Source organism: Helianthus annuus, chromosome 12 (genome assembly GCF_002127325.2).
Source record: "Helianthus annuus cultivar XRQ/B chromosome 12, HanXRQr2.0-SUNRISE, whole genome shotgun sequence".
In the NCBI taxonomy this organism is placed as follows: domain Eukaryota; kingdom Viridiplantae; phylum Streptophyta; class Magnoliopsida; order Asterales; family Asteraceae; genus Helianthus; species Helianthus annuus.
In genome coordinates, this window is record NC_035444.2 from 84,549,809 (window position 1) to 84,621,897 (window position 72,089).

At 38.4% G+C, this 72,089-nt stretch overlaps 2 protein-coding genes across 2 annotated transcripts; both read right to left on the reverse strand.

Moving 5' to 3' along the window:
* Positions 1 to 25,920: 25,920 nt before the first annotated feature.
* LOC110893182 lies at positions 25,921 to 27,051 on the reverse strand. The gene has a single exon (XM_022140301.1). It carries the CDS (start codon positions 27,049 to 27,051, stop codon positions 25,921 to 25,923), a length of 1,131 nt encoding a protein of 376 aa, XP_021995993.1.
* A 7,578-nt stretch (positions 27,052 to 34,629) lies between these two features.
* LOC110893183 (glutamic acid-rich protein-like) lies at positions 34,630 to 37,078 on the reverse strand. Its single transcript, XM_022140302.1, has 3 exons — positions 37,039 to 37,078; positions 36,069 to 36,445; positions 34,630 to 35,985 (listed from the first exon to the last, which is right to left on the reverse strand). The coding sequence occupies exons 1-3, from the start codon at positions 37,076 to 37,078 to the stop codon at positions 34,630 to 34,632; spliced, it is 1,773 nt and encodes a 590-aa protein (XP_021995994.1).
* Between the last annotated feature and the right edge of the window lie 35,011 nt (positions 37,079 to 72,089).

Consider the following 72,089-nt stretch of genomic DNA (forward strand, 5'->3'; position numbering starts at 1 on the left):
CCCAACTTATAGGGTTCCCATTGTACATCTTGTCGCACGAGTTTTGAGACTGATGATCAAACGAAATAGTGTTTGATATCGGAATTATAGACGTATACGAGAGATTCCTGATCATTGACATATCTAATTATCAATCATTATGATCTTTGGATTTCCTTATAGATATACATATCTATATAATCATATATTTCACATATTATAATATACACACCATTCATCAGGTCAATCTATTTAATAGATTCATATTTCCAAAAACAGGTCAGACATCAAGTCATGGTACTATTTGGGGAATTTCATTATCATAACATATACCCCATCTCACCCGGTCTCGCCGGAGAGGTACCCCCATCTCACCCGGACAAGCTGGAGTGTATACCACATCATACCCAGACTTGCCAGAGAGGTAGTTATCACTGTATTTCCCATAAATAGAATTTTCTCAAATAATGATTTCAGAAGTACATCATTTATTATGGCTTGTATCAAGGAATAAGGAAATTAGTATTCTCATGATGGATCATATTCTAGAACCGAGTAGTATTAATAAACAAGAAATAACAGTGGCCAAGTGTTATTGCTTATTTATCATACAGGCACTGTTCTAGTCATCATCCTCACGGGATACCAATAACCATCACACTTTATCTACGCAAGTAATTGGCTTATCTCAAAGCTTTATACTAAGGCATTTTTTCTTAGGTTCAAGTCTAAATACTGTACTGGTCGTTACCAGTGAATATCAATATCCTATAGATATTATTATGGTTGTGGTTTTCTTTTGGTTGGAGAATGGAGTTTCAAATATATCATTGTCTCCATTGATACTATAGCTAGGTTCAATGTAATAAGTATGCTTATAGCTAACTCTTTTCATGCTTATGAGATTCCGATGCACGGAATATCTTATTGAGACAGATGGTATTTTAAAACAAAATACGTTTCAGGATTTATTCTTATATGACTTCATGTTTTCATAAGAATTACGAATGATATTTTCTTTTGTGTTTATCTTATCTTCTTCAGCACACTTGCTTATTTTTAAGACTGCCTCAGTCTTTTCTAGCCAGCGTAGAGCTGCAATGGGTTCTTCATTGCCCGAGAATTCTATTGGTTTGCAGGACCAAAATTCTTTATAAAAACAACCATATGGCATGGTTCTTCTTCTTTTGGGAATGGGCATCTAAAGTACGGGTCCATTGTTTATGCTGTGTTCTGGTTCAATTGGTTGCTTACTGTTATGCTTACTTTTATTTTCAGCTTCTTTAACAGTTTGGAGAATAAATGGCATTGCATCTATTATTCCTTATGCCACTATGTATTGGATGACACTATGAGTGGTTCATTAGCTAGGCATTTCTTGAGATTAGATACATGAAATACATCATGTATTCCTGCCATTTCCTCTGGCAGTTGTAGCTGATAAGCTACAGGTCCTATTCTTCTAATAATCTCAAAAGGTCCAACATACCTGGGACTTAGCTTTCCTCGTTTGATGAATCTTACCACTCCTTTCCAAGGAGAGACTTTTAATAATACTTTGTTACCTATCTGGAATTCTAATGGCGTATGTCGGTTATCCGCATAGCCTTTCTGTCAATCGCGTGCTGCTTTTAGTCGTTCTTTGACTTGAATGATCTTGTCGCTTGTTTCCTGCACTATCTCAGGTCCAGATAGTTGCTTTTCCCCAATTTCTGCCCAACAGACTGGGGTTCTCCGAAATCAATTACACAAGCTCTAAGCATATCTTCCATTGTCTGAATTGTCCTTTCGCTTTGTCCGTTTGTTTGAGGATGATAATCGGTGCTCAGATTTAACTTGGTTCCCGTTGCTTTTTGGAAACTTGCCCAAAAATGAGAGGTAAAATGACTATCTCTGTCAGAAACATTTGATAAAGGTATTCCATGTAATGAAACTATTTCATTTACATATAATTTAGCTAATTGTTCCATACTGAAAGTTTCCTTCATTGGTAGGAAATGAGCTGACTTTGTTTGCCTATCTACAATCACCCAGATTGTATCATTACCTTTTCTTGTTTTAGGTAATTTGGTAACAAAATCCATTGTTATCAATTCCCATTTCCATACTGGCACCTCTAATTGTTGTAATAAACCTGAGGGTTTCTGGTGCTCAGTTTTAACTTTTGAACAAGTTAAACATTTAGAAACATAAGCTGCTAAATCCTTTTTCATTCCTATCCACCAGAAATTTGTCCTTAAATCCTGGTACATCTTATCACTTCCTGGATGCATCGTATACTTAGATTTATGGGCTTCTTCTAATATACGATGACGTAGGTTTCCTAATTTAGGTATCCACATTCTCTTTTCATGGAATCTCCAAATTCCATCTGTTACTTGTTCTAATTCTTTAATCATTCCTTTTAATTTTTCAGTATCTTCCTTGATTACTGATTCTTCTGCTTTTCTAATATGATCGTTTAAATCTACTTGTAGATTTAAATTAAGATAACGTACCCTTTTTGGACTTTCGACTTAAAGCGTCTGCCACTACACTGGCCTTTCCTGCATGATACTAAATATCACAATCATAATCGTTAAGCAATTCCATCCAGCGTCTTTGTCTCATATTCAACTCTTTTTGCCCAAAAACATATCTTAAGCTCTTATGATCTGTGAATATGGTAAATTTACTACCATAAAGATAATGTTTCCAAATTTTAAGAGCAAAAATTATAGCTCCTAATTCTAAATCATGGGTTGAATAATTTTCTTCATGAGTCTTAAGCTGTCTAGAGGCATATGCTATAACCTTTTAACATTGCATTCATAACCTAACTTAGAAGCGTCACTAAAGACTACAAAGTCTTCAGTTCCTTCCGGTAATGCTAGTATGGGTGCATGGTTTAATCTTTGCTTAAGGATTCTAAAGGCTCCTTCTTGTTTCGGTCCCCATTCAAACTTAATAGGTTAACTTGGTTAAGGGAATGGCTATTCTAGAAAAATCTCGAATAAATTTTCTATAATAACCGGCCAATCCTAAGAAACTTCTAACCTCAATTGGTGACTCAGGGGTTTTCCATTTAGTAATTGCCTCGATCTTTTGTTGGGTCCACATGAATTCGTTCATGATTTACTAAGTGTCCAAGAAATTGTACCTGTTCTACCCAAAACTCGCACTTGGAAAACCTAGCGTAAAGATTTTCCTTTCTTAATAGACTTAGAAGTAAGTGCAAATGTTTTGCATGATCCTTTTTACTCTTAGAGTAAATTAGAATATCATCAATAAAAACAATTACGACTTTATCCAAATATGGCTTACATATTCGGTTCATCATGTCCATAAATGCGGATGGGGCATTGGTTAAACCAAATGGCATGACAGTAAATTCATAATGGTCATACCTTGTTCTAAATGCAGTCTTAGGAATATCCTCTTCCTGTACCTTTAATTGATGATATCCTGATCTTAAATTGATTTTAAAGAAAAATCGAGCTCCTTGAAGTTGATCGAACAGATCATCGATTCTTGGTAATGGATACCAATTCTTAATCGTGACCTTGTTCAATTCACGGTAGTCAATGCACATACGCATTGATCAGTCCTTCTTTTTTGACGAACAGTATCGGTACCCCCCATGGTGATGAGCTTGGCTGTATGAATCCTTTCTCCAGCAATTTGTCTAATTGTTTCTTCAGTTCCTGCATTTCGGCGGGTGCCAAACGGTAAGGTACTTTGGCAATCGGTGCCGTTCCTAGTAGCAGATGGATTCTGAATTCTACTTCTCTGTCTGGCGGTAGTCCTGGTAATTCTTCTAGAAAGACATCTGAAAACTGAGACACTACTAGAATGTCTTTTAGTTCTTTTCCTTTAGTGTTAGTGATTATAGAAATCAAATACACTATAGACCCCCCCCCCCTTTTTTTATATACAGTTTGCAGTTTTCATCACAGAGATGAATTTCGTGGATTTAGATGGTTTCTCTCCCTTAATTGTGATCCTTTCACCCCTTGGTAAATTTACTTGAATTGACTTTTGATCACATAAAATACGGGCTTTATTGGCTATTAACCAATCCATTCCTAATACAACATCAAATCCTACCTGATTCATTAGTTAAAGGTTTGCAATAAATTTTTGATTAAAAATTTCTATTCTTGCTCCCTGCAAGATTTCAGAAATCCTAACGGTTTCTCCATTTGTTGTCTGAACCAGACAATCTATAAATTACACAAATGCAAGTATTCCCGTAGTTTTATTTCCTAACAGACTGAATTGAAAACTTTAAGTGTCAGCAGAACACTTCTTTGGCTTGAACCAGTGGCAAAGCTCTGATACCACCTTCTGTCACAACCCCCGTCCCCCTGGTACAAATCCGGGAACGGGCGGCCGTGAGCCAGTTTCGGTGGTATCTTGTTATTGTCTCATTTGGCAGCGGAATTTTTTCATCAGGACCGTAGTTAGGAAATATTTTATCAGAGTAAAACCACCATATTTTCATAATATTAAAGACATGGAATAAAACCCCAAGTTTGCAGTACACACTTTTTCATAGGACTAAATCCTATATTATTTAATAAAAAGATCTATGTTATTTTAGGTAACTTTATTGCCACTTTTCCAAGCCTTCAGTGCTCTCCAGCTGGCTTCAATTGGCTTCACACTAAGTTACCTGGAACACGTGTTTAAAAATATTTTATCAGCAGGAAATACTGGTGAGTGAATCACAGTTTAATCAAGTTTAATTAAAAAGTCACAGTGAACAGTATTGAGGGCGATCCCGCAATTACATTTGTTTCCAAGTTATATCAATTATCACCCGTTGGTACTGTCGACACCCGACTTGTGGAAATGTTACTCCTTAACCAGGTTGTAACCAATTTTGTATACAAAACCCCAACATACCCACGATAATTGTATTCTTACAAATACTCAATAACTGTTATTCGCATGGAAAAGTATGTAAGGTTTTGTAAAAACATTTAACAAAAAGAGGATTACTCACATTGCTATTATAGGGCTTTTCTTTGTGATTCCCTGGTTATAATCTAATTAAATAAACAATGCACACGTGTTAGTATAATAACCCATTTTAACATTAGTAATACCCTCCCCGAGACGCTATTCCAACAACTACGTCGGGCAGAACCACGACAGCCGTTACGGAATCCTAGATCAATCGGGCAGAGTATCTAATACGTATCCAGGGGTTATGATACTTACAACGAGGCAGAGCTTCGCTAATTAGGGGGGTATAATACCCGCTTAATAAAGCCTTATATCAGAATTTGAGAGAAAGAATCGAAGAATGAACGAATTGAAATGGATAGCCGATGCCTCCTTTATATAGTGCCTGAATCGGGGTCTCTCGCGGCCCGCGTAGTATAAGCACAAAGCTTACGTGGCCCGCGTCAAAGCTGGGTCAACGCGTAGCTGTGCTGAGTCGACAACTAGCTTAGCCGGGTGTTGGGCCACGTGGGCGCATCGGGCTGCGCCACCTTTTTAACCTCTCGCGGCCCGCGTTAATGTTAAGGGAACCTTACGCGGCCCGCTTGAACTTAAGAAATCAAAGGAATCCGGTTACACCTTCATACGGCCCGCGTGAATGGTTGGGGTGGGTCTACGCGGCCCGCCTCAACTTACTATTTCTTGTTTTTAATTTATATATTGTATTTCGGGCTTGGTTTTCACATACGAGGTGTATTTTAGAAAGTGTAGGGTGTCAGGGGTGTTTTAGGAGGGTTGCTATATTTCGGGTATCACTTCTGGGTTATTTACTAAAATATATAGTGCACTCACATTAAGTATAATAACCCAATTCCACTTTATCCCTACGTCACGAGACAGAACCCCAACGAATTTAGGCAGAGCCTTGACATACGTTACGGGGCCCTACGTCACTTGGACAGGGTATCGGTGATCAAGGGTTAAAACACTTAAAGCGGGGCAGGGCTTTATTATTATAGTGTAAATAATAAAAAAGAAATGAGAATATATATAGGGAACGAAAGAGTGAGGGAAGGGAAAAATGTGTATGAAAGTTTGAAGGTCCAAATGTTTCTATTTATAGATTAAAAGCTTACTGCCTAAGCAAATTTGCCAACATTCCTTCTTATCTCTAAAGGACACGTACACATTTCATATGTTTGAATTTTAATACGTATTTTTAATATTATTTTATCAAAGTTTACGTTTAGCTTTAAATGATATGTTTTAATTAACATTATTAATCATTTTATTAAATTATATATTATTTTTTTTTCTAACTTCCATGCACTATCACACGTGCACTTTAACATTCAAATGTTTTCATTTATATTATTTTATTATATTTATTATTATAATTAATTTAACTGCTTTATTTATTTGGTGCTTATAACTTCTAAAATGTGATCTTTTACAAAACAATGAATATGTCATTATAACGAGAATAATTTGAACCAAGTTTCATTAAAACAGAGTAGGTTCAAATATAATGTATTTTTATAAATTAGTTATTAAACGGTTTCTACGCTTGCCCAAAATATCTCATATTTCCATTGGTCAACTTACCCATGTTGTATTCTTTTAATAACATAAGTTTTTTTTATATTTTATATAAATAAAAATTTTGGGAATGTTACAAAAAGTGACTACTTAATTACACTAATCTACTGCTTATAAAACCATTTCGATTAGTGGGGTGGTTTTTGTCGAATGCGAACATTTTTTTTGTGAAAATGCTGAATATAAACTTCCATAAAAAACGTTTTTTTTTTTAAATGTCGACCCCACCCCTTTCTGTCATTTTTTGAAAATGTTTTCTTTCTGGATGTTTATTTGTTTTTTCGTAAAATGTAACAATTAGAAAAAAATAAATATGAGAAGAGAGTAATATTTTAATGTAAAAGAGAGAGAGAGAGAGAGAGAGAAAGAGAGAGAGAAACAAAGAAAGAAAATGGATTTAACTTTTGAAAGAGAGAGAGAGAGAAATGATATGACATAAATAGTAAAAGACTAAATTGCCCTTTTGATTTAATTTGAATATAGGTGATGTGTTAAAATCCTATTGGATGATAGGAGTTCTCACGGTTCTCGTAACTCTGGATGATTTTCATTTGAACCGATTCCCCTCTCTCTCTCTCTCTCTCTCTCTATATATATATATATATATATATATATATATATATATATATATATATATATATATATAGGTAGAGCTTCCTGTAAAAAAAAATTGTGAGAAAGGTAAGAAAAAATTTACACCATAAGATATTTGATCTAATGGTTGAGCTTAATAGGGACCAAATTGTAAATTGTCTTTTATTATTTTGGACTGAATTGAAAATCGCAGGGGTAAAAGAGTCTTTATATTCATTTGAAAATAGAAAATTGTATCTTCATATGCAAACCAGTTACTAAAACCCTACAAATTAGGGAATCATGAAAGGAACCTCTATCTCCGTCGCTTTTCTTCCACCGATCTGATATCTCCGCCGATCTGAATCATCGACGTCTCCGCTGCTCTGAATCATCACGTCTCCGCCACTCTCTTCTGTGGCTTCGAATCATCGACATCTCCACCGCTCTGAATCATCGACATCTCCGAATCAGAGACTGTAGAGAGGCGGCGCCGACCACCTCTCTACGACGGCGGCGGCGAAGCAATAGTGGTGGTGCTGGCAGTGAAACGACGGGGGTTGTAGTGTAATACAGAGCTATAAAATGGTAATATGGTGTCATATACCATTCATAGTGTTTTATAGTCATTTGTAATGTTATATCTTGTTTTGTAGTGTTATGTACTTATTACAGTGTTATGAACTATTGAATGGTGTTTTGTAGTGTCTTTAATAGTGTTATATACTTATTGAATGGTGTTATATACTTATTGGATGGTGTTATATATGTGCTGAATGGTGGTTGCAGTGTTATTCGTAGTGTTTTTATAGAGATCTTTAAAATGGTGTTATATACTTATTGAATGGTGTTATATAATTATTGAATGGTGCTATATATGTGCTGAATGGTGGTTGCAGTGTTATTTGTAGTGTTTTTGTAGAGATCTTTTAAAAAAATCATGTTCCTATAAATAAGATGGCAGTTATGGAAGATTTTGAATTAATTGAATCGATGATAAAATTACTTGTTTACCCTTTTAAATTAATTTAAATTGAGGACACATGTCATCTTCACAATATTTCTCACACTTCTCACACTTTTAACCTTTTTTTACAATAACTTTACCACATATATATATATATATATATAGAGTAGGGTTCGCACGGAAAGTGTCTTTTTCCTAGAATGTCTAGGAAGCGATCTGGTCCATCCGATTGGTGTGTTTAAGGGTTGAGATTAAATCAATGGCAATCTTGTAATATTTGAGTTTAATTAATTGATTGTTTTAAATGAATAGGGGCAATTTTGTTAAATGGCCGTTTTTTTAAATCAATTAGATAACTGCAATCCCTACTTTCATGGGATTTTCCCTCTCTCTCTCCATTATTGATTTGATTTTCTCTCTTTCTCTCTCCAATCCAACCCTAAACAGAATAAAACCTGCGATCTCTACTCCCCCTTGCTGTTGGCGACGCAAAACAGGACCCCAAAAGCATTCAGATTTCGGTTCCAAGGCTTGTTGATACCCCTTTTCTTCACTAGGTATTCATATCTTGTGTTGTGATTAAAGTTCTTGAAGTGCATATACGTTTTCGGTCTTAATCTGCTTGTAACTTGGCTGTGTTTTTTCTGTTTTAATTGATGATTGTGAAGAGGCATGTAAAACACAGCGTCAAGAATCTGCTTGCTGTTAAAACACAGCGTCAAGAATCTGCTTGCTGTTAAAACACAATGGCCTGCTTGCTGTTAAAACACAATGTCAAGAATCTGCTTGCTGTTAAAACATAATATCAAGAATCCTCCAGCAAATCTGCTGACTTAAAACACAATCAGATTTGTTAAACTCCAGTATAAAAACAAACCGTTGTAAAACACATTATGATGTAATGTAATCATCAAAAAACACAATGTGATGTAATGTGACATAGACAACAACATAAAACACATTCAGAGTGTTAAAATGCAAAATAACTGTTAAAACACAACCTGATTATATATTGACTTCAGATTGTTAAAACACACTGACTTCAACCTCTCTGACTGGTAAAACACATCACCAAGAACATGCTGATAGTTTCAGATAAACACATTGACTTGCAGATTTGAATTCGAAAACAATAAAAATTCCGAAAATCATGGAATTTTAGTTAATGAAGATACATTCCAAAAATAAAATTAAAATGTGAAATTACATGATAGCCCTTCTACTTAAAATCCCTCAATGACACATGTCCAAATCTTATTCCTTCCTAGACTTTCTAGGAAAAATAGACTTTCCACCCAACTCCTACTCTATATATATATATATATATATATATATATATATATACAGGAATAGGATCAAGAGAAAACGATTTGAAGTGTGAGAACTGTAAGAACGATTTTCAGCCATAGGATCTTTGTGATTTGTGGCTAAGATGATGTGGTGACATTTTTGTAAATAATGGGAACCTTATAACTACCAGGAGGGGTAAAATTTGGAAGATCCAAACAAGGGTGCACATGCTAATCACATGTCATTTTCCCCCATCATATTTAAACGACAATAACTTTTTATACGTGATTATTTTTCTAAAAAAATTACACCATAAAACTCAGCGTTTTTTTATCGTTCCAACGAGTATACTATTGATATACTTTTCGAAAAAAAATGATTTGGGTTTTTATGGCGTTTTTCTGAACTGGGTGTTTTATGGCGTTTTAGACTAGCTATTTTCATTGCGTTTTTCTGAACTAGGTGTTTTTATGGCGTTTTAACTCGGTATTTTCATGGCGTTTTTCTGAACTAAGTGTTTTATGGTGTTTTCAACTGAGTTTTTTCATGGCGTTTTTCTGAACTGGGTGTTTTATGGCGTTTTTAACTGGGTATTTTAATGGCGTTTTTCTGAATTGGGTATTTTTATGGCGTTTTATTTGAACACCCAGTTCATGTGAGTGGGTTTTTGACAATATTACCCCTTAGTGTAATTTAGCATCAATGCCACATGTCAACACCAAAATCATTCTCACCGTTCTCACACTCTTCACCGTTTTCCCTAAATCCTGACCCTATATATATATATATATATATAGTGAAAGCGTAAAATACAATATCCCTTAACGTACAATACGTACAATATAGTGAAATCGCATGTTATAAAATAGCATGGATGAAATCGCATGTGATAATTTTGATGAAATCGCATGTTGGTTTTTTGTAACAATTTCGCATGTGATAATTTTGATGAAATCGCATGTTGGTTTTTTGTAACAATTTCGCATGTGGTAATTTTGATGAAATCGTATGTTAAAAAACCAACATGCGAAATTGTTACAAAAAAACCAACATGCGATTTCAATGTAGGATAAAGATCTGACGGCTGAGATGAGCGTGTATATATTGTACGATAAGGGATATTGTACGTTAACCTAACCCTATATACATGGCCGGCCCTAGGGGTGGGCGTAGAGGTGTACAAATCGGTTTTTTTCAAAACCCGGTTTCGGTTATTAACCGAACCGGTTTTTTTCACCCAAAACGAAAACCGGTTTTTTTTATAACCGGTTTCGGTTACTAACCGGTTTTTCAAGTCCAAAACAATAACCGGTTTTTCCCAAAAAAAAAAAACCGGTTTTTTTTTCCGGTTTTAACCGGTTTTTTAAAAACCGGTTTCGGTTATTAACCGGTTTTCAGATCAAGATTAGTAACCGGTCACAAACCGGTGGTTCGGTTATAAAACCGGACCGGTTATAACAAAACCGGTTAAAAAAACGGTTAAAAAAAACCGGTTTCGGTTTTTTTCCCGGTTTCGGTTCTAAAACCGGTTTTTTTGTACACCTCTAGGTGGGCGGGGAGGACCACCGGCCAGGGCCCGATATTTCAAGGGGCACGTTTTTTATGAAAAAAACCCGATATGTATATGTAGAATAATTTTTTAATCGGGTACATCCATACAAACACCAACATAGGGCCCCTTACAAAACTATTCTTATAGTTTAGATTAGTTATTAATCCCCTTTGGCATTAGGTTTAGACCTTTAGTGAGCCAAATATCCAATTTCGTTAAGCCATAAGGACACATTTTTTCGAGCTCAAACAGGATATACGAATCCTAAGGACCGGCCCTGCCTATATATATATATATATATATATATATATATATATATAATTCAATAAGGGTCTGTTTGGTATGGGGTAATGGAACAGATGAGAGAATGGAATGGACGAGGTAATGGAATGGACAACGGAATGAAATGGATCATTCCATTCCATTGTGATGTTTGATTACTCATATATGAATAGAATGAATCATTACTTTGTACAATTTGATAAAAAAAAAGATGAAGTAAACACAACTGTATTAAAGCGACAAAAATATAATTGACTCAATAATAATAATAATAATATATTAATGATAAAAAAATTAATAATAGATTTTTCATATATATTAATATTAGTATGAATATTAATAAATATAAATACAAATAAAAGTATAATAATAATAATAATAATAATAATAATAATAATAATAATAATAATAATAATAATAATAATAACATATTTCTTTCCATTCCTTGAAGGAATGGAAAAAAAACACCTACATACCAAGGAATGGAAATTGTTATATTTGGAAGGAGTTACATTCTCTTGGAATGCTCCATTCCATTACCAATGATAACCAAACATGTTTATTTTCATTCCATCAGAATGATCCATTCCATTCCACCTTCCATTCCTTCATACCAAACGCTACCTAAGTAATCACACTGGGAGAACCACTAAAATACAATCTTTTAAATTTTAAATCCTAGAATTGTATTCAAATATTCATCCCCCATTAAACGCCGACACAAACAAACAAGCATGTATATATATTATATTTAAGTATAATAGATGTCACACTATTTATGTGGTTAACCCTATATCATTTGTGAAATTTTCTTGTAGAATTAAAAGTTTGTATTCAAAATAACATAATGACTAAAATTTAGTGACCATATAAGTGAACTTGTACGCGTACCATATAAAAATAAATACAATAAATTACGGTTTTGGTTCGTGAAGATTTGTTATAGGGATAAACATTTGGTACTAAATACCGGTATTGAATTTTCTATACCGAATTATTTTGGTACCGATTTGGTAGCCGCTTTGTAGTGTTTTCGATACCAGCACCCAATTTTAGTGATTTTTGGTACCAGTAACGGTATCAATCTCATCCCTACCCTTATGTGAAAAAAGGGTTTAATAGGTTTTTTCTTTTTTTAACAAAGTTTGCATTTTGGATTCAAATGATTACAAAAGGCAAAATGAATAGCTTGAGAGGATGAAAAACAATATATTAGACTGAAAGGGTTAAGGTTTAAAGACTCCCGAACTCATAGACCAAAAACTTAATTTACTAAAATAAATAAGTGAACAAATTAGTCTTATTTAACCTTAACCCTTATTATTAGAACATTGGTACGTTAAGTTTATTTATGCAATTTTTTTTTAATTCCATGACACGTATTGAAATACCAACGATTGTATGGTTTTCCTCTCAAAAGTTATAGTGGACGGTAAGTAGTCGATATCATAAAAAAAGGCAGATTAATTGCTTTAAACGTCTAAACAAAAGTCATTATGATCGATGTTGTTCCATTAAATTGAGAATAAAAAGATAAACCAGCATCCACTCAATCTTTTTGTTAAAGTTTATTTGGATTTCATGTTTTTAATATACATCATCTTACCTAAGTAGTGTTTTTATTTTAACTTGAGTTCTATGTGGAGCATTTATGCTAAGCTATAATTAATAGGGGTTTTAAATAACTTTAATTTGTTTGAAACAACTAGCCTATTAACATTATAGAGATAAGAAGAGAAATTGGGGGAATGGATATTTTATTGATATCTCAAATGATTCACATGTGCCTCTATTTATAGGCTTTACAAGTTGGGGTTAAGTATATAGAGGGATGGGGGTTATGTATATGGAGGGATAGGGGTTAAGTATATGGATAGTCATATAATAAATAGGTAATAATTCATAACACTCCCCCTTGGCTATCCATGTGACAAAATAATATATTATTCTTATAATACGCTTGGTGATGCTGCCTCGTTAAAAACCTTGCTAGGAAAACCTAGTGGGATAAAACCATAGCTAAGGGAAAAAGAGTGCAGCGCGTATTATTCTCCCCCTGATGATTTAAGCTCCTTGAGTCGACGCATCCCGATCCCATGAACCAGTTTCTTGAATGTAGAGGTCGGAAGTGCTTTTGTAAACAAGTCTGCCAAATTGTCGCTAGAACGAACTTGTTGGACAGTGATATCTCCATTCTTTTGCAAATCATGTGTGAAAAAAAACTTTGGTAAAATGTGCTTCGTTCTGTCACCTTTGATGTATCCTTCCTTAAGTTGAGCAATGCATGCTGCGTTGTCTTCATGTAAAATTGTCGGTCCCTCATCTCTCGTAGAAATACCACAAGACCCACGAATGTGTTGTATTATACTTCTTAACCAAACACATTCTCGACTAGCTTCATGAATCGCCAATATTTCTGCATGGTTAGATCATGTGGCTGTGATGGTTTGCTTTACAGAGCGCCATGAAATAGCAGTGCCTCCACTTGTGAATAAATATCCAGTTTGAGATCGTCCAGTGTGAGGATCAGACAAATACCCTGCATCTGCAAAACCAACCAAACTTGTTGTCGATTGGTTAGTAAAATACAACCCCCTATCTTTTGTACCTTGAAGGTATCGAAGTATTTGTTTTACCCCATTCCAATGCCTCTTCGTAGGGCATGAACTATATCTTGCCAATAAATTTACAGAAAATGATATATCTGGTCGTGTATGACTAGCAAGAAACATTAGTGCACCAATTGCACTTAAATATGGTACTTCTGGACCAAGAATTTCCTTTCCATCATTCGGAGGTCGGAATGGGTCTTTCTCGACATCAAGAGATCTTACAACCATTGGGGTACTCAATGGATGTGATTTTTCCATATAAAACCTTGTAAGTAACTTTTCTATGTAGTTTTGTTGATGTACAAGGATTCCACCCTTGAGGTGTTTGATTTGTAACCCAAGACAAAATTTTGTCTTTCCAAGGTCTTTCATTTCAAATTCTCTTTTCAAGCATTCAACCGCCTTTTGGAGTTCACTTGGCGTTCCAATTATATTCAAGTCATCAACGTATACAGCAATTATAACATATTCAGATTCTGACCTTTTTATGAAGATACACGGGCATATTGAATCATTTTTGTAACCTTCTTTCAACAAATACTCACTAAGGCGATTATACCACATACGCCCAGATTGTTTTAGCCCATATAATGATTTGTTTAATTTAATTGAAAGATGTTCTCGAGAACTAGACGTACATGAGTTTGGTAATTTGAATCCTTCAGGGAGTTTCATGTAAATATCAGTATCAAGTGAGCCATAAAGGTAGGCTGTCACAACATCCATTAGGCGCAGATCAATCCCTTCTTGTATTACCAGACTAACAAGATAACGAAAAGTTGTCGCATCCATCACCGGAGAATATGTCTCCTCATGATCAATCCCAGGTCTTTGCGAAAATCCTTGTGCTACTAATCGTGCCTTGTATTGTACGATTTCATTTTTCTCATTTCGTTTTCGCACAAAGACCCACTTATATCCGACAGGCTTTACACCTTTAGGTATAGGGACTACTTGTCCAAAAACTTCTCGTTTATTGAGGGAATCTAATTCTGCCTTAATTGCGTCTTTCCAATTTGGCCAATCATTTCTTTGTTTACATTCCTCAACAGATTTTGGTTCGTGATCCTCATTATTTTCCATTACTTCTAGCGCTATGTTATATGAAAAACTATCATCGACGTCGATTTCATTTCGGTTCAATACCTTTCTAGACATGATATAATTTATTGAGATCTCTTCGTTTTCAGGTACCTGAGGTTCTTCTGGAACCACCATGTCTAGTGTCTCTTCAGGAGACTCTTTTCTTGGCATTATCATTACCTCGACTGGACCATCTCCATTATTTGCTCCTTTTTTCTTTCGAGGATTTTTATCTTTAGAACCGATTGGTCTACCACGTTTGAGACGTGCATTAGACTCATTTCCAACATGTGCTTGTCCTTCTGGGACACTTATTTTTACTGGAGCATTAGCAGCTGGTATGTGTGACTTAGTCACTCTCTTTAGGTCAGTGAATGCGTCTGGTACTTGATTTGCTAATGTTTGTAAATGAATTATTCTTTGAACTTCTTGTTCACACTCTTTAGTTCGAGGATCAAGATGAGATAGTGATAATTCATTCCAAATTATATTATTATCTTTCAGCTGCTTTTCATCTCCCCCTAATGTTGGGAATGTTGTTTCAACAAAATGACAATCACCAAATCGAGCTGTAAATAAATCACCTGTTGATGGCTCTAAATACTTAATGATCGATGGTGATTCATACCCAACATATATTCCTAACCTCCTTTGAGGTCCCATCTTTGTTCGTTGTGGTGGAGCGATAGGAACATATACGGCACAACCAAAAATCCTTAGATGGGAAATATCTGGTTCCTGACCAAAAACCAACTTTAATGGGGAGGAAGTGTGATAACTCGTTGGCCTGATGCGAATTAGTGTTGCTGCATGTAAAATTGCATGCCCCCAAGCAGATGCTGGTAGTTTTGATTTCATAATCATTGGTCTTGCAACCATTTGAAGTCGCTTGATAAGCGATTCAGCAAGTCCATTTTGCGTATGTACATGAGGTACTGGATGCTCTACACTTATACCAATAGACATGCAGTAATCATTGAAGGTTTGGGATGTAAATTCCCCAGCATTGTCCAACCGAATTTTCTTTATGGGATAATCAGGAAAATGTGCTCTTAACCTTATTAATTGAGCAAGTAGTCGTGCAAATGCCATATTACGACTTGATAGTAAACTCACATGTGACCATCTAGTTGATGCATCAATTAAGACCATAAAGTATCTAAATGGTCCACTGGGGGGGTGTATAGGTCCACATATATCCCCATGTATTCTTTCTAAAAAACTCAAGGATTCTGTCCCTACCTTAACTGGTGATGGGCGAGTGATTAACTTCCCTTGTGAGCATGCAACACATGTAATATCCTTAGATTGAAGAATCTTTTGGTTCTTCAAAGAATGACCACATGAATTTTCTATAATTTTTCGCATCATTATTGATCCGGGATGGCCTAACCGGTCATGCCAAATGATAAAATTTTCTCGATCCATAAACTTTTGGTTTATGATTGCATTTGATTCAACTGCACCAATTTTGGTACAATACAAACCAGAGGCAAATGCGTGTAACTTCTCTAATATGTGTTTTTTCCCGAAATAATATTTGTTATTTGAAGGTACTCATCATGTCCTTCACATGTAGTCTCAAGATGATATCCATTTAGACGTATATCTTTAAAGCTTATCAGATTTCTTTAAGACAGTGGGGAAAATAAGGCATTGTTAATTTTGAGCAAAGTTCCACTTTGTAGAACTACATATGCTTCTCCAAAGCCTTCAATTAACTTTGTTTTACCAGATATAGTACCAACGCTTGCCTTTTTCATTGTTAAACTAGAGAAATAATCCTTTTTCGTTAGGATTGTATGTGTAGTAGCACTGTCTATTAGACATACATCTTCACCATTAATATGAAGTTTAGTTGAATTCTCCATATGCTTCAAAACAAAATAAAGCTTCATAAATAAAAGTATAATATGGTTCAAACATAACAATTTCATAAAGTGCCCCAAAAACAAAACATAACAAAATCCCAAACAAAATGTCTTAATAAAACATCAAGAAAATAACATAATTTTAAATATAATCATTCATGCATAGTGTCACGGCCCCCGACCCGGTTTGACCCGTTTCAGGAGCCGCGTGACAGGAATCCCGTGGTATTTAATTTAGGCGACAGCGGAAGTCTTTTTAAAACAGGATCTTTTAATAATTTAAACTGCTCGTTTCATAACTTAGGGATAAATTCCCGAAATTTACAATAATGTGATTTCTCAGGGAAATCTTTATTTTCAAAACATGTTCATTTATTTATTTACATTGAGCCACTTTTCTAAGCTGGGAGTGCTCCACGGCACTTTTCTTTGCTCATACCAGATCACCTGAAACATGTTTGGAAAAGGTTTTGTCAGCGGGGAAATACTGAGTGAATCATTCAGTTTACTGAAAACGACACATTTGTTATAATCTACAGTATTAAGGGGAATTACAATGTTTCTGATATCAAACCAACTACCCACAGTATCTGTCACTCGACCATCCATTGGCTAGCCCATTTGTCCAATGGTGTCTATGACTGTGGTCAGATCACCCCTTGGCCACCCGTTTGTCCAAGTGTGACGGGAAATAAGTAATGTATACAAAACCCCACATACCGGCTGTAATTTGGTGATTACAAAGACTTAATCCCTGTAATTATAACTTTGGAAAATAATTTAGAGTTTTATAAAACAGTTGATAAAAAGAGAATGACTCACATTGCAGATTTACGAGCAGAGTATAAGCTTTACTGATAATCCTTCTAACCTAATTTAAATAACAATGCACACACAAACGGGATTAGTAACTTATTTAGCAGTTACGTCAATTCACGAGATTAAACCCTCACAACTATTATCAAGTGCGATACTTAACAATTCAATGGATTCACAACGAATGACAGAGCATAGTCCGAATTCGAACAGCACTCAAACATTCAAGTTGAAATCACAATGAATAACAAAGTACAAGCTCAATTTGAGCAGCATTCGGACAATCGTTGGATAGTTATAATCGATTGGACATTGAATCGTAATAGCGATCGAGTTATTACCCTGATTGCGGTAGCACCTTGTGATCGTGTGTGTGTTGTGAACTGAATTCAGAATATCTCGACGTACACAGTCGGTATAAACGTCGTTTCAACTTCAACAGTTAAGTGCCAAGGTCGGCTATTTATAGTAATTTTTGGGTCTCCCTTACGGACCGTATGCCGGACCCCTTACGGTCCGTAAGCTAAGCAGTCTAATTCATAGGCTGCCTAGACTCGGGACTAGCCTTGGTGACTCAAAGAATTAACCAATCAGAGCATAGCAACGTTTTAATTTAGATAATTATCAGCTAGGGTTTGCCCCCCTTGAGTTTTAGGGGCCCTGATCCTGATTCCGATCATTCTGAAAATTTTAGGGCTAGTGCAGAATTACTTGGGTGTCCCAATTAGGGTTTTCTTATTAACTAATTATTGTCCTAATTATTGATTTTAGTGACAGTTGTTACATCCTCCCCACCTTGAGAAAAATCTCGTCCTCGAGATTTACTGAAATAGATGAGGGTACTTTCGCTTTATTTCTGATTCCAGTTCATAGGTATATTCTGGTCCTCTATTGGATTCCCATTTGACTTTTACTAGCACTAGTCGTTTGTTTTTGAGAAACTTGATCTTCCGGTCTTCTATTTGTAAGGGTTTCTCTACGAATTTCAGCTTTTCATTTACCTCTATATCTTGAAGAGGTACTACCAGGGATTCGTCTGATAAACATTTCTTGAGATTGGATACATGAAACACATCATGTACTCCTGCTAATTCTTCTGGTAGTTGTAAACGTTAAGTTACTGGTCCTATTCGTTGGATCACTGGGAATGGTCCGACATATCTGGGACTCAGTTTTCCTTTCTTACCGAATCGTACTACTCCTTTCCAAGGAGATACTTTCAAAAGTACTTTGTCTCCGACTTGAAATTCTAATGGCTTACGGCGATTGTCTGCATAGCTCTTCTGACGATCTTTAGCTGTCTTCAATCTTTCCTTGATTTGAGTTATTTTGTCTGTAGTCTCTTGTACAATCTCTGGACCTGATAACTGACTTTCTCCTATTTCTGCCCAGCAAACGGGAGTTTTGCACTTGCGTCCATACAGTGCTTCGAATGGAGCAGCTTCGATGCTCGAATGATAACAATTGTTATAGGAGAATTCAATTAATGGTAAATGGCTATCCCAATTACCACCAAAGTCAATTACACATGCTCGGAGCATGTCTTCCAGGGTTTGTATCGTCCTTTCACTTTGTCCGTCCGTTTGAGGATGATATGCAGTACTCAAATTAAGTCGAGTTCCCATTGCTTCTTGGAAACTTGTCCAGAAACGGGAAGTGAAACGACTATCTCTATCCGATACAATGGAGAGTGGGACTCCATGTAAGGATACTACTTCATCTACGTACAACTTGGCTAACCTTTCCATGCTAAAGGTTTCCTTCATTGGTAGAAAATGAGCTGATTTGGTTAATCGATCCACAATTACCCAAATAACATCATTGCCTTTTCTGGTTTTGGGTAATTTAGTAACAAAATCCATTGTTATGAGTTCCCATTTCCATACAGGCATTTCTAACTGTTGTAGTAGTCCTGAAGGTTTCTGATGTTCGGCTTTAACTTGTGAACAGGTTAGACACTTAGATACGTATTCAGCTATATCCTTTTTCATTCCTATCCACCAAAAATTATTTCTTAAATCTTGGTACATCTTATTATTTCCTGGATGTATAGTATACCTAGATTTATGAGATTCTTCTAAAATTTTATTTCTTAATTCTCCTTGCTTAGGTACCCAAATTCGTTTCTTGTGGAATCTCCAAATTCCATCTTTTCCTTGTTCTAATTCCTTTAGGTAACCTTTCATTCCTTCGCATCGTCCTTGATTGCCGTTTCCTGAATTTTCTTCAATTGTTCCATTAAATCTAATTGTAGATTTAATCTAAGAGCACGGACTCGCTTTTGCTTTTCATGATACTTACGACTTAAGGCGTCTGCGACTACGTTTGCCTTTCCTTCGTGATATTGAATCTCAGAGTCGTAATCACTTAGGATTTCCATCCACCTTCTTTGCCTCATGTTTAACTCTTTTTGCCCAAATATATACCTTAAACTCTTATGGTCCGTATAGATAGTAAACTTACTTCCATACAGATAATGTCTCCAAATTTTAAGAGCGAAAATTATGGCTCCTAACTCTAGGTCATGAGTTGTGTAATTTTCTTCGTGCTTTTTCAATTGCCTAGAGGCATACGCAATTACCTTTTTGCGTTGCATCAACACACATCCATATCCTAATTTTGAAGCATCACAGTATACTTCAAAATCCTCGGTTCCTTTGGGTAAAGCTAAAATTGGAGCATTTGTCAATTTGTGCTTTAGAATCCTAAAAGCTTCCTCTTGTCTAGATCCCCATTCAAACTTAACGGCTTTACAGGTTAGCTTAGTTAAAGGTACAGCTATCTTAGAGAAATCTTTAATGAATCGTCTATAATATCCAGCTAATCCTAGAAAACTTCTAACTTCCATAGCCGTTCGTGGAGCTTTCCAATTTGTGATTGCTTCTATTTTAGCAGGATCTACGTGAATTCCTTCGTGATTCACCATATGACCTAAAAATTGCACTTCTTGTAGCCAGAATTCGCACTTCGAGAATTTGGCATAAAGCTTTTCCTTTCTTAACAAAGTTAAGAGTGCATGTAAGTGCTCACAATGTTCCTCCTGACTTTTGGAATAAATGAGTATATCGTCAATAAACACGATTACAAATTTATCCAAGTATGGTTTACAGATCCTATTCATCATGTCCATAAATGCAGCTGGAGCATTTGTTAATCCAAAGGGCATGACTGTAAACTCATAATGACCATACCTAGTTCTGAAAGCAGTTTTAGGTATGTCCTCCTCTTGTACTTTCAATTGGTGATATCCAGATCTTAAATCTATCTTAGAGAAATACCTAGCTCCTTGCAATTGATCAAAAAGATCATCAATCCTAGGTAATGGGTATCGGTTCTTAATTGTAACTTTATTTAATTCCCTATAATCGATACACATTCTCATTGATCCATCTTTCTTTTTCACAAACAACACTGGTGCACCCCAAGGGGATGAACTAGGTTGTATGAATCCTTTGCTTTGTAATTCATCTAATTGCTTTTTCAATTCTAGCATTTCAGTAGGTGCTAATCGATAAGGTGTCTTAGCTATTGGTGTAGTACCTGGAATTAAATGAATTCTAAACTCTACTTCCCTATCAGGTGGTAATCCAGGTAATTCTTCTGGAAAAACATCTGGGTATTCTGAAACTATAAGGATGTCCTGGAGTTCCTTACTTTTAGTGTTAATGATTACAGAAATCATATACACCATTTCTTGTTTCCTTGAATAACTAGCTAATTTCATTACTGAAATGAATTTCAGTGGCTTTCGAGGTCTATCTCCTGTAATTAGAATTACTTCTCCTGTGGGGGTACGGATTTCTACGGAATTCTTATCACACAGGATTCGAGCATGGTTGGTGACTAACCAATCCATTCCTAATACTACATCAAATCCGGCTAAATTCATGGGTAATAGGTTTGCAGAAAAATTATGACCTAACAATTCTATCTTTCCTTTTTGCAAAACTTTGTCTATGTTGACAGAATTTCCATCTGCCATTTCGACTGTATAAATCTGCCTAAGGTGAGTTAGAGGTAAGTTAAGAGCTTGACAGAATGCAGTATTAATGAAACTTTGGTTTGCACCAGAATCAAATAATACTTTTGCATAGACGTTATGCACTAAGAACGTACCCGCTATCACGTCTGGAATGAGTTCGGCTTCTTGAGTGGTCAGCTGGAATGCTCGTGCATTTTTCTTAGTAGTTTCTTCAGTCGTTTTAGCTCTACTATCTGCTGGTTTAGCTAACTTAGGACATTCAGATTGGAAGTGTCCCTTTTCTCTGCAGTTATAACAGATTCTTGTTTTCCTTCTACAGTCTTCTTCCCGATGTCCTTTCGCCTTGCAAAAGTTGCAAATTACATTGCATTGTCCATAGTGTTTCTTCTTGCAATTTCTGCAGAAAGGAGGTGACGAGTATTGCCCGGTTCCCCTTTTCTTGAAATTGTTACCCACACGAAAACCTTGGGTAATCTTCTGAGCCAATTCCTTCTTGCGATCTTCTTCTCTGGTGCAGACTAGTTCATCGGTTAAGGTATTAGCTAATTCCACATCATCGTCAATCGTGCGTGGTCTCGCAGCTTTAACGATGTTACGGATTTCTCCAATTAATCCCCAAATATAACGGGAAATGAGTACCGGTTCAGGCGAAGCCAGGGAAGGTACCACTCTCGCATATTCGAAGAATGTCGAAGTATATCCTCGACAGTCTACACCTAACATACGATGACTCAGGAACTTGTTTGCCATTTGTTCCTTCTCGTATTCGGGACAGAATTTTCTTTCGACAAGACTCTTAAATTCTTCCCAATTCATCGCATAGGCCATCCTTCTTCCTTTTGCTTGTAGCACCGTGTTCCACCATTCTAACGCCCCTTCTGTGAACAAGTTTGATGCATATATCACTTGATCTTCCTCAGCACATTTACTTATTGCAATTACTGCTTCGGTTTTCTCTAACCAACGCAGTGTTGCAGTTGCCCCTTCATTACCTGCAAATTCTGCGGGTTTACAGGCAAGAAATTCTTTGTAAGTGCAACCAGGCGTTGCAGCTTTCATTCCCTTAGGGAGTGGGGCCTGTTGCGGATCATGATCGTCATGACTGTCGCCTCCATTTATGCTGTTACTGCCGTTATCTTCCGGAGTACGTTTACTAGGAATTAATTGTGGGCTGGCAGGTTTCTGAACAGCAGCCACAATTTCTGGAATAGCATTGGCTATCCCTTAAGCAATAAAGTGCTCAATATCTTGTCTAGTTATATATTGATCTTCCTGATTTTGCTCAGACTGATTTACTTCATTAACTGGTTCTCTATTAGCGTTTTTCATCTGCTAATTAGTATTAATAAGAATTATTAGTGTCTAATTATTGATAACAAAATCATAGATAAATACACAGATCATTATAACATGCAAGCATAGCCAAAATTGTCGATGCCTCGACTTCTGTTTTGTTTTATATATTATACCTGCTTCAATACACACCCTTTTATCTTACAGTGTTTTATTGCCCATTTTACAGAATCAGTTTTACTATATTAGTTATAATACAAACAAACTTCTCCAAACCCCTCCTATCTTTTGGTTCGCTGGCAGTTTCAGTAATGACGCTCCCTCTCGTCGTACTTCCAAGAAATCTGCTCCCCCATTTCCCGGATCCTATTCCCGGTGCCTATCAGTTCTTCACCAAACTGACGTAGTTCAGCTAAATTTTCATAGCTCATTGGCGGATTAGGGATAGGTTCTGGATCAAATTATGGGAGAAAACTATAGGGACTATTGACTATATTTTGGAATTGCCAGTCATTGGTCCACCATTCCTCCATTTGGCCTAATGGTCGGGTGTGAACTAGTGGGTCTGGAATAGCTGGTCCTAGGTTTATTGGGAATTGGGCTGTAGCAGGATAAGAGAAGAGATTATCGTTGATAGGCTCTAGTACATCACAATTATCCAGTAGGCGGTCTATTTCGTCCTGGAATGTGATTTCCTCAGACTGTTTAGAGCTTTCTCCGATCTCTATTCCTTTTTGCTTTAGGTCTATCCTTATTTCTGCTGGATTGGAACTTTCTCCGGTTTCTATTTCTTTTCTCTTGCTCACACTCACAGGATTTTCTATTTTAGGGAGTCTCCTAGGTTTCCTTCGGCGCACCTTTCGCCACCCTATATATCTTCTCTTCTTTTTAGGTTTTGTTTTTTCCAGCGGTGGAGCTTGGAATTCTAGCGGTTCCTCTATGTCAGCAATGTAACCAGTGAAGTTGTGGGAGACTTCAATTAGCACAGGATAGAGGTTGAGGTTCTGAAATGCTTCCGACATCTCATTCATGTTGTACGTCATATATGCAAAATGCACAAAATGCTGAGTTAAAACTTTGGAACAAAGCTTAACAAATAAACATTTTTATTGCACACCAATTTGTACAACATAACAGCAAACAGAAGACATTCAGATCTATTTATTTGTTTACTGGGAAATACTTATTTCTAGATTTAGAGTTTAAAGATTTGCATTTTCTGCTACAGTAGCGAGCAGATACAGATTTGCCCATTTTTCATCTAAGTTATTTTCCCCTGGTGGATTACTGTTAATTTCCTGAATTTCCGGGTTAAACCTCACTCTCTTGGTTTGGGGTTTCTTTTTCTCTTGACCCTTCTTAATAATCAAATTTCTTTTCTCCGGTGTAAGTGGGTTTTCATAATATGCCTTACGGACAAAGATTCCTTCCTCTAACTTGACGGGAGATTTGGAGGAAGAGGTTCCCTGTTCTTTAGGTGTATTATCTAATTTGCGGTAGATAGCAGAAATCTTTTGTTTACCCATACTGTAATTTTAACAATTAGTCAGTTAATGCACACATATTCACAGAATGACAATTTAAGTTTTCCTATGTACTTAAATTAAAATAGTGAGCTTAATCAGTAAGCTTAAAACAGTGGCTCTGATACCACCTTTTCCTGTCACGGCCCCCGACCCGGTTTGACCCGTTTCAGGAGCCACGGGACAGGAATCCCATGGTATTTAATTTAGGCGACAACGGAAGTCTTTTTAAAACAGGATCTTTTAATAATTTAAACTGCTTGTTTCATAACTTAGGGATAAATTCCCGAAATTTACAATAATATGATTTCTCAGGGAAATCTTTATTTTCAAAACATGTTCATTTATTTATTTACATTGAGCCACTTTTCTAAGCTGGGAGTGCTCCATGGCACTTTTCTTTGCTCATACCAGATCACCTGAAACATGTTTGAAAAAAGGTTTTGTCAGCGGGGAAATACTGAGTGAATCATTCAGTTTACTGAAAACGACACATTTGTTATAATCTACAGTATTAAGGGGAATTACAATGTTTCTGATATCAAACCAACTACCCACAGTATCTGTCACTCGACCATCCATTGGCTAGCCCATTTGTCCAATGGTGTCTGTGACAGTGGTCAGATCACCCCTTGGCCACCCGTTTGTCCAAGTGTGACGGGAAATAAGTAATGTATACAAAACCCCACATACCGGCTGTAATTTGGTGATTACAAAGACTTAATCCCTGTAATTATAACTTTGCAAAATAATTTGGAGTTTTGTAAAACAGTTGATAAAAAGAGAATGACTCACATTGCAGATTTACGAGCAGAGTATAAGCTTTACTGATTAGCCTTCTAACCTAATTTAAATAACAATGCACACACAAACGGGATTAGTAACTTATTCAGCAGTTACGTCAATTCACGAGATTAAACCCTCACAACTATTATCAAGTGCGATACTTAACAATTCAATGGATTCACAACGAATGACAGAGCATAGTCCGAATTCGAACAGCACTCAAACATTCAAGTTGAAATCACAATGAATAACAAAGTACAAGCTCAATTTGAGCAGCACTCGGACAATCGTTGGATAGTTATAATCGATCGGACGTTGAATCGTAATAGCGATCGAGTTATTACCCTGATTGCGGCAGCACCTCGTGATCGTGTGTGTGTTGTGAACTGAATTCAGAATATCTCGACGTACACAGTAGGTATAAACGTCGTTTCAACTTCAACAGTTAATTGCCAAGGTCGGCTATTTATAGTAATTTTTGGGTCTCCCTTACGGACCGTATGCCGGACCCCTTACGGTCCGTAAGCTAAGCAGTCTAATTCATAGGCTGCCTAGACTCGGGACTAGCCTTGGTGACTCAAAGAATTAACCAATCAGAGCATAGCAACGTTTTAATTTAGATAATTATCAGCTAGGGTTTGCCCCCCTTGAGTTTTAGGGGCCCTGATCCTGATTCCGATCATTCTGAAAATTTTAGGGCTAGTGCAGAATTACTTGGGTGTCCCAATTAGGGTTTTCTTATTAACTAATTATTGTCCTAATTATTGATTTTAGTGACAGTTGTTACACATAGGGAAAATTGCAAGCATCCAACTGGTTTGTATCAGCCAAGATATCACCAGAATCCAAATTAGCTTGTTCGATAAGGAAATCATCATAATCTAGATTAGTTGCATTAGTATGGTCCTTTTCACCACTTGGGACATCAACATTTCCATCTTCATATGTGAAATTTGTCTCTATTCCTTTTTGTTTGTCTTTTATAGATTGTTGGTAAAGCTCTACTAAGTGTCTGGCTGTACGACATGTACCAGCCAAGTGGTTGTTACCACCACATCGATAGCATGCATTAGATGAGGTTCCACTTTTCTTTTTACCTCTTTCATCATTGGATTTCTTTTCATTATCATGCAACTTCTGATGGGTTCTTTTGTTTTTGAATTGAACACCATGATAATTCCCCTTACCATATGCACGTCCACGACCACGTCCATGACCACGACCACGACCACGACCACGACTACCATGACCACGCCCACGTTGATAGCCACGACCACGTCCGTGACTTCCACTTTGGTCATTATATGTTGCCACATTCACTTCTGGGAATGGGATTGTACCAACTGGACGAGTTTCATGGTTTTTCATTAGTAGCTCATTATTTTGCTCAGCCACAAGCAAACATGATATTAAGTCACTGTATTTGGTGAAGCCCCTTTCACGATATTGTTGTTGCAAGACAATGTTTGAGGCGTGAAAGGTGGAGAATGTTTTTTCCAACATCTCCTTATCAGTAATATTTTCTCCACATAGAATCAACTGTGACGTGATTCTAAACATTGCTGAGTTATACTCACTTATAGACTTAAAGTCTTGCAACCTTAAATTAATCCATTCATAACGAGCTCTTGGTAATATTACTGTTTTCTGATGGTCATACCTTTCTTTTAAATTGGTCCATAGGACGAGTGGATCTTTGATAGTGAGATATTCATTTTTCAATGACTCATGAATATGGTGGCGTAAGAAAATCATTGCCTTTGCCTTATCTTGGGTACTCGTTTTATTTCCTTCTTTAATTGTTTCCCCAAGGTTATTGGCATTTAGATGGATTTCAGCATCCAAAGTCCATGACAAATAATTTTTCCCAGTGATGTCTAAAGCCATAAACTCAAGCTTTGCAAGATTCGACATGATTATCTATATTAAAGAAATATGCACGGATTAATGTATGTTATTCAAAATTATAATCCAATTAAATAATATTTGGGATAACAATTATTGACTACAAAGAAAAACAAGGTTAACAAAATAGTTATGTGTTAAGACGTTTAGAGATTACACATTAAATTCTAAATTTTGTTTACAAAGATTAATACACAGTATTTCTTCTCATATATCAAGGGTAATGTGTTAGTTAATCATGTACACACCCGAAATGTATATACACCAAATAAACATAAACTAAATATGATATTTAATATTATATTATAACGTGTAATATTGTTAACAAATACTTAAAACATATGAAGGAATATAAATTTTATAGAATATGGGTAGTAAATCGATTTGAATCAATTAAATATTTTAAATGAATCAAAGCTACAATAATTTAATAAGAGTACTGATGTGCATAATGATTTTTTTTCTAATGATTACTAGATGGAAGGTCTTTCGTTAGATTATAAAAAAAAGTGTCTAATGGATTACCCTAACTTGCTTAACAATATGAGGCGCCAAGGTAATTGTTATAGTTATTTTGCCAATTGTCTTCGAAAAAGTGACGTATCATTTCATACAAGTTTGTTCTCTCATATTAGATTGCTATTTATATAAATTGTAACTACTCTTTCGAACTTGTGTCTCCCAATAATAACTAATGCAAAAGATAACTTTTAAAACTTAATTAAACCTTAAGAAGAATAAGAAGAGATACCATTTGATTATTTGTATATAAATTGTAACTACTCTTTCCCCTTTTTTTTCTTTTTTTTTTAACCTTATTTCAATTTTATTATTATATTAAAATTGACCATTCTATCATATCACACAATTCTATCTAACAAAAACTAATAAAAAAAATAACAGAAAATAAAATAACTTTTTTTTAGGGCTAAATGCATGATAAGCAAAGGACAACAAATGGTTATTTTAAAATTAATTGCCGAGTTGAAAATTTTAACATGGTCTAAGCAAAATTTGAAAGTAAATAGTAAAAATAATTAATTATGTAAATAGCTTTAAGGAGAAAGATACTCTTCAATTTTATTAAACCACAAGAAAGAATTCATGTAATTTACCTTTATTACTATTGTTTTTTTTTTTTAAAGAATTACACCAAAAATCCTATTGTTGTTATTATCACTACTACTATTATTATCCTTAATAAACGAATGAATGTTGATTCTAGAAATAAAAAATAAAAATAAACTTTTTTTTTACCTTACGATGGATAGTATGTACAAGTCTCTAACACAACCCAAAATAGTATGAATTATAATATGGATCATGTATAAAGAAATAATGAATAATGATAAAATGGTTAGAAAATATATTATACCTTACGATGGTGTGATCCAAAGCTATGGCACTTGTGATAATACGATCCAACTCTAAAAACAAGTCGTGCTGATAACGTGTTTGAAACAACTAGCCTATTAACATTATAGAGATAAGAAGAGAAATTGGGGGAATGGATATTTTATTGATATCTCAAGTGATTCACATGTGCCTCTATTTATAGGCTTTACAAGTTGGGGTTAAGTATATAGAGGGATGGGGGTTATGTATATGGAGGGATAGGGGTTAAGTATATGGATAGTCATATAATAAATAGGTAATAATTCATAACATAATTTTCTTAAATTCACTTAAAATTATCAGAAAAATTATCTGAATCTTATCTATTTGCTGTTACAGATGGTCAATGGGTCTCGTCAATGTCGAGTCCTCAAGTCTCGGTTGACGGTCAATGGTTCTCGTCAACGTTGTAAAAGCTTCATTTCATTATCCTACAAAAGAAAACACCGTTAGCCTCGCCACGTAGGACCCCCGGGGGGGGGATCCGTGACCAAGCTCCGGCGTGATAATAAGTAAACTTGTCGGAGACAGGAGAAGCTTGTTCCGACGAGTACGTGATCGTCGGAGTATTCCCCTTGGTGTGAATTCGGGATAATGTGTGTTAAATGTGGTCCGAGTATGTCGGAATAAATGAAGTGTTTGTGTATTTAATGAGAAAGGGTCTTCTGTGCATACCTCAACCGTGTATCTCACCTTCCTTATATAAAGAAAGTTGCTTATCTCTCTTGGACATGTTACCGGGATCATCTAGCGGCTTTTTGGAGGCTTTGGGAGACTCAGACACGTGTCTGAGCCCCAACGGATGGATTACGGGCTTCCTTAATGAGACCAGCTGCCTTGTTCTCCTATTTCGGTGACTGCACTTTCTCTCTCCGTCATGCATTAAATGAGAGTAGAAACCTTGGATCCTCACACTTTTCCCGCCTCCTCTTTTGGTTCCCTTTTAAGAGAAAAGATTTGACTTGGGCCCACGAGTCGGACCAAATTACGAAAGCCTAAGACGGGTTCACTGGACCACCAGTGGGCCTTGTCGTCAAGTCATCTCTAGTCCTTGGTCATGAGACCTGAGCCGTATGACCCTGGGCTGAATCCGAGTAGCTCCGGAACTGTGGCGACGTCTATCTGGGCGAGGAGAGTGGGCCCCTTAATGATGGCAGTTATGCGGCGGTTCTCTGGGATTTACAAGATCAGGATGATCCAACGGCTGGGGGCCATTTGCAATGATGCATGTGCCATCATAATTTGATTTTTAAAATCTTGATGTGACGGTTACCGCCCTTACTCTGTGTCTTCATTAAAACCCTGGAATGACCTCTCATTTCACCACAACTTCTTTTTCACTTCTCTCTAAAATTCTTCCAACCATCCTTGCCAATGAGTCGCACTGGCCGTTCATTGATACATTCCGTATTGACAAAAGAAGATGTTGAATCTTTCGTTGCAATATACCAGATTCCTAAACGGTTCTCTCCGACTCTTCCTGGCACTGATGATCCGGCGGTTTGCACGTCGGAGAAGATCGTTCTTTATACTCTGGCCTTTTCTTTCTGTGGTGTCCGTTACCCCCTGTCGCCATTTAAAGTGGAACTCTTAAAGCATTTTGGCATTCAGATCTCTCAGTTGAACCCCTTTGCTTTTATGAGGGTGGTGCACTTTGAACTTTCCTGCGTGGCGGTTTCCGGCGAACCGTCGGTGCCCCTTTTTTGCATATTCTACAAGCTTTTATCAGACGGAGACTGGTTCACCTTTGCCAAACAGAAGGACAGTGTCTCCCCACCCTGTTACTCATTCATGCCCACATCCACTTATCCTATAGAGTGGAAAAATAGGTTTATCTTTGTCTCGGCTGCAATGCTTCCGGAGTCTCCTCCTTTGAGGGATCCGAAAGCATCTATTGACGACAGCGTCCCAGTTCTATCTGTGAATGATACCGTGTCGTGGAAGAGGATGCATGAGAATCCAACTAGGGCTTACAATTTTCTTGAGGGGGTCTTGGCCATGGGAGGCATGAGTCCCCTTTACTCCGTCCGTCCGAGGGCTTATTTTGGGAAGAAAGGTATTCTTCTTCTTATTTTCCCACTTAGGATGACTGTTTATCGTACCTTGGCTTGTGATTTTTGTTTCTTGTCCAGTCATCTCTAGCATTTGTTTGTTTTGTGCAGAGATGACATTGTGGGGCTTACTTTAGGGGGGTTGTAGAGGAATTAAATTTATGGTTGGAGATGTGGTTAACCTAGAAATGAGGCATGTTTTGGAGAGAAAAGCTCTTGGGAAGGGGAGTTTGTTTATGTCGGGGGTTCCGCTGCTACTGAGAGGGGGGAGGAGACTTCTTCCCAGGAGGAGGACTCCTCGAAGGAGGTTGAAGGCTCTAAGGGTTCCCTCCTGTCAAAGAATTCGAGTGGTGATGAGCATGAGGACCTGGAGAGTCGTCTAATCCGCAAGCGGAAGGCTAGTACGGAGGTTAGTCATAAGGCGGTGATCCCTGAGCCTCGAAACATTCGTTTGAGGCTCAGGAGTGCGAGTGGCCAGAAACCCTTTCCTGCATCCAAAGCTACATCTGAGGTTCCTCCTACTGGTGCTAAGAGTTCCTTATCCAAGCATTTGAAGTCCTCCAGCCTAGTTAGTGATCCTTTGCTTGTAAGTTTTTCATTTGTATATACATGCATGTGTGCTCCGTTTATTTACTCTCCCCTTTCTTTCCTTTTTTTTTTATTTGAACCAGGGGAATTCTAAGGCCCCAATTGTGATTCCTGCTGCTCCTGCTTTCTCCCGGGTTAAAGATAAAGCTCCGGAGACTAGTGTTGCCCATACTACTCCTGCCACCGAAGTTTCTCCCCTTCGGGCCACTGGTACTAGCAAGCTCAAGCAGCCTGAAGACCTTTTCCCTCGCTCCCCCTTGGCTCCCATGTTTGCCGAGGGCCTCCCTGTTCCGTATGTCCTTAAGTGGAAGATAACTCCTTCCATCGTTGTGGGGACCCCTGAGACCGCCCGAGACTTTTTGAATCATGCCGTCCCTCCCCTTCATAGATTCATGAATTTTGCCTTGGACCCTAACCTCTTTGACGATCAATACAGTCTGTCCATCTGTGAGGGCTTTTTTAGGGGGCTGGTATGTTGCAGAGGGTGAATGAGTTAAGAAGCATAAACGAGGGACTGCTGAGCGAGCTGAAGACCTCTCAAACCGTTGCTGCTGAGCTTCGGTGCCGAGTAACTGACGCCGAGATGAAGCTGCTGGAGGAGAAGGTAACACCTCTTCTCCTCCCCTCTTTTTTCTTCTTTTTTTATGAATAACACTCTTTCTTTCAGAATGACGGGGAATTGCTGGAGCAAAGGGAGAAAGCTTGGGAGAAGGAGTGGATGGCTTGGACGTGTAACACCTCGAAAATATAAATTTTTATATTAAAAATTTAAAGTCGATTATAAACAAGATAAAGTAACTAAGAATAAATAACCTAGTTAATCACAAGTCTTGTAGTAACAAGGAAACTTGGTTAAAACACATTATATGCAAACTTGGGTAAGTAGAGGGACAAAAGGTGATAAACTAGAAAACTAGTTTTAATTAAATAAAACATTAACACCAAAACACACACACACTAAGTGTGTGTTCTGGTCAAAATTTCCAGAGGAGCCAGGGAGCTCTCATCTTCAAACCGTAACAAGCTAAAATTCAAGCAATTGGAAGGGAAAATCATACCCAAATTGAAATCCAAGCACAAATTAGTGATCACCTCAGTGAAGTGATCATAAGGTATGTCAAATTTCACTATTTTGTTCCATCTCAAATTCTTGATGAACACTGGAAATTCGAAATTTGAGCTTGAATGATGGTTATTTGGGTGAAAATAGGATGAATGTATGATTAGAAACAAACCCTAATTAATAAACTAATGAATTTGTGTTCATGTTGATAAAATTCATAATCACTACTTAGGTGTTTAATGGGTTTTTAAGAATGATGAGGCACACTAGAGTTATGATCTTGAATTGGGTGTTTATATGGCTTTATGAAGTTAATCTTGATATTGAAGTATGAATTAGGCATTGAATTGGTAAAAGATGTTGAAATTAACAAGATAACTAGTCATGGAACTTGATTGTTAATTCTATAAAATTATGCTCATTAGGTTGTAGGTCCCTTTTTAACAGGATCTGATCGACTGGAACTTAGATGAATCGGATATGATCAATGCGCGGAATTCATTGAATCAAACTACAGATGTACGATAACAAATTCAACTCTGAAATACTGTCTGATCTTTCATTAATCGAATATGAAAGTACACAAGCTCCTTTGAAAGGTCAGACTGACATGAGTTCGCCAGAGAGTCAATATAGCAAAAAGTTACAAATGAACAGTTCGGCTAGCTATTTATATGTAGTAGCATCAGGATAGAGTGAGTGCTGGCCGATCGGCTGGGCTAGCCGATCGGCTGACCTGCTGTTCGATCGAACATCCTGTTCGATCGGTTTGCCTGTTCGATCGGTTAGGCTAGCCGATCGGTTAGCATGGTCAACAAAAGTCAGCACTTAACATTAACGCGCCATATCCTGATCTACTAAACTATCTAACATACATACATATATTGTTTACAAACATTAAAAACATGACTATATACTGACGGAAGCTACAGACGTATACACTAATAGACTCCCCCTCGGATATAGTTGTAGTTCCTTCCAGTATAGTCTTCATTTCTTCCTGTTCCTCCTTCGCTCTTTCGCATTTTGCCTCCTCTTTTATTCTCTTTCTTCTAACATCCTTCGTCTCTTGTGTCTACCTTCAGTCATCCACCATTTTCTGTACTCTGGGTCACCATCACGCTTTCGATCCCATTTAGGAATCTTGTTTTCTTCAGATTCAATTGGCGTCTGATCTGTTGGTGGTACATACCCCAAATTTCTCCTTCCCAACTCAGCAGCTCTGTTTGCTATCTCTTTAGACCTTTGACTTCGCTTGTATCTTTTCAAGAACTCATCAATTTCAATGTTTCTCCATTTAGACTTCCAATATCTACCAGAATTGATGTCTTGAGCAAAGCAAACATCCACAATCGTTTGATACTGCATTGCTTGATTTTTGTCTCTCTTTTCATAAACGATCTTGTTAAGAAATAAGCAATCAATGTGTTTCTTTGAGCAGTTAACAAGCCACATTGGATCCAAAATGCTGATTCTTCGAGATTTTCCAGTGGACTTGTCATAAAGAGAGATGACTGCCTCAGCTATTGTTTCATTGTATAACCAACCTTGAAACAGATCATGAAAATCTTGTTCGATGGCTCTGAGAGGCATGTTCTTCAAACACATAGGCGACTTTACATCCAGAGTTATGTCTTTCTTTCCATTTTCCAAAAAATGTGACAATCTGCTTTGGATACCGTGGCTTCCAATCAGGATAGCCAGTCTTTGCTTGCCATTTAATGTAGTTCCACAGATCTTGATCATGTTGACAAACTTCAGGACCATAGTAGAACTGCTTGATGTTCTTTGTCTTTACCAACTCTTCCACATCCCACCATGGTAGAGAACTAATATCAGATAAGAACTCGAAGTATTGAACTCCTTCTTCTCTCCTGATGGCATACACTTTAAGATCTTTAAGATTTCCCCACGATAGAATATCTCCCCATGATAGATTTTTGTTGTGAGTGAAGTACCGGAGAGCTCTGAGAGTTTTTCTTTCTTTAGGCATATTTTTGAACCATTTCTTTCTTTCTTCTGCAAGAATTTCTCTCGGAATAGTTTCAGGAACACCTTCTGTGGAGATCTTTTCAACAATTTTTCTTTTAATTTCATCTTCATTTCTGTCTTTGAACATCTCAGCAAATGAAGGAAACGTTTCATCAACCCCAGCATAGTGAAAATCAATTTCATCTTCGGAAGAATCTGAAGCATCTTCAACAATTACATCATCATAGTGATCTGCTTCATATGTATATCTGGGCTCGAAGTCTTTTGCTGGTGACTGAGGAATCTCGTCCTCAATATCAAACTTAAACTTTCCTTCTTCTAACCCAACTCTTCTAGCATTTCAGCTCTAGTTCTTCTAACCTCAACCTCACCTTCTTGTTGAACATTCAAGTAAATAACAGTTGGGTTTGAGAGGAATACCTGATCAACATGCTGCTTTCCTGATGATGAAGCTTCATTTTGTAAGTCATCCTCTTGTTCATTGATCTCATCATTCATCTATTCATTGATTCTTTCTTGAAAAATTGTATCTCTGATCAATAATCCAGAAGCACCCTCATCGTTATCATCATCTCCCTTATCATCTTTATCATCATGATCATCAGGCTTGTCATCCTTTTCATCATCTTCATTTTCTTCTTCATCATCTCCAAATAGCTCTACATCGGAGTCATCATCAGCGATTTCTCCACGAGCTTTCTTTGCCTTTCTTCGCCTTTCTTTAACTTTCATTTCAGGAGCAACTTCTTGAACATTGTAAGGCACTGAATAGGCATCACCAACAAGTACGAACTGGTCTGTCTTCCACTCTAGTAACAACATTTCTCTAGCCTTTTTCTTTCTTTGAATAACAGCCACTTTTCTAAGAACATTTTCAGCATCCAAAGGTTTAGAAGACTCTCCAATCATCATGAAATCTTGATCAACATGTTCTTGAATATTTTCAGCATCAACCATTTCTATATCTTCTTGGTTTGATGAACCACCAACTTCAGGTTGACTTGAAGATCCACCAGCTTCTTGAGTATCATCAATCACACCTTTGTTCTTTTGAGTGGCTTCTTCAGCTAGACGTCTTTCACATTCCATTCTTCTTTCTTCAGTTCTTTTCACTTCTATTTCATTGAATGCAATATGAACATCCATTTTTAAATGGCTCTCCATGACAGAGTATAGCATATGAAGTTGTTCATCTTTTACCACCTTGTCTGCCTTCATGGCTTCCATCTCCAACTTCATTGCTTTCATTTCGTTTGATGAAGCTTCACTCATCTCACTGAGAAGCTGATTAAGCGTTTGATTCACATCTTCCAAATTTTTTATTTTCACATTCAATGAAGCAATCTCTGCCGTCAACAGTTCAAACACCTTTGAATTATCATGAGCTTCGTTCTTCATTCTTTTCATTGTTTCTTCTTGGTCTATCAGCACTGCTCTAACTTGATAAGAAGCTTTCATCAAATTGTCAACTTGTTTCTTTAGAATATCACGCTCTAATTCTGTTTTGGCTTTTTCTTTTTCCAACTTGTTGACTTTTTGTAACAATTCTTGTACCGCTTCATTGTTGAACATGTCATAATCATCTTCAGGAATATCTTCTGTGTAAATTCCTGTTGCTTCTGGAAGACCTTCAAAAATGTAATCAAACTTTGAATCTTTAGGATGTGACGATCCTGGTTTATCTTGTGGAGGAGGACGTGGAGTAGTAACTTTGAATCCAGTGATTTCTACATAATCATCATCACCTCCTGTTCTTTCTCGAGCTTTCACCACCGGTTCTTCAGTACTATCAACCTTAGGTTCTTTGGGAGTTTCAATACTTTGGTCTTTTTCTGTTTCAAGAACCTTTGATTTCTGAAGATGTTTCTCTTTCTTTCCACCTTTATCTTTTTACGGTTCAGCTCCTGATTTCTTTGCTCTAACATTTTTGGGATTACTCCAGCTTGAACTGCTTTTCGTTTCTTTACTTGTTTCTTTGGCTGATCAGAATCATAAGATGAATCTTCTTCATCTGATGCTTTCTTTTTCTTTAAAGGCTTCTTCTTTAACTGAGCTTTCCCTCTCCCAAGAGTTGTTGGATCCAATTCTGATTCTGTTTGAGTTGCTTCAGAATCATCCTCACTTGATTTATCTTGATCCTCATCTTCAGGATCTTGAGCACTTGATCCTTGAATCTTTTGAGGTGTTGCTTCCTCATTTTTCTTCAGATAACTTTCAAAAGATTTATTCAGAATATCAACTCCTTGTTCAATAACCACAGACGGCTCCAAGACAGTTTCATCTATCAATCTTTGCTGCGGTTCTCCAGAAGACTCTGCAAAACAAATATTGATAGATTTATTAGAAACATTTAATAAACATAAATTCTTACTGACTTAAGACTCTCCCTTTCACTATACCCTTATCTCCATCCTTTGGAATGGTAACTGCAGGGGATGACTTAGGTGTTCTCTTTCATTTTCCATTTCTCACACACCACCATCTAGTCTTATTCTCAGCCATCTCGCTCATCTTATCATTTTCATTGTCTGAATCACTTTTCTCATGTCTCCACTTTTCATTCTCAGGAGCAACATAATTTTTATCCTTGATTCTGCATATCATTTTCTTTGTTTTTGCATCCTTTTCCTTGGTGATTCTTCCAATTGTAATATAGTTTACACATCTCTGTTCCTTGGAAGATCCTTGATCTTATCATTGATTAACATCATGATGAACCTAGGGTACATGATGTATCTATCTGTTTCATTTTTGCAATTTTCTTTCATGTACTCAAAGATCACTTGAGAAATATTATACTTTCTGTTCAATACCAGGCTAGCAATGAAGTTCATGATGTAATCGGGTACTTCATCATACGCTTCTTTTCTGTGTGACATTGAATGCACCATGCAGTGCATCAAGTACCTGTAAGCCTTTGAGAAATTCCTTTTAAGCATTTTTCCATTTATATGCCCAGTGAATCCCATTCTACACCACAACCCTTTAACAAGACATTCTGACATGATTGTTGGATCATTATCAGAATCCTATAAATCAAGAACTCTCCTAACATCTCCAACACCAAACTCAAAATCAACATCTATGTCTTTTCCAGATTGGTCCTTCTTTCTCAATACTGCGTGTATCATTTTGTCTGTTTCTTCAAATCTTGTTGTGTCCCAGAAAGCTCTAACATGGGACTCATAAACCGCAGTTCTGTCAGATAAAGCTTTTGCAACTCTGTGTTGGTGCACGGAATGTCTGTTGACTACGTGTGTATCAAGTCTTAGGTCAAGTTAGGTCAAGATTGGAGCTTGAGAGTCAAATTAGGGTTTAAGGTTAGAGGTTTCGCTCATAGGAACTTGAGGTTTCGCTTATGTGGTTACTAGGGGTTTCGCTCATATGATTCACATGGGGTTTCGCTTATATGTCATGGCATATAAGCGAAATCAGTCAGACTATATATACCTTCATGTGTGATTTCAGTTGTAACTTGGAGCGAAACCTTGTCATATGCTTTGTAACGAAACTCTGTCAAAATCATTTTAGAAAGCATCAAAATAGAAGGAATTGAAGAGGAAAAGCTGTTGTTACTTTGTGTACATTGATTCCGCCTTTATACGCAAAGATGAACATTCTTTACTGACTATTTAGGGTCGAAACCGGTCCAATAAGTGGTATCAGAGCTCAGGACGAGGAGTTCATACTACTACAGCTTGATTCTACCAGATTCTCTTACTTCTACTCACTTTCTCTCATACTTTTTCAATTTGAACTAGTTCCTACGGTTGAAATGGCCTGAATTTTGAATATAACGTGTGAAACACAGTAGTAACAAACCCTAGAAAGAATCAGGTTAAAATATGGCTTAAAAATGGTGAGAATATACTAAAATCTGGGTTTCGCTTTTATGGACATTGGGTGTGATTTCGCTCTTAAGGACATAACCTGCTAATTTCGCTCATACGGACATTCCAGTTGATTGATTTCGCTCTTAGGACCTGATTTCGCTGATAGGGACATATTGCTATTTCGCTTATCTGTCACACTTATTCCTGATTTCGCTTATACAGACATAATCATCTGATTTCGCTCACTGGAACCAATCTGATTTCACTCATACGGACACATTCAGTCTGATTTCGCTTATTTGTCAAGTCTGATTTCGCTTATCAGTCACACTGCTGATTTCGCTTTTGTGTCATTAAAACTGGTTTCGCTTTTTAGTCACTGTTTTTCAAAATTTCGAAAATTTTTCTAAGTGTTTGCTGATTTTGCAGGTACATTCAAGATGGATGAAATATTCTTGAATCCGTTCAGCGACATGTACGCATTTTCTGGAAATTCGGGAGACGATTGATCTACAAGCAACAACAATGAGAATCCGCCAAATGCGAAGAAAAGGTTAACGGAAGCTTGGGAATCTGAAAGTGCTTTTGGAACCTTCAATAAACCTCCAAAGCTAATGGCTATCGAGGAATACAGTCGGTGGTCAAGAAAGTTTGAAGATTGGTTGATGGCATTCGCATTTCCCAGCTGGAAGAGTTTGAAAAACGGTTATCACAATGGAAACGAAAATGGTGAAACTTTAAGATCAGCTGAGGAGATTGAATCATTTATGGCTGAGCAAAAATGTGTGGCATTGTTATTTCAGTCTGTTCGGGAGGACATAATCTCATTGATTAATTATTCAAATGCAAAAGATCTCTGGAAAAAGCTAGAAACAAAATGTCTAGGAAGTGCTGAAATCGTGAAAAGTAAAAAGAAACTTCTTAGGAAAGAATTTGATTTATTTGGCTGTCTAAAGAATGAATCAGTGTCAATGATGATCGAGAGGTTTGGGCATTTGAAACTGGAGCTAGCTAGACATGAAATTACGTATTCTAACGATGAGCTAGTAGACAAGTTGTTCGATTCATTGCCAGATGAGATGGATTGGAGATATTATGCGTTGATGCTGAAGAACACTATCGAGCCTGAAAAGTTGACTATGGATTTGTTGATTGAGAGACTTGAAAGTCACGAGCTGGAATTGAAGAAGACATTCAAAGTCAATCACTCATCCTACCAGCAGAATTTGGATTTGTATTATCCAAAAAGCATGATGCCAAAAGCAACTTCTCCCAAGACTGCGTTTTCTGCTGAGAATGTGTCCACAACCAGCAAAGAAAGTCAAAGCAGTCAAAGCAGTGGAAATCACAGTGGTTATCACAGTGGATCTTCATCATCTGCAAATCATTCTGATGCAAAGAATTGGTTTCAATGCAACATCGCAATAGACTTAAAGAATGCTCAGAATTTTGATGAGGAGTCTGCTAAACAACAGATGATTTTCTTAGCATCTGTGTTGGAATCGTATGAAGGGTTAGTAGCAGGGAAGATAGGCAACACCAACCTAACGAAAGAGGACTATGATCAAATAGATCCTGAAGAAATGGAATTAATCGATATTCGTTGGTGCATGGCCAGTGCTGTTCGTCGAGCACAGCTTTTCATGGAAATAACCGGCAGAAAGACTGTTGGTGGTCCATCTACCAAGCTGGGTTTTGATAAGTCCAAGGTGACGTGCTTCAAGTGTAAGCAGAAAGGTCACTTCAAGCGAGAATGCAGAAACGCATATGCTGATGAATCGGAGAACCCTTTCAGAGAGGATTACTACAAGAAGGCAATTTATCACCAGAATAAATCTGAGCCGCCTAGATTGAAGCAGATTGAAGACAACAAAGAGAAATCTAGAGCTCTTGCGGTGATTTATGATGATGAAGGGTATGATTGGAATGAAGAGGTTCTACCGGAAGAAGATGCGGTAGGTTACGCTTTCATGGCAAAAAACGAACCTATTCCTTGGAAAGACAATCGAACTGAAGAGGAGAAGTATAAATACAGAAAAATGTTGGCTGAAAACAGAATAATTCGAATATTTGGTATCTATTTGGAAGCGAAGAGAGCAAGAAGATGGGATCCGGACAGGGAGTGTTATCTTGATTAAGATGGAAATATTGCAATCGATGATAAAACTCTTGATCTGGAAGCCATAATCAAGGAGTTCAAAGATGAGGATGATTATTGGCAGAAAAAATGGTGGGGAACTGGAGACGAGAAAGAGAAAGAAGAGAAAGAGAAGAAGGAGAAAGATGAGATATAGAAGTCAAAGAAAGTTGACACTGGGGTTATTGACACAACGCAGGAGTTAACTGCTGAAAACCTCAGAAAAATGGCTGACAAAGTGCTGGCTGCTAAGGCACTTGAGGTAGACTCTAACTCCGTGTCTGAGTTAAAAAGCCAGGTCAGTTCAAACTTGTCAACAATTGTGTCAGGTAAGATAATTGATGGAAATGTTGATTGCAAAAATTGCATCAAAGAATGCAAATTTTGTAACACAGTCACGTATCTCAACGGTAAGAAAATTGAAGATCTGACAGCAAAAGTCAGAAGCGTTGAGGATCAAATTCTTGATCGTGACAAGATGATTAAAGCTTCAACTGAACGGATAAAAGAGTTAACTAACAAAATTGAAAGTGATAAAATTGATCATGAAAGAGTTAAAAAAAGAAAATGAAAAGTTAATTCTTGAAAACCGTCAGATTTCTGAGAAGTTTGAAAAACTCAAAAGCACAATGAAAGATAATGATGATCGAAATGGTAAAACTTATAAAGAAAATGTTCAACTAAAAGCAGTGCTTAGAGTAAAAGAAGAATCAATCAACTAACAACTGGATGAAATCGCTAAACTGAAACTTAAATTTCAAGAGGCTGAAATTGAAAACGAGCGAATCCAGTTGAAGCTTAACAGTTACAGCTCCGCAAGCTTTGTTTTGCAACACATTGTTCCCAAACCCATCGGGAAAAACAAAGCTGGCGAAGATGTTTATTCTGATGGAACCGGGGTGGGTTTTCATAGAGTTCCACCGCCGATTTTGGATAATTACTCGAAAAAGCAATCTGGGTTGGTGGAAATCGAGGAAGAAAGTGAAATGAAACTTCCGGATTCAATTGATGTCACGTTCACATCTTCCAATGACGATAGTGTCCAGAATGATATTGTAAAAGGTGTTGTTGAAAATGTGCTAAAAACGGATAGTGACACTACTGAGGAAGATGAGTGTTTCTTGGACAAATACATTCCGAAACAAAAGTCCAAGAACAACTTAAATGAAGAATCAAATCTTGTCATGTACAAGATGTTGGGTTCTGATAAGTTGTTTTCGGATTCTGAGTTTCCGATTGAGAATGTAAATATGAACAAATTGACAAACGTTTTCAAGTTGGTCGAAGTTGAGTTGTCAGAGGTGAACAATCTGAGTCAAACAAAGAGAAAAATGAATTTTGAGAAAGATAAAGCCTACTACAAGAAATCTGTAGTTCCACCGCGTTCTTATAATAACAACAAGAATCAAAATAATTGGTCGGGTGGTTATCAGGGGGTAAGCCTTGTCAGAAAAGAAATGTTCCAAACAAGAGGTTTGTTGAAAAGAAAAAGTTTGTGAACAGTTCGAGTTCACTTGCTGATGAAGAGAAAGAAATTTTTTTAAAATCAAATGAAGAGTTCTTTGAGAAGAGAGCTTCACAGTCTCAGTCTGAAGGCACAAGTCGGGTAGTTGATACTCGAACATACTTCAGATGTAATCAAGTTGGTCACATTGCACGTGTACCAATGTGAAGCCTAAGACTGAAACTGTGAAGGTCCAACAGAAGAAAGTTGATGTGAAGGGTAAAGCACAAATGGTTGTTGAGAAAGAGAGTGTGAAAAATGATAACACCAAAATGAAAAATGAACCCGTAAAGAAAGTGGTAACTAAAAACGACAAGTTTTATAAACGGGTTGCATTATCTCAACAAGTGTGGAAACCTAAAACTGAGGAGAAGATTTCACCTTCTGAGGATTCAATTCCAATTGATTATGATGCAAATTTTCCACCTCTTAAGGCTAAAAATTTCAAAATACAAATTGCGAGAGTCAAGGTTACACCCAAGGCTGATGAGGCCTGGGTGGACTCGATGTTTGACTAAGTAGTTTGCATTGCCGGAGCTTCCTGGATCGCGAAGCATGAATCGGCATCTTTATTAAAGTTTAAGTCAAAATTTGTTATGTGCAGGATCTTCCAAAACTTGTATCCAGATGGATCATGGATAGTGGAGCTTCAAGACATATGACAGGAAAGACTGCGTTGCTGTATGATGTGAGAAATATCAATGGTGGTTACGTAGGTTTTGCGGGTAATCAAGGAGGAAGGATTATTGGTGAAGGAACGTTATCTAACGGGATTGTGACGTTTGAAAGAGTTAACTACATTGCTGAGCTGGAGAACAATCTGCTGAGTATCTCCCAGATCTGTGACAGGATGTATACCACTCATTTCACTGATAAAGAATGTTTGATCTTGAAACCAGGATTTGTAATCCCTGAGGAATGGATTATCATGAGGGCACCAAGAGTTAATGATTTGTATGTGTTGGATATGAACGTAGCTACTACAACCACGGGTCAAGCTCATTGTTTTGTGTCCAGAGCAACTGAGAAAGAATCGAGATTGTGGCACCGCAAGATGGGGCATATTCACCTAAGGAAGATGAATCACTTGGTGCACAACGATTTGGTTACATGAGTTCATGTCAAAGGTTTTCATCTGGAAGGGGAGTGCATTAGTTGTGTTAAAGGCAAGCAGAAGAAAAAGTCACACCCTACAAAGCAAGTCAATTCAGTTTCGAGACCTCTGGAGAGACTTCACATGGATTTATTCGGTCCTGTGAATGTCAAAAGTATTACAGGAGATTACTACTGTTTGGTCGTTATTGATGATTATTCCAGATTTTCGTGGGTTTCTTTCTTGAAGACGAAAGACGAAACATTTGACAGTTTGATGGCGTTGTTCAAGAGAATTGAGAATATGTACCAAAGGCGTATCAAAAGAATTCGAAGTGATAATGGTACTGAATTCAAGAACAGCAAGATGGAAGAATTTTGTGATGAAAGAGGTATTTTGCATGAGTTTAGTGCTCCGTACACTCCGCAGCAGAATGGAGTCGCAGAACGCAAAAACCGGACACTAATCGAGACGGCTAGAACTATGCTCGCAGATTCAAAGTTACCGATTTTTTTTTGGGCTGAAGCTGTTTCCGCCGCATGCTATACGCTCAACAGGGTTCTCACTGTCAAGAAGTTCAACAAAACATGCTTTGAGCTAATAAATAATCGCAAACCAAATTTGAAGTATCTAGAACTGTTCGGGTCACCCTGTACAGTTATAGAGCCTCATGGAAAGTTTGGTCCGAAGTGCATTGAGGGAATATTTGTTGGTTATGAAAATCCGATGCGACGTGTCTTCGTTCCAAGTGAGAAGCGGATTGTTGTAGCTGGTAATGTTGAATGTCAAGGTTATACTATGCCGCCGCAGAATCCTGGTGATTCATGGCATTATCATTATGACAAACTGTGGGATTCGTTTGACATGAGAGAAGAATCAGAGGATGATGAAGATTTCTTTGATGAGCTGGATATTTTGCGTGAATATGAGTCGCAGCAAAGGTTCCCAGCTGAGTATTCTAGAAGACCTCGGGAAACTTCAAATGATGATGAAGCAGGTCCTAGCAATGCTGGTGAACATGATGCTGAAGTTGCTCCTGGTAATCAGTCGACAGTAAATGATGATCAAGAAGCTGAGAACATGCCAGTATTTGATCATGGTGATTCAGATTCTGAGGGGGAGCAGATTCAGGATTTAAGTCAAACAAACCAAGTTGGTGAACAAGATGCAGATCAGAATGTTACTAATCTGGAGGGCAATATAGATGTTCCAAGCGAAGTAATGCCGCGAACTCTGTCATACCATCTAGAGGAGTTGATCATAGGAGAATTGCAAACAGGCGTTCGCACGAGACGTCAAATTGACCAGGGCATTACATGTTTTTATTCTACAGTAGCACCTTTACAAACTGAATTTTCATTAAGTTGTTTCATTTCGCAGATCGAACCACGAACTTACAAAGAGGCGCTTACTGAAGACTCTTGGGTCATTGCGATGCAAGAAGAGTTAAGTCAGTTTGAAAAGTTGGGAGTGTGGAAGTTAGTGGATTTGTCGGATGGTCATAGAAAAATCAATACAAAATGGGTATTTAAGTGTAAGAGAGACGACAGAGGAGTTGTTGTGCGAAACAAAGCTCGACTCGTTGTTTAGGGCTTTAGTCAACAGGAGGGGATTGATTTTACTGAAGTGTATGCTCCTGTGGCACGACTAGAAGCTATCAGAATTTTTCTTGCATTTGCGTCTTGGAAGAACTTTAAAGTATATGAGTTAGATGTAAAATCGGCGTTTCTTTATGGGAAGGTCAAAGAGGAGGTTTATGTCGGACAGCCGCCGGGCTTCACCGATCCGATCCAAAAAAACAAGGTCTACTTGTTGGACAAAGCGCTGTATGGTTTACACCAGGCCCCGAGAGCTTGGTACGAGACTTTGTCTCAACACCTACTAGCCAACAAGTTTATTCGTGGAAAAGTGGATGCCACTCTCTTCACTAAAGAAGTCGGCGGTCATTTTCTGATAGTACAGATCTATGTGGACGATATAATTTTTGGGTCAACAAATGAGAGTCTGTGCAAAAACTTTGAATCAGTGATGAAGCAAAAATTCAAAATGTCATCAATGGGGGAGATGAAATTCTTTCTGGGTCTACAAGTTGAACAACTACCTGAGGGAATTTTCATTCACCAGACGAAGTATGTTCGTGATATTCTAGAGAAATTTGGGATGTCAAGTTCTACTCCAGCTGCTACCCCACTTGCAACAAATCATGGGATTCACCCAGATCTCACCGGAGACAGGGCTGATGAAACGTTTTACCGTTCCATGATAGGTTCATTGATGTACTTAACAGCTTCACGTCCTGATATCATGTACCCAACGTGCCTCGCAGCAAGATATCAATCTAACCCGAGAGCTTCGCACATGATTATTGTGAAGAGGATATTACGCTACCTGAAAGGAACTCCTTCGTTGGGGTTGTGGTATCCTAGGAAAGGCGATTTTATGCTCGAAGGGTATTCCGATTCAGATTTCGGATGCTGCAAAGTCAATGCTAAATCAACAACTGCAGGATGCCAGTTCTTTGGACCTAGATTGGTTACCTGGCAGTGTAAGAAACAAACGTCTGTGGCGTTATCTACATGTGAAGCGGAGTACGTATCTGCTAGTAGTTGTTGCTCTCAGATCCTGTGGATACAGCAACAGATGCGCGATTACGGTTTGCAGTTTCTTAACACACCTCTTTTTGTTGATAATGAGGCCGCTATAAATATAACAAAGAATATAGTACATCACGCTAAAACTAAACACATAGAAATTCGTCATCACTTTATTCGCGATTGTTTCGAGAAAAAGTTGATACGAATTGAGAAAATCCACACTGACGAACAGAAAGCTGATTTACATACCAAAGCTTTTGATAAAAATCGGTTTAAATATTTTTTAAAACTGAATGGTATGAAGCTTCTTTCGGTGTTGGATGGAATTGTGGGCGTTGATGAGAGTACTGTTGCGGATGAAGATGAGAAACAATCTGCAATGGTTTGTCGATTTTTTATCTGTTTTGGTATTTAGGGGGAGTAGGTAGTTGTAAATAGATATATTTTCAGAAAATACAAAAACAGTAAAAAATGCAAAAATACAAAAACATGATAAAATTCAAAAATCCAAAAACAATAGGAAATCTGAAAAAGAGCTTGTGTATATAGGGAAAATGATAGTATATCGGCTAGACAATTACAGTATGCTAAAGATTTGTAAAGTTTAGATGAGTTAAACAGTCTCACTAATGATGTGTCGATAGGTTTTCGCACATTTAGTAGATTTATGCGGGATATAAACCTAAAATTTCAAACTTGCGAAATTCGTGGGAACACTACTTGGATATATAGGTAACCCCTGAAATCTCGTTTGAACGGTTTCGTATTCTGATATACTAGGTTTTTATACTCAATGATGTCTGGGGTATTATTCCGGGACTTCTGCTGAATGGAAGTTCTGACCTAGTCCTTGGATAATACTTTCCCCAAAATGCTTGAAACATAGCATAAGCCCTCAGCTGATTAAACAATAAAATTGATAATCATTGCTGCTGTAGCTAAAAGATCCTCTAAAGGGGAGATACCGTAAAGTCGAAGTTGATATCTCTCTGCGCATACGGAAGTATCGACCTGAGATCCCTCGGCCCTCGCATTACCTAATTTATATACAGATATCATTGTAGTATACTCACCTGTAAGACTGAATATTGGGATTCTGGATACGGGAGTATATTCAAGAGGTGGGACACATGAATGAGCTAAGTTCTTAAAACATCTAAATTACGTATCCTGAATAAGTTGAAATTTGTGTGAGAATTTAAGATGGATCAGTATATCGACAATCGAGGTGAATTGTTTAAGTCTGAGTATGAAATGAAGCTTAACGGTACTAGTAATTTGTCTGATAGCTGATATGATTCCCTGACACGCTCGCCAAAAATAAGTTTGTAAATAGTTTACTTTGTTTACTTTCTGCAATTTAAGTTTTCTACATTTCATTTCTTAGTTTAGAACACTTCATAAAACTCCAAAAAGATTTTATTTCTGCTTTATTTTTGAGAAACCAAAGTGGAGAGTTGATTGTTGGATTCTCAGATGTTGAAGCAGATGCAGGAAGTTCTGGACTGAAGAATGAGGAGAGCTTATCTTGTTGAAGTTTGAGTTATTGAAAAGTCAAAAACAAGTTCATTAACTTGATACTTGTTATTTTTAGAAAATGTTTAAAATTGTTGTTTTTAAAATCAGTTTGATTCGTCAAAAGATCAACCAAGGTCATTAAGTTGAACTTGGTAGATTAATTGAATAATCAGGGTCATTAACTTGGACCTGAATACTTGAGTGGATTTCTAAAGCTGTTTGAGTTTGTGATTTATTATTGAAAAGATAGTTTTGTAATGTTTGATGTTTGAGACACAGGTTTTGGACTTCATTATTCCCACGGAAGCTAATTGTCAAAGCTTGAACCAGATCAAGACCTCAAATTCTAGCATACTGAGAGGGGGAGTCTGTGAAAGGGGGAGTCTGGATCAATGGTCAAAGGGAAGTCTGAAGATGGAGCCAGGACAAGATTGTGAACCTGTGAAGATAGAATGCTTATGATGAGAAGACAGATAGTTGGAGAAAAGACCAAGACTGAAGACTCGGAGCTGAAGACTTTGTCAACATCCAAGGGGGAGTCTGTTGGTGCACGGAATGTCTGTTGACTACGTGTGTATCAAGTCTTATGTCACACCCCCAAAAATCCACCTGCGGAGTATCACCGCTTGGGAGCGTGACTGACCAGGATCAAGCCACCAATCATACAGAACATTGTATAAAGTAAAAGTAATCACATTATAATCCAAACCATTTCCATATGAAAGGTGTTTCCAAAACATAAGTAAGTTAACATTGTTTAGCGGAAGCGTATTATTGTAAAACCCATAGCAAATAAGTATCAGACATCAAAAGTGTTTAACAAGGTGATCACGATCCAAGCCCCACAACGACCAGCTCCTCCGTGTGCAAGCTCCAAGTACCTAACGATCTGCAAGGCATGTAACAGATTGATCAACAAACTAGTTGAGCGAGTTCACATAAAGGAAATGCGTAATAGTAAGTTCATTTGTAATAGGTGGCTCTACTGGGCCGTTTGTATATTTTACTGTGGTGGTGTTCCACGTTTTCCTGTGGTGGTGTTCCACGTTTTCCTGTGGTGGTGTTCCACGTTTTCTTGTGGTGGTGTTCCACGTTTTCCTGTGGTGGTGTTCCACGTTTTCCTAACCACTAGACTACTCGTAACTATAGGTATCCTTCACAACCGAGGATAGTGATGTGGTAGTCTAGTCATAGTGTCAATAGAGTATCTAATCAACCTTTCAATCCCATTCCCAACACCCCGGGAACCCCATGCCTTGGTAAGAGTGTGAACTCACCTTGGTTTGCTCGGTATGCTAAATAAGTACACGCGCTCACAGTTAATCAATCACGTCCTATTGTATACACGTATAGCAAATCAGTTCATGGTCGGAATATTACGCATGCAATTAATTGTTCACACAGCAGTCAGTTTGCATATCAGCACAACACGTAGTATTACACAAACATGTTCATCACCAAGCATGGCATGTCAATTAATTCAACATATGTTCAATTGTTCAAGACATTATGCAAAACCCTAGTATCTTTCGATCACAATTATCCTAATTATCTATCGAGTCCAACACTTAACTTTCGGACCGAAATGCTTTGTTTCGAACCATTGTTATCTTTCGACCAAAACCATCTTTCGGTCAAGGGTATGGTTCGGTCAATGCTATCTGTCGGTCAAACATCTGTCGGTCAATCTATCCTTCGGTCACTAACGCTATGGTTCGAAAAATAGGTATCTTTCGGTCCAACAATGGTTCGATCAATAAGTATCCTTCGGCAAATAACAGTTACGTTGATCCGATTAACCATTAACACAATTTTCACAAATCTGTTAACATCAACAAGATCAAACAAGCATGCATCTCATGTTTATCAAGAACCCTAATCTTGAAACAAGGTCATTCAAACTATTCGATTAACACACATAAGCCGATTACATAAGCGTGTCCGATTACAATATCTTAAATCACAAGTTATCATCGAATCGTATCACCAATCATCCATTAAACAACATAAATTTCCTATCCGATCGATCACCCTGACTGGATTAACTAACCGATTAACAACACGATTCGAAATCATGAAATCATTTAACCATAATCACAACATATCCAATGTGCATACAAATTCGATTAATACCCATACGCAATCATCATACAAATCAGTTAATATACAACCAGCCTATTTACATACGATTTGATAATTCCAGAAATCATGTATTGTGGACACTAACCGGGGTAGAAAATAAGAGAATCGATCAGCAAAAATCTTCGTATGAGTTGTGGTTGCCGTCACAGATCAAAAGTGTTCTAGGGTTTTTCTTAGAATAATAACTATCAGTTTACATGCATCCTTATATATACGTATCACAGTAATGGGCCAGGCCCAACAGAACAACTGGGCCGAAACATATCGAAGGATATGTTTCGTGATCCTTCGGACCGAAACAAGGTCGAAGGATATGTTTCGGAGTCTTCGAGTCGAAGGTTATCCTTCGAGGTCCTTCAAGTCCTTCGACTGTATTTTATCTTTCGGACAAAATGTTATTATGATATTTATGATAATAACAATAATAATAATTCTAATATTATTATCTATCACAGCAAATAATCACATATAGGCAAAAATGACAATACATTTCAGTAACACACAATTCGTACAATTTAAGTCTACAATCCAAACAACTAAACAGTCAAAGTCAATGCGCATTTAATGTGAAGGTGAAAGTCAAAAACTCGAGTTGTCACATTATCCCCAACTTAAAAGAAATTTCGTCCCGAAATTTGGTACGCACTTACTGAGGAAGCTAGGTATCGTTCACTGGTTTTCCTGGGGTGTCACATCATCCCCCCGTTGATTTGGAATTTCGTCCCGAAATTCAGTAGTAGTAGCTTCAGCCTCAGAAGTGGATGCATGGTTTTCGAATAACTGGGGATACTTTTCTTTCATCTGGTCTTCGCGTTCCCATGTATACTCTGGGCCACGCTGGGAGTTCCAACGAACTCGCACAAGAGGGATTCTCTTGTGTTTGAGGACCTTAACATCCCGGTCCGTGATTTCAACTGGTTCCTCGACGAACTGCAACCGCTCGTCGATAGTGAGTTCCTTAAAAGGAACTATGAGGGTCTCATCTGACAGGCACTTCTTCAGATTCGACACGTGAAATACATTGTGAACTGCACCGAGTTCAGGAGGTAGGTTTAATCTGTAGGCTACCTTGCCAATCTTTTCTAAGATTTCGAACGGTCCGACGTACCGCGGATTCAGTTTGCCTCTTTTACCAAAACGAACCACACCCTTCCAGGGTGAAACTTTCAATAAAACCCGGTCCCCGACCTCAAATTCCAATGGCTTTCTACGCTTGTCCGCGTAGGCTTTCTGACGGTCGCGTGCTGCCGCCATGCGTTGTCGTATCTGTGCTATCTTTTCTGTGGCGTCCACAACAATATCTGGACCCGTAATCTGACTATCCCCCACCTCTGCCCAACAGAGAGGTGACCGGCATTTACGTCCGTACAATGCCTCGAATGGAGCGGCTTGAATGCTGGTATGGTAACTGTTATTGTACGAGAACTCCACCAAAGGGAGGTGCTTTTCCCAGCCGTTGCCGAAATCGAGAACACACGCTCGAAGCATGTCTTCTAGAGTTTGAATAGTTCGCTCAGACTGCCCATCCGTCTGAGGATGATATGCTGTGCTCATGTCTAATCGTGAGCCGAAGGATTTGTGCATCGCTTGCCAAAGCTCTGACGTGAATCGTGCATCGCGATCCGAAATAATAGAGGTGGGCACTCCGTGCCTCGAAACGACTTCCTTCAAGTAAATGTCTGCTAAAGTAGAAAACTTATCCAAAAAGTGAGCAGACTTTGTGAGTCGATCAACGATTACCCAAATAGTGTCATTCCCACGCTGGGATCTAGGTAAGCCCGTAACGAAATCCATGGAAATTTCTTCCCATTTCCACTGCGGTATCTTGGGCTGCTGAAGTAGACCAGCTGGCTTCTGATATTCGACCTTGACCCTCGCACAGGTCAAACATTTTCCAACGTAAGTAGCGATGTGAGCCTTCATACTAGGCCACCAATAAGTAGTGCTGATGTCGTGGTACATTTTATTCGACCCTGGATGTACCGAATAGCGAGACTTGTGAGCTTCATCCATTACAAGTTCGCGTAAACCGCCATAAAGTGGGACCCAAATACGCCCCGTTACATAGTAAGCACCGTCTTCCTTTTGTTCCATGCGTTGCCTTGAACCGCGTAAGGCTTCAGCTTTAATGTTTTCGGGTTTCAGAGCTTCCATCTGAGCAGCTCGTATCTGTGCAGGAAGACTGGCCTGAATAGTAAGCTGTAGCGCTCGCACGCGCTTAGGTAGAGTGTCTTTCCGACTAAGGGCATCAGCCACAACATTGGCCTTGCCTGGATGATACTTGATGGCGCATTCGTAGTCGTTCAGAAGTTCAACCCATCTTCGTTGACGCATATTCAAATCCTTTTGCTTAAGAATATGCTCGAGACTCCTGTGATCGGTGTAAATCGTGCACCGGGTACCGTACAGGTAGTGTCGCCATATCTTAAGCGCGAAAACAACAGCTCCCAGCTCTAAATCGTGCGTCGTGTAGTTCCGTTCATGAACCTTGAGTTGCCGAGAGGCGTATGCAATAACTTTATCCCGTTGCATCAATACACAACCAAGCCCTTGTATCGATGCGTCACAATAAACCACGAAGTCATCCGTGCCCTCGGGCAGTGAGAGAATAGGCGCGCTGCAAAGCCTATCCTTTAAGTACTGAAAAGCGGTCTCCTGTGTATCACCCCATCTGTAAACGACACCTTTCTGTGTAAGCATAGTGAGTGGTTGCGCGATCTTGGAGAAGTCTTTAATAAATCGCCTGTAGTAACCTGCCAAACCCAAGAATTGGCGTATTTCTGTCGGTGTACGCGGTGCAGGCCAGTTTCGGATCGAATCTACCTTGGATGGATCGACATGTATCCCATCCTTGTTCACTACGTGGCCTAAGAAGTGAACTTCACGAAGCCAGAAGTCGCATTTAGAAAGCTTGGCGTACAACTGTTCCTTCCGAAGGAGTTCCAAAATAAGACGAAGATGCTGCTCGTGCTCCTCCTGACTCTTGGAGTAGATCAGAATGTCGTTGATGGAGTCAAGAACATTTTGTCTAGGTAGGGTTTGCACACTCTGTTCGTAATGTCCATAAATACGGCGGGTGTGTTCAATAATATCAAACCATTTATCACATCAATCATAAAATATAGTAGTTGAAATAATTCATAAAACCCAAAACATTTGATGTTCAAACCAAACTTTGTTCGAATAGCGGAAACATAATAATGAAAAACCCCAAAAAGAAGTCATAAGTTCAATTAGCGTTCATTGCGTCTCCTCCTCCTAACATGAAAACTCGACCTCTTGCCTCGTTGCCATTGTTATTGTTGTTTCCCCCGTTGTTGTCGTTGTTCCCGTTGCCCTGGTTATTGTTGTGGTTCTGATTCTGGTTCAACTGAGGACAATCGCGTTTGTAGTGTCCTTCTGCCCCACACTGGAAACATCCCCGGTTTCCACGCTGTGGTTGCTGCTGCTGGTTCTGTGGAGCTGGCGGTGGGAGTTGCTGGTTCTGATTTGCAGGCCGTGGACTCCTACAGTCTTTGGCCTCATGACCCATCTTGAGGCATCTTTGACAACGAACCTTATTACACTGGCCACTGTGATGTTTGTTGCAGGTGTTACACTTTGGAAGGTTTCCTCGATACCCTCCTTGTTTATGGCTGCTAGAGGAGTGCTGACTTGGACTCTGGTAGCTGTCCGTCTTTCGCTGCTGAGACTGCACCTGCACTGAAACTGACCCCTTGCTAGAATCCCCCTCCCATTTTCTTTTACTTTCACTGGGAGTAGCAAGCGTAGTAGAAGCAGTAGCGGTAGTGGTAGCACTGATACGCTTTGGCAGTTTGCCCTGGTCTACTGCCTGATCTGTGATGCGGTGTGCAAGGCGCTGAATTTCCTGGATGTTGTTGAGGTTAGCCGACGTCACGTGGCTCTGGATTTCTGGCGCCAAACCCTTGAGATACAACTCAATGCGCTTGTATGGTGGGTCTACCATGGTTGGACACAGCACAGCCAACTCATTCGACCTCTTGGTGTAAGCTTCGATTTCTGAACCCACCATCTTCAAATTGTACAACTCATCCTCCAACTTGTGGATGTCTTCTCTTGTGCAATATTCCCTCTTAATCAGTTCTTTGAATTCATTCCAGGGTGTGGCGTTAGCAGCTGCCAACCCTAAGATCTGTACTTGCGCATTCCACCAGGTGAGCGCAATCCCTTCAAGAGTGCCAGTGGCGAACTTCACCCTGCGAGCCTCAGGGCATTCACACATTTCAAAAACCGACTCGAGCTTTTCAAACCAGTGGAGGAGTCCAACTGCCCCCTCCGTGCCACTGAACGAGCTAGGACGACAGTCCATGAAATTCTTGAATGTGCACCCAGGTTGTTGCTGAGCGGGTTGACCTGCTTGGGCGGCTGCAACTGCCGCAGCAACGAGAGCCTCTAGCTGGGCTTGAGTCATGGTAATTCGTGCGGCCATTGATCTTCACATCAAAGGCAACATAAGTGAGAAAGGTTCGCGAATAGTGCGATGACAGAAGAGTGTAAGCACATAAGTATTCTCATGCTATGACAAGTTGTGAGCAAGGTAATGTAAGCATACTACGAGCAAAGTTCTAAGCAAATTCTAGCATGTAGGCAATAAACATAAACCTTATTACCTAAGAAGTTGAGTCTTGCACGTGGAGCGAAGCGTCGTTGTGGATCGTTGAGAGCACTGTTCTGGTTATAGTCTGGTTTTAATAAAAACGTTTTCCCCTTATTAAAACCAAGTTCTCTATAACCAATGGCTCTGATACCAATCTGTCACACCCCCAAAAATCCACCTGCGGAGTATCACCGCTTGGGAGCGTGACTGACCAGGATCAAGCCACCAATCATACAGAACATTGTATAAAGTAAAAGTAATCACATTATAATCCAAACCATTTCCATATGAAAGGTGTTTCCAAAACATAAGTAAGTTAACATTGTTTAGCGGAAGCGTATTATTGTAAAACCCATAGCAAATAAGTATCAGACATCAAAAGTGTTTAACAAGGTGATCACGATCCAAGCCCCACAACGACCAGCTCCTCCGTGTGCAAGCTCCAAGTACCTAACGATCTGCAAGGCATGTAACAGATTGATCAACAAACTAGTTGAGCGAGTTCACATAAAGGAAATGCGTAATAGTAAGTTCATTTGTAATAGGTGGCTCTACTGGGCCGTTTGTATATTTTACTGTGGTGGTGTTCCACGTTTTCCTGTGGTGGTGTTCCACGTTTTCCTGTGGTGGTGTTCCACGTTTTCTTGTGGTGGTGTTCCACGTTTTCCTGTGGTGGTGTTCCACGTTTTCCTAACCACTAGACTACTCGTAACTATAGGTATCCTTCACAACCGAGGATAGTGATGTGGTAGTCTAGTCATAGTGTCAATAGAGTATCTAATCAACCTTTCAATCCCATTCCCAACACCCCGGGAACCCCATGCCTTGGTAAGAGTGTGAACTCACCTTGGTTTGCTCGGTATGCTAAATAAGTACACGCGCTCACAGTTAATCAATCACGTCCTATTGTATACACGTATAGCAAATCAGTTCATGGTCGGAATATTACGCATGCAATTAATTGTTCACACAGCAGTCAGTTTGCATATCAGCACAACACGTAGTATTACACAAACATGTTCATCACCAAGCATGGCATGTCAATTAATTCAACATATGTTCAATTGTTCAAGACATTATGCAAAACCCTAGTATCTTTCGATCACAATTATCCTAATTATCTATCGAGTCCAACACTTAACTTTCGGACCGAAATGCTTTGTTTCGAACCATTGTTATCTTTCGACCAAAACCATCTTTCGGTCAAGGGTATGGTTCGGTCAATGCTATCTGTCGGTCAAACATCTGTCGGTCAATCTATCCTTCGGTCACTAACGCTATGGTTCGAAAAATAGGTATCTTTCGGTCCAACAATGGTTCGATCAATAAGTATCCTTCGGCAAATAACAGTTACGTTGATCCGATTAACCATTAACACAATTTTCACAAATCTGTTAACATCAACAAGATCAAACAAGCATGCATCTCATGTTTATCAAGAACCCTAATCTTGAAACAAGGTCATTCAAACTATTCGATTAACACACATAAGCCGATTACATAAGCGTGTCCGATTACAATATCTTAAATCACAAGTTATCATCGAATCGTATCACCAATCATCCATTAAACAACATAAATTTCCTATCCGATCGATCACCCTGACTGGATTAACTAACCGATTAACAACACGATTCGAAATCATGAAATCATTTAACCATAATCACAACATATCCAATGTGCATACAAATTCGATTAATACCCATACGCAATCATCATACAAATCAGTTAATATACAACCAGCCTATTTACATACGATTTGATAATTCCAGAAATCATGTATTGTGGACACTAACCGGGGTAGAAAATAAGAGAATCGATCAGCAAAAATCTTCGTATGAGTTGTGGTTGCCGTCACAGATCAAAAGTGTTCTAGGGTTTTTCTTAGAATAATAACTATCAGTTTACATGCATCCTTATATATACGTATCACAGTAATGGGCCAGGCCCAACAGAACAACTGGGCCGAAACATATCGAAGGATATGTTTCGTGATCCTTCGGACCGAAACAAGGTCGAAGGATATGTTTCGGAGTCTTCGAGTCGAAGGTTATCCTTCGAGGTCCTTCAAGTCCTTCGACTGTATTTTATCTTTCGGACAAAATGTTATTATGATATTTATGATAATAACAATAATAATAATTCTAATATTATTATCTATCACAGCAAATAATCACATATAGGCAAAAATGACAATACATTTCAGTAACACACAATTCGTACAATTTAAGTCTACAATCCAAACAACTAAACAGTCAAAGTCAATGCGCATTTAATGTGAAGGTGAAAGTCAAAAACTCGAGTTGTCACATCTTAGGTCAAGTTAGGTCAAGATTGGAGCTTGAGAGTCAAATTAGGGTTTAAGGTTAGAGGTTTCGCTCATAGGAACTTGAGGTTTCGCTTATGTGGTTACTAGGGGTTTCGCTCATATGATTCACATGGGGTTTCGCTTATATGGCATGCCATATAAGCGAAATCAGCCAGACTATATATACCCTCATGTGTGATTTCAGTTGTAACTTGGAGCGAAACCTGGTCATATGCTTTGTAACGAAACTCTGTCAAAATCATTTTAGAAAGCATCAAAATAGAAGGAATTGAAGAGGACAAGCTGTTGTTACTTTGTGTACATTGATTCCGCCTTTATACGCAAAGATGAACGTTCTTTACTGACTAATTAGGGTCAAAACCGGTCCAACACTCTGCTTTCTCTTAAAAATTTTGCCATCTTTTCAACCACCGTATTATCCGTGTTTTCAGCATCAATTACGCAATATACATTGTGACCTTTGTCTGTATCCTTTCCTCTTCCCTGTAAGTATATGCATTATTAATCATTTGCACAGATATTGAGGCATAAGGATGAAAGATGAAATTTTTGAAAATTTTTCTAACACTGAGAATCTCTTTGTGATAGTACTAGAGAATCGAATGGCCTGTTTGATTGAATATCATTGCTATTTGATCGGTTAGTACATGTAGTGAGACAGTGACTGATCAATCGGTTAGCATGGTATGATAAGTTGTTGTTCGATCGACTAGCAATGATGTTCGATCGACTAGCAAGGTATGATAAGTTGCTGTTCGATTGACTAACAATGCTGTTCGATCGGCTAGCAATGATGTTCGATCGACTAGCAATGCTGTTCGATCGACTAGCAATGTTGTTCGATCGACTAGCAATGCTGTTCGATCGGCTAGCAATGCTGTTCGATCGAACTGTCACTTTCAGATAACAAGGTATGATAGGATGTTGTTCGATCGACTAGCAATGTTGTTCGATCGGCTAGCATACATTTGAACACTTCAACACAACAATTTCATAACATATGATGGCACAATTTTTAAGACATGAACTATCTTATTATTCATCAACAAAAGGCAATTAACCATTGTTGTTCGATCGACTTGGCTAGCTGATCGGCTGGCATCTCGTTCAAGAATAGACTAAGAACATTCAATAGACTCAAAAAATTTATGCAAATTAACACAAATTGAACACAGATCCATGTTCCTAATGATGTCGCGATCAAAACCCTATGTTCATCTTTGTCTAACTCGCTCAAAACAAGGCTTAATTTAGCAAAAACCTCTCTGACAACCAAACGATAAATTCCTAGATCTACTCAGTTTAAACAAGTTTTAACACGAATTGATCCGGTAAACTTATAGATCTAAACATTTTGAACACAACCCTGTGCTTGAATCTTATCAAAAGTTCCTAAAATCTCCTAAATCTAAGAAAGAAGCACCGACAGGAACGAACATGAAGAACATGTATAAAATTGCAGATTTGATTTAGAAATACATACCTTTGGCATTGTGAATGATGTGCAAACCAACAAACCAATGTTCTAAATCCAAAGTGAATCAAGAATCAATGAAAATAGAAGAAAAGTTTGAGAGAGAAAGGTCAGCCGATCGAATATTGTAACCGTTTGACTGAACCCTTGACCACCTATTTATAGGTGATGTTGACACGGCTTGGCTGTTCGATCGGCTAGCAATGCTGGCCGATCGGTTAGCCTGTTCGATCCAGGTGACCCTTTGACTTTCAAAGCTTTGACTTTTTGACTGTTTTGACTTTATCAGTGTTTGAGAAATCCACTTAAGTATCTAGGTCCAAGTTAATGACCCTAGGTACTTAATTTGCCTACCAAGTTCAATTTAATGACCTTGGTTGACCCGAGACAAAACATACTGATATTTTGATCAATCTTTTCTGAAAAATTACAAGTTTCAAATTAATGATCTTGCATGTACTTTTCATTTTCTCTGGTTCTATCAAGATTAGCTCCCAACTCATCTTCCTATTTAGAACAACTTCCTGCATCTGCATCAGATTGAGAATCTGAAGATCAACTCTCTGCTTTGGTTTGTCTTAAAATAAAGCGGAAGAAAAATCTTTTTGGATTTTTAAATGCACATTCTAAACTAGAAATGAATGACCAGAAACTAAAATACAGAATATAATGAAAGTAAACTATTTACAAACATATTTTGGTGAGCGTGTTAGGGAATCATATCAGCTACCAACAGATTTCAAGTACCGTTAAGCTTGATAACATTATAAGCATTAAGCAATTCACATTGATTGCCAATATACTGATCCATTTTAAATTTTTATACAAGTTTCAATCTGTTCAGGATACGAATTAGGTGAATTAAGAACATAAACTTATTCGAGTGTCCCACCTCTTGAATATACTCCCGTATGCAGATCCCAATATTCAGTCTTACAGGTGAGTATACCACAGATGATATCTGTAAGGGGTTAGATGCGAGGGCCGTGAGAGCTCAGGTCGATACTTCCGTATACGCAGAGAGATGACGACTTCGACTTTTCGGTGTGTCCCCTTTAGAGGATCTTTTATACAACAGCAATCATTATCAAATTTATTGTTTCATCAATATGCTGAGGGCTGTGCTGTGTTTCAAGCAATGCGGAAAGTATTATTCGGGGACTAGGTCAGAACTTCCATTCAGCAGAAGTCCCGGAATAATACCCCAGATATCACTGAGTATAAAGACCTAATATTTCAGAAAGAGGGATCTTTCAAACGAAATTTCAGGGGTAACCTATATATCCAAGTAGTGTTCCCTACGAAATAAGTAAGTTAATGTTTTATGTTTATATCCCGAACAAATTTACTAAGTGTATAAAAATCTATTGACACATCATCAGCGAGATTGTTTAACACTATTTTCATTACAAATCTTTAGCATACTGAAACTGTCTTGCTGATGTACTATCATTTTCCCTTTTTACACAAGCTCCTTTTCAGTTTTCTAATGTTTTTGGTTTTTTTTTTTTCAATTTTTTTCATGTTTTTGGGTATTTCAATTTTTTCATGTTTTTGGGTTTTTCAATTTTTTCATGTTTTTGGGTTTTTCAATTTTTTCATGTTTTTGGATTTTCTGAAAGTATATACATATATACCTATCTCCCCCTAAAGACCAAAACAGGTAAAAAATCGACAAACCATTGCAGATTGTTTTTCATCATCATCTACAGTGGAGTCTTCATCAATGCTAACAATTCCCTCCATTACCGACAAAAGCTTCATACCATTTAATTTTAGCAGATATTGAAAACGTTTTTTTATCAAATGCTTTGGTATGTAAATCAGCTTTTTGCTCGTCAGTATGGATTTTCTCAATTCGTATCAACTTCTTCTTGAAACAATCGCGAATGAAGTGATGACGAATTTCAATATGTTCTGTTTTAGCATGATGAACGGGATTTTTAGTGATGTTTATTGCTGCCTCATTATCAACAAAGATAGGGGAGTTTAGAAATTGCAAACCGTAGTCGCGCATCTGTTGCTGGATCCACAAGATCTGAGAGCAGCAGCTGCTGGCAGATACATACTCAGCTTCTCATGTGGATAAAGCTACAGAGGTTTGCTTCTTGCATTGCCAGGTGACCAACCGTGGTCCGAAAAACTGGCACCCCGCTGTTGTTGATTTTGCATTGACTTTGCAGCATCCAAAGTCATAATCAGAGTACCCTTCGAGCATGAAGTCGCCTTCTTTAGGATACCACAACCCCAAAGATGGAGTTCCTTTCAGGTAGCGTAATATCCTTTTCACAATTACCGAATGCGAAGCTCTGGGGTTTGACTGAAACCGTGTTGCGAGGCAAGTGGGATACATAATATCCGGCCTTGAAGTAGTCAGGTACATTAGCGAACCGATCATTGAGCGATACAATGTTTCATCCACTTTATCTCCGGTGAGATCAGGATGTATTCCATGGTTCGTTGCTAATGGGGTGGAGATTGGTGACAATCCTGACATCCCGAACTTTTCCAAGATATCATGAACGTACTTTGTCTGATGTATGAAAGTTCCCTCGGGTAGTTGATCAACCTGTAGTCCCAAGAAGAACTTCATCTCACCCATTGATGACATTTCGAACTTCTGCTTCATAACATTTTCAAAATCTTTGCAGAGTTGTTCGTTTGTAGACCCAAAAATTATGTCATCCACATAAATCTGTACTATCAGAAGATGTCCGTTGACTTTTTTTGTGAAGTGGGTGGCGTCTATCTTTCCTCGGATGAAGTGATTGGCTGGCAAATGCTGAGACAGAGTCTCATACCAGGCTCTCGGGGCCTGGTGTAAGCCATATAATGCCTTATCCAGAAGATAAACCTTGTCTTTATGGTATGGGTCGGCGAAGCCCGGTGGCTGTCCGACATATACTTCCTCCTTCACTTTACCGTAGAGAAAGGCCAACTTTACATCAAGCTGATACACTTTGAATCCTTTCCATGATGCAAATGCTAGGAAGATACGAATTGCCTCAAGTCAAGCAACAGGACTATACACTTCTGTGAAATCTATACCCTCCTGCTGACTGAAGCCTTGGACAACGAGTCGAGTCTTGTTTCGAATAACAACCCCTCTGTCGTCTCTTTTGCACTTAAGCACCCACTTGGTGTTTATCTTCCTGTGACCTTCTGGCAAATCCACCAGCTTCCAGACTCCTAACTTTTCAAACTGGTTTAGCTCCTCTTGCATAGCATTGACCCACGAATCTTCAGTTAGTGCTTCCTTGTATGTTCATGGCTCAATCTGCGAAATGAAACAACTGAGTGAAAATTCTGTTTGTAAAGGAGCAACAGTAGAATAAAAGCACGTAAGCCCTTGGTTAATCTGTCGTCTGGTGCGAACGCCTGATTGTAACTCTCCAATTATCAGCTCTTCAGGGTGATATGAAAGAGTTCTTGGCATCACCTCGCCTGGAACATCTACCTCTCCTTCCAAATTTGTGACATTTTGGTTTGCATTTTGTTCACTGATAGGATTTGTTTGATCTGAAATCTGGATCTGCTCCACCTCAGACTCTGAATCACTATGATCAAATGTTGGACCGATATCAGGTGTTAATTCATCATTTGTTGCTGTCTGAATATCAGGAGCTTGTTCTTGTTCTGAAGGAGTTTGCTGAATATCATCATGTTCTCCAGCATTACTAGGACCTGCTTCATTGTCATTTGAAGTTTGTTGTGGTCGCCTAGAATACTTAGCTGGAAATCTTTCTTCTGATGACTCATAATCTCTCAGAATATCCAATTCATCAAAGAATTCTGGTCCATCTTCTATCTGTTCTCCCATGTCAAACGAATCCCACAGAATATCATAATTAAAGCGCCATGAATCACCGGGGTTCTGCGGAGGCATTGTATGACCTTGACATTCAACATTGTGAGCCTCAATAATCCTCTTCAAGCTTGGAACAAAAACTTGCTTTAATGGACTTGAATATCCGACAAATATCCCTTCAATGCTCTTTACGTCAAACTTCCCAAAAGGCTCTAGAACTATACATGGAGACCCAAACGGTTCTAAATACTTCAGGTTCGGTTTGTGGTTATTGATTAGCTCGAAACAGGTCTTGTTGAATTTCTTGACAGTAAGGACTCTGTTGAGCGTATAGCATGCGGGGGAAACAGCTTTTGCCCAAAAATTTATCGGAAGCTTTGAATCAGTAAGCATAGTTCTTGCCATTTCGATTAGTGTCCTGTTTTTGCGTTCTGCAACTCCATTCTGCTGCGGAGTGTACGGAGCACTAAACTCATGCAATTTACCTCGTTCTTCACAAAATTCTTCCATTTTGTTGTTCTTGAATTCAGTACCATTATCACTTCTAATTCTTCTGATACGAGCTTGGTACAGGTTTTCAATTTTTCTGGACAATGCCATCAAACTGTCAAACGTCTCATCTTTCGTCTTCAGAAAAGAAACCCATGAAAATCTGGAATAATCATCAGTTACTACAAGACAGTAGTAATCTCCAGTTATGCTTTTGACATTCACAGGACCAAAAAGATCCACGTGAAGTCTTTCCAAAGGTCTCGAAACTGAATTGACTTTCTTTTGAGGATGTGACTTCTTTTTCTGCTTTCCTTTGACACAACTAATGCACTCCCCTTCCAGATGAAAACCTTTAATGTGAACACCAGTAACCAAATCATTGTGTAGCAGGTGGTTCATTTTTCGAAGGTGAATATGCCCCATCTTTCTATGCCATAACTGTGACTCTTTTTCAGTGGCTCGAGACATGAAACAATGAGCCTGACCTGTTGAAGTAGTTGTTGTACTCATGTCTAAAACGTACAGCTCATTGACTCTAGGTGCTCTCATGATTATCCACTCCTCGGGGACAACAAACCCTGGTTTCAACATCAAACACTCTTTATCAGTGAAGTTAGTTGTATACATTCGATCACAGATTTGAGAAATACTCAGCAGATTGTTCTCCAGCTCGGCGATGTAATTTACTCTTTCAAACGTCATAATCCCATTGGATAGAGTTCCCTCACCAATTATTCTACCTCCTTGATTTCCAGCAAAACCCACGTAACCTCCATTAAACCCTCTAACATCATATAATAGAGCTTTTGCTCCTGTCATGTGTCGAGAAGCTCCACTATCCATAATACAGCATGAAACGGATCTTGGAAGCCCCTGCACATATCAAATATGTTTAGTTAGATTTTGATGCTACCCAAGCCTTCTTTGACTCGGGTAACTTGACATTGATGTGAGTTGTTTTTGTGTAAAGTGGTGGAAAATTTTTGTCATTTATCTTCAAGCTCTCCTCAGACCCAATCTCAACCTCTTTGTATAAAGAAACATTTTTTTTTTCGGAGGTTGACTAGAGGATTGGTCTTTCTTCACCACATATTTCTTTACAGAATTTGATTTTTGTTTCTGAAGTTTCTCAAACAAATCCAAAGGTACATACATCTTCTTGGTTGAAGATGATGATTTTTCAGTCTCAGAAACCTTTGGTTTTGGAGAACTTGTTTTCTGCTCAACACCTTTTGGCTTCCAAGTTTGTTGAGATGAGGCAACTCGTTTGTAAAATTTGTCATTTTTAGTTACCTCATTCTTAACAGGTTCAATTTTGACTTTGGTTATATCATTTTTCAAACCCTTTTTCTCAAGAAGCAATGAAGTTTTTCTGTTTCCATCAACTTTCTTTTTCTGAATCTCATCAACTTCAGTCTTAGGCTTCAATTTGGTACACTTTCGTGCAATATGTCCAACTTGATTGCATTTAAAGCATGTTCGGGTGTCAATTACCCTATTTGTACCTTCAGACTGAGGTTGTGAGGCCTTCTCCTCAAAGAACTCTTTGTTTGATTTTGAAAAGATTTTAGGTTCTTCATCAGAAAGTGAACTTGAACTCGAACTTTTCACAAATACTTTCTTCTCCACAAATTTTTTGTTTTGAACATTCTTTCTTGGATAATTCTTACCCCCCTGATAACCATCCGACCATCTGTTTTGATTGTTGTTATGAAAACGCGGAGGTACAACAGGTTTTTTGTAGTAAGATTTATATTTTTCAAAGTTCATTCCCTCTTAGCACTCTTCAACCCATCAACTTCAGACACATTGATTTCAATTAATTTGAACACATTTCTTATTTTGTCTACATTCACATTTTCTATCGGAAAATCATGATCCGAATACAACTTATCAGATCCAAACATCTTGTACATCACAAGATTTGGTTCCTCATTTAAGTTGTTTTTGGATTTAGATTTTGGAATGTATTTGTCCAGAAAACATTCATCTTCCTCAGATGTGTCACTCTCAGATTTTAAAACATTTTCAACTACACTTTTCACGACTTCAGATTGGACACTATCTTCATCGGAAGATGAAGTGAATGTGATATCAATTGTGTCCGGAAGTTTCATTTCATTAACTTCCTCATCATTAACCAACCCTGATTTCTTCTTTGAGAAATTGTTTAGAACTGGTGGTGGGACCTGATGAAATCCCACACCTGTTCTATCAGAGTATACATCTTCGCCTACTTTGTTCTTCCCAATTGGTTTTGGAACAATGTGTTGGAGAACAAAGCTAGCAGAGTTGTAACTGTTCAATTTCAACTGGATACGTTCATTTTCAATTTTAGCTTCTTGAAATTGAAGCTTCAACTTTGCAATTTCATCCAGTTGTTGGTTGATTAATTCCTCTTTTACTCTAAGCACTCCAGACAGTTGAAGATTTTCTTTTGTTGTTTTACCATTTCGTTCACCAGAATCTTTAACCGTTCGTTTAAGCTTCTCAAAATTTTTGGTGATGTGACGATTTTCATGAATCAGTTTTTCATTTTCTTTCCTAGTTCTTTCTATGTCACTTTTATCATTTTCAATTTTTTCAGTTAACTCTTTAGCTCGTTCGTTTGAAGCTTTCAACATTTTATCCCGGTTTAAGATCTGATCTTCAACATCTCTGACTCTTTTTGTCAGATCTTCAACCTTTTTGTTGTTAAGGTAAACAATAGTACTACAATCCTTGCAATTTTTCATGCAATTCTTGCAGTCAGTTTCAATTTTTACTTTCTTACCTGACTCTTTGTTTGTATCAATCTGAATGACCTGGCTTTTTGACTCAGTTCAAGAACTAGAAACTACCTCTAGCTCTTTTGCAGCAAGAACTCTGTCAGCCATCTTTATCAGGTTTTCAGCTGTAAACTCTTGTGATGTATCTATGATCCCATCATCAATCTTCTTTGTCTGCTGCTTCTTCTCTGCTTCTTTTTCTTTTTCATCTTTCTCTTCCACTTTCTCTTCACCACCACCCCACTATTCTTTCTGTCTAGCTTCTTCTTCTTCAGCAAATTGTTGAATGAGAGCATCAACACTGATAGAGTCTGGATCAACTGCAATGTTTCCTTGAGAATCAAGATAACACTCTCTGTCTGCATCCCATCTCTTTGCCCTTTTGGCTTCTTTGTAAGTGTTATAAATTCTGCTCATTCTTGTTTGGGCTTTAATTCTTCTGTTGACAAACTTTTCTTCTTCCGTTATGTTGTCCTTAAAAGGGACAATCTTTGCAACAAAAGCGTATCCAACCGCATCCTCTTCTGGTAGAAAATCGCTCCAGTCAAACCCTTCGTCATCATGAATCACGGCGAGAACCCTGGATTTTTCTTTTGAGGTATCCTCAAGCTGTTTCATCCTCGGCGGTTCTGATTTATTCTGATGATAAATCGCTCTCTTGTAATAATCTTCTCTAAACGGATTTTCAGAATCATCAACATAAGCATTTCGACACTCGCGCTTAAAGTGACCTTTCTGTTTACACTTGAAACACGTCACTTTTGTCTTGTAAAAGCCTAACTTGGTAGTTGGTCCACCAATAGACTTTCTCCCAGTTATCTCCATGAAACGCTGTGCCCTTCTTACAGCACTGGCCATACACCACCTTATATCGATCAATTCCATCTCCTCTGGATCGATTTGATCATAGTCTTATTTCGTAAGGTTGGTGTTGCCTATCTTCCCAGCCACAAGACTTTCATATGACTCTAGCACAGAGGCTAAGAACACCATCTGTTGCTTTGCTGACTCCTCACTGAAATTTTGACCATTTTTTCAAATCCACAGTGATGTTGCATTGAAATACATTCTTTGGTGCAGATTACTGTTGACTTGAAGTACTAGAAGATGATCCTTAACTTGAAGTATTGGAAGACATTCCTCCATGAAAACCACTGTTTAAATTTTCTTGATAGGTCGGTTGTGAATTTTCTGCTGAGAAGGCTGTTTTGGGGGATACTGTCTTCGGGATCATACTACCCCTATAGTACAGTTCTACATTCTGCTGGTACGATGAGTGATTAACCTTGTTCAATTTCTTTATTTCCAGCTCATGACTTTCTAGTCTCTCAATCAGCACAGTCAACTCTTCCGGCTTTATCGTGTTCTTTAACATCAGGGCAAAGTATTGCCAGTCTTTGTCATCTGGTAAAGAATCGAACAGCTTGTCGACTAGCTCTTCTCGAGAATATATGACTCCATGTCTTTCCAGCTCCATCTTTAGATGCCCAAATCGCTCAATCATTTTAGAAATAGACTCATTTTTTAAACATCCGAACAAGTCAAATTCTTTTCTCAATAACTTTTTCTTGTTCTTGACTATTTCAGCAGTACCAACACATTTAACTTTTAATTTTTCCCAAAAATCTTTTGCGTTTGTGTATTTAATTAATGAGATTATATCGTCTCTCACTGACTGGTGAATCAATGCTATGCATTTCTGCTCAGCCACAAAGTTTTCAATATCTTCACTTTCTGTCAGATTTTCGAAGTCTACTCTTCCATTGTTGAATCCGTTCTTTAAACTTTTCCAGCTCGGGTACGCGAATGCTTTTAACCATTCATCGAATCTTTTGGCCCACCTGTTATACTCTTCGATCGCCATCAGCTTTGGTGGTTTGTTATAAGTACCATATGCGCTCTCCACGCTCAAGGCATCGGACAAAGTCTTCTTTGTACTTGGAGAATTTTCATTTGTTCGGTTTGATGTATCATCTCCAGTGTTTCCAGTGAATGCATATATGTCACTAAAAGGGTTCATGAACTCGTCCATTTTCAAATGCCTGAAACAATTTTAACAAACACTTAGAAGAATCTCTATGATTTTAAAAAATCTAATACAAATGCACTTGGATCGAATGACTTGTTCGATCGAACGGTACACACTCAATCGGTTAGCTTGTTCGATCGATCGACTTGTTCAATTGAACTGCCTGTTCGATTGGATGTCAAATGGATGACTGTAACAACAATCACTTACTGTCCTATTGGTCAGCTTGTCCAATCGGCTAGCAATATGACATAAGCAAAAGATATCAAATATCAACAATGCTATCCGATCGATCAGCTTGTTTGATCGGCTAACACTGATGATGTAAGCAACACAATTAGTAAGCACTCTAACTCAAGTCGTTCGAACAGTTTGTTCGATCGAGTTGATGATGTCAGCAAGTCTTAAGAACAGCTAGGTAGTCCGAACGGCTGACATCAGCAACCAAGAACAGTTTTTCATAGTTTTTGATGAATTTGAACAAGTTTTTGAGTGAATTTTGTTATGAAAACTTGAAGGATTATACTTATGATGATTGCGAATCGATCTATAGCAGATTTATCAAATTTTAACCGTAAAATCACTCTCAATTTTAAGTTTTTCCAATTTTATGGTGACAAAATGAAAAATAAAGCTAGATCTGAGTAGAAAGTAGAAGAATCTGTCAAATTTCCGGTGAAATTTGAGTCGAATCGGCAGAAATAACAAATTTCCGGTGAAATTTGTCTCTAAATCAGCAAAAGAAGCTCAAATTCCGGTGAATTCGTTGTCGTAGATCTCGATTCAACTCCCTGAAGCTCTGATACCACTTGTAGGTCCCTTTTTAACAGGATCTGATCGACTGGAGCTTAGATGAATCGGATATGATCAATGCGCGGAATTCATTGAATCAAACTACAGATGTACGATAACAAATTCTACTCTGAAATACTGTCTGATCTTTCATTAATCGAATATGAAAGTACATAAGCTCCTTTGAAAGGTCAGACTGACATTAGTTCGCCAGAGAGTCAAAATAGCAAAAAGTTACAAATGAACAGTTCGGCTAGCTATTTATAGGCAGTAGCATCAGGATAGAGTGAGTGCTGGCCGACCGGTTGGGCTAGCCGATCGGCTGACCTGCTGTTCTATCGAACATCCTGTTCGATCGGTTTTCCTGTTCGATCGGTTAGGCTAGCCGATCGGTTAGCATGGTCAACAAAAGTCAGCACTTAACATTTACGCGCCATATCCTGATCTACTAAACTATCTAACATACATACATACATACATATATTGTTTACAAACATTACAAAACATGACTACATACTAACGGAAGCTACAGATGTATACACTAACATAGGTGTTTGATAAAATGCCTAAAAGAAAACAAAATGTTGAAAAATTCGGACAAAAATGCATGTTTGAATGATATGGCGAATTATGCGTTATGTTTTTTGAATAGAGTTCTAAACGGGTTGTGGTTGAACTCTATAGGCAAAGGGATCGAATCTTCAAGCGGACAAGCCGGAGCGGATACGCGCTTGAAGGGAATGCTCTAAAGGTACGTAACTATGTTTTCATTACATTATGCTTGGATATTGAATGTAGTTAGTTAACTTGAATTAGCGTTATAAGTGAATGTGGTATGTTGTTGAAGTGACGAAGTTCACTAGACAAACAAAACGGGTAAAAAGATTGGTTAGAATATGTTTGGTATATCATTGAAATGGTGGTTTCCATTAGACAATCAAACGGGTCAAACAATGGTTAAATTGGTAGTATTGAAGTGTCTTGAATGTTACTCGATGATTGTGGATTATGAAAGTGTAAAACCATGGAATCGTAATGATACGCCAAAGTTCACAAGCCCGGGGAATGGGTAATTACGTCTAGAAACCAGAATTGATGAATAATGTAAAGTATGACATATAACTAAACGGGTCGAATAAATAAAAAGGGGATTTAGAGGCTATCAGCTTATAACCCGGAGTTTTATGTAAATAATGATAGTGAACGTGTTCGTATTTAAATTATGGACACGTAGGAAAAAGAATTTCGTAAAACCGATTTATAGAACGAAAGTTATGGACTTTTAAAGTTAGAATTTGGTTAGAATTCGGAGCTGGGCATTTGCAACTCAAATAATCAAAACTTTCTGTTAAAAAGAGGCCGCCGCGCCCCGCGGCGGAGAAAGGGGAGTTGGTCGCGCCCTTCCACGGCCTGTGGCGGCCCGCGAAGGCTGAGGCCTTATTTGTCGCAGCCCGCGACGGACCCCAGAGCTGGTAAATTTTGTTATTTTTTTATTTTGCATTCTGGACTTGTTTAAACTTGTTATTTGACCATCAAAACAAACTTTTATGTTGGTTTTGAATTCAGGTGATCATAGGTTGCATCCGGATGATGATCAAGTTAAGTATCAAGAAACGAACACTCGTCTTTGAAGCTTCCGCAATGATGTCATTTTGTTTATGTTTCAAACAACTTATGTAAACAATTATTACTATCTTTTGAATGTTTTAAATCATGTATGAATGATAACTTCTAAAAGTTTTTGAAAGGTCGCATTTTCATGTAAAATGCGTAGTTTATTAATATAATCTTGATTAATTAAGACGGGTATTACAGGACAGAGGAGAAAGAGGAACTGATTGCAGAGTTGAAGCATCACAAGGAGGCTGCTTCTGTGTCTGGAGCAGATGTGGAGACCTTGTACACCGATTGGGGGATGGCCATGGAGGACAATTAGAAGCTGGCTCAGGAACGTCATTGGCTTATTTCTCAGGGATTTGGGCTATTCCTCTCTGCCGTCTCTCGGTCTGAGGAGTTTAAGGGTAGTCTCGAGAGGATATATAGGGCGTATAGGGATGTGGGGTATCAAGCAGGTTTGAAGGATAGGTATTCCCATTCTTCCCAGGGTCTAAAGAGGAAGGAGACTCCTCTTTATAACTCAAAAGCCAAGAAGCAATTGTACAATCTAGACAAGGAGTTTGGCAAAAAGACCCCTACTTTACTTGCAAAAATTCTTGAAAACCCCTTGATGTCCCTTGATGAGCTCAAGGCTTTGCTCACCCCTGCTGGCCCTTCCTCGCCCAAGTCGCTGTCCGGAGAGGGTTCTCCATGATCATCTTTTAAAACAATAATTTTTGATGTGGTTGTACTTAAACACTTAACATGCTACACCCTGGATACTTTTACTTTTTGGTTGGGGGGGGGAGACCTTCATGTTGGGGCCTTCCCTATGCTTGATTATGCTATGTTTGATGGTTTAGTTATGCCTTTGCGGCGCTTGTGCATCTTTTCTTGTTGGTTGCATATTTCCTTCTTTTTGCAGGGATAGCTTGCAATTGTGATTCGGTGCGGATAGCTTTGAAGCTGCTGGTTATTGTATCCTTCCTTGAGCCCCTTTTACTTCTGGAGCTTAGAGGAGCATAGGAGCTGGTCTTTTATTTGCAGCTTAGTGTTTTTTTTGTAGACTTGGCTTGTAGCTTGTTTGCAAATATTTTAGTGTGTTTTTGTACACTTGATTTGTTGCTTGTTTACAAATATTTTAGTGTGTTTTTGTACACTTGATTTGCGGCTTGCTTACAAATTCATATTGTTTGTGAGGGAGCGATTTATAAACAAGTTTGTGATTGTTGCTCATAACAATAAACTGTTTTCTATTTCCCTTGGACGAGTCGACTTCGTCTTGCCCCACGACCGGGCGTTTTAGTCAGTATGCTTGTTATACTGACGTACACGTGTGTATGCCATTAGTTATCTTGTCTTTCAGGGGTTTGCAGTTATCAGGCACGTCTGCCTTAGTGCACTACCCGTTCGTTGGATCGTATCTATTGATGGTCTTGAGGTGTCGGAATAATTTGTAAACAAGAAAATCATTCACTACCAAATGTGTTATGGGAAAAGAGACCCCCAGTACATAGTTTTACAAAAGAGAAAGAAAGGACTTAGCTACAAGTCATCTTACAAAAGTGGCTATTAGGCCGTCTTTCCGTTCTTTTCTTGGGAGGTTCGTTCCTTACACAAAGTATTTCCGAAGTTGCATGAGGTTACAGGTCCTTGGGATTTCCTTGGCTAGGAGTGTCTCCAGTATGAGTATGCAGGTCCCTTTGCCATTAGCCCATGTGACCCTGTATGGTCCTTCCCACTTGGGTCCCAGCTTTCAAGTGTTCTCTTGTAAGTTGGCCTCATTGGCTCTTAGGACCATGTCCCCGGGTACCAGGTTGAGCTTCTTCATCCTGGCATTGTAATACCCCCTCTATCTGCCTTTTGTACTTGGCTTCCTTCACCACAGCAATCTCCCTCCATTCTTCAAGTAGATTGAGATTCATCCGTAGGTCTTGTTCATTCTCAGCCTCTCGGAGCCTCATCCTTGTTATGGGTGACCCAATTTCAACGGGGATTACTGCCTTCGTCCCGTAGGTCAGGCTAAAGGGGGTTTCCCCGTTGCAGACTTTGGGAGTCGTTCTGTAGGCCCAAAGGATGAAAGGCAACTCCTCCAGCCAACCCTTCTGTTTTCGTCCTAGTCTTCCTTTCATCCCCCGGATCACACTTTGGTTAGCTCTCTCGACCAGTCCGTTGCTTTGGGCATGAGTGACTGAGGTGAAGACCTGTTGGATATGCATCTGTTCACACCAGGGCTTAAAGGGTTTCCCCGCAAACTGAACACCATTGTCACTAACCAATTCCAGCGGCATCCCAAATCAGTATATAATGTTATCCACGACGAATCTTTTCATCTACTCCCCCATGATTTTCGCCAAGGGCTTTGGCTCGACCCATTTTGTGAAATAGTTAATGGCTACCACTACGAACTTAACCCCACCCGGGCCTTCCGGGAATGGTCCGATGATGTCTATGGCCAATTTTTGGAATGGCCAAGAGGTTGAGACTGGGACCATGGGGTGTTTGTGGCGATGAGTCATGGGGGCATGAACTTGACAATTATCACACTTTCTGATCTCCTCCAGGGCTGTCTCGTACATTCTATGCCAGTAAAATCCTGCATTCATCGCCTTGGCCACAACTGTCTTCGGCCCCCAGTGCATGCCACAGATCCCTTCATGTATTTCTTGTATTACATATTTTGCTTCTTCTTCATCCACACATTTCAGGGAAGGGCCTAGGTACGACCTCCGGTAGAGTTCTCCATCTATGAGCTCATACTACAAAACTTTCACTTTTACTTTCCAGGCCGGCCATTCTCCTTCTGGGATGGTCCCAGTCTTTCAGGAAGTTCATGATGGGTGTCATCCAGGACTCCCCGGTTCTGTCAACCGTTGCCACTTCCTCAGTTGTGATGGAGGGGGAGGTCAGGACTTCCACCTTTACCTCCCTGGCCAAGTGATCGAAGGCCACTGCAGCCAGCTTGCTAAGAGCATCCGACTTATTGTTCTTCCCCCAGGGGTGTACTCGAGTTTGAAAGTGTCGAAGGTCTTGGCTAGCTCCTTCACCCTGCTCACATATTGAGCCATGGAGTTGTCTTTTGTGTCATACTCCCCATTGTACTGCTTCACAACCAGTTGGGAGTCGGTGTTGGCCTCAACGTGCCTTGCCTTCATTTTCCTGGCCAGCCTCAACCCTGCCAGAAGTGCCTCATACTCAGCTGTATTGTTTGTGTTTTCAAAGTCCAGCCTG

What these genes read in the sequence shown, in the direction of transcription:
- LOC110893182 (XM_022140301.1), bottom strand. Translation starts at nt 27,051, where the DNA reads ATGTCGAATCTTGCAAAGCTTGAGTTTATGGCTTTAGACATCACTGGG.
- LOC110893183 (XM_022140302.1), bottom strand. Translation starts at nt 37,078, where the DNA reads ATGGAAAAATGCTTAAAAGGAATTTCTCAAAGGCTTACAG. An exon ending in AATTTCTCAAAGGCTTACAG is followed by an intron (nt 36,446 to 37,038) that starts GTACTTGATGCA and finishes TTTGTTTTGCAG; the next exon opens with AGTCTTCTGGAGAACCGCAG. An exon ending in GAAAAGCAGTTCAAGCTGGA is followed by an intron (nt 35,986 to 36,068) that starts GTAATCCCAAAA and finishes AAACATCTTCAG; the next exon opens with AAATCAAAGGTTCTTGAAAC.